The sequence below is a fragment of the Drosophila hydei genome, unplaced genomic scaffold (genome assembly GCF_003285905.1).
Source record: "Drosophila hydei strain 15085-1641.00,03,60 unplaced genomic scaffold, DhydRS2 tig00000250-arrow-arrow-pilon, whole genome shotgun sequence".
In the NCBI taxonomy this organism is placed as follows: domain Eukaryota; kingdom Metazoa; phylum Arthropoda; class Insecta; order Diptera; family Drosophilidae; genus Drosophila; species Drosophila hydei.
The window spans coordinates 1,210,307-1,275,046 of NW_022045696.1; the positions used below are offsets into that span (position 1 = coordinate 1,210,307).

General features: G+C 40.4%; 5 protein-coding genes across 10 annotated transcripts; 2 read left to right on the forward strand and 3 right to left on the reverse strand.

Annotated features, from left to right (window-relative positions):
• The first annotated feature begins 4,337 nt into the window (after nt 1-4,337).
• On the forward strand, nt 4,338-31,353 carry LOC111604743 (UNC93-like protein). Of its 3 annotated transcripts, none has more exons than XM_023322917.2 (6): nt 4,338-4,910; nt 23,775-23,973; nt 28,547-28,681; nt 28,755-29,160; nt 29,243-30,096; nt 30,180-31,353. In XM_023322917.2, the coding sequence occupies exons 2-6, from the start codon at nt 23,926-23,928 to the stop codon at nt 30,357-30,359; spliced, it is 1,623 nt and encodes a 540-aa protein (XP_023178685.1). In that variant the 5' UTR covers nt 4,338-4,910; nt 23,775-23,925; the 3' UTR covers nt 30,360-31,353. The 3 variants fall into 3 exon arrangements, with proteins under 3 accessions (XP_023178685.1, XP_023178686.1, XP_023178687.1); XM_023322918.2 differs by lacking the exon at nt 4,338-4,910 and adding an exon at nt 5,140-5,336; XM_023322919.2 differs by lacking the exon at nt 4,338-4,910 and adding an exon at nt 13,101-13,190.
• Nucleotides 31,354-32,319: 966 nt separating this feature from the next.
• LOC111604734 (dnaJ homolog subfamily C member 22) lies at nt 32,320-34,668 on the reverse strand. 4 transcript variants are annotated; one of them, XM_023322908.2, is made up of 3 exons: nt 34,395-34,668; nt 34,117-34,262; nt 32,320-34,036 (listed from the first exon to the last, which is right to left on the reverse strand). In XM_023322908.2, the coding sequence occupies exon 3, from the start codon at nt 34,031-34,033 to the stop codon at nt 32,750-32,752; it is 1,284 nt and encodes a 427-aa protein (XP_023178676.2). In that variant the 5' UTR covers nt 34,034-34,036; nt 34,117-34,262; nt 34,395-34,668; the 3' UTR covers nt 32,320-32,749. The 4 variants fall into 4 exon arrangements, with proteins under 4 accessions (XP_023178676.2, XP_023178674.2, XP_023178675.2 ...); XM_023322906.2 differs by having other exon boundaries at nt 32,320-34,050; XM_023322907.2 differs by having other exon boundaries at nt 34,113-34,262.
• Nucleotides 34,669-35,436: 768 nt separating this feature from the next.
• LOC111604736 (zinc finger C4H2 domain-containing protein) lies at nt 35,437-36,679 on the reverse strand. Its single transcript, XM_023322910.2, has one exon. The coding sequence runs from the start codon at nt 36,463-36,465 to the stop codon at nt 35,479-35,481; it is 987 nt and encodes a 328-aa protein (XP_023178678.1). The 5' UTR covers nt 36,466-36,679; the 3' UTR covers nt 35,437-35,478.
• Nucleotides 36,680-37,471: 792 nt separating this feature from the next.
• Nucleotides 37,472-40,010, forward strand: LOC111604733 (glycosylphosphatidylinositol anchor attachment 1 protein). Its single transcript, XM_023322904.2, has 5 exons — nt 37,472-37,823; nt 37,897-38,247; nt 38,313-38,513; nt 38,574-39,679; nt 39,746-40,010. Exons 1-5 carry the CDS (start codon nt 37,646-37,648, stop codon nt 39,872-39,874), a joined length of 1,965 nt encoding a protein of 654 aa, XP_023178672.1. The 5' UTR covers nt 37,472-37,645; the 3' UTR covers nt 39,875-40,010.
• A 1,307-nt stretch (nt 40,011-41,317) lies between these two features.
• Nucleotides 41,318-43,027, reverse strand: LOC111604735. The gene is made up of 2 exons (XM_023322909.2): nt 42,919-43,027; nt 41,318-42,842 (listed from the first exon to the last, which is right to left on the reverse strand). The coding sequence occupies exon 2, from the start codon at nt 42,791-42,793 to the stop codon at nt 41,912-41,914; it is 882 nt and encodes a 293-aa protein (XP_023178677.1). The 5' UTR covers nt 42,794-42,842; nt 42,919-43,027; the 3' UTR covers nt 41,318-41,911.
• Nucleotides 43,028-64,740: the final 21,713 nt, after the last annotated feature.

The following is a 64,740-nucleotide window of genomic DNA, read 5'->3' on the forward strand; positions in this document are numbered from 1 at the left end:
CATTATCATTATCATTATCATTATCATTATCATTATCATATCATTATCAGTATCATTATCATTATCATTATCATTATCATTATCATTATCATATCATTATCATTATCATTATCATTATCATTATCATTATCATTATCATTATCATTATCATTAGATTATCATTATCATTATCATTATCATTATCATTATCATTATCATTATCATTATCATTATCATTATCATTATCATTATCATTATCATTATCATTATCATTATCATTATCATTATCATTATCATTATCATTATCATTATCATTATCATTATCATTATCATTATCATTATCATTATCATTATCATTATCATTATCATTATCATGATCATTATAATTATTCATTATCATTATCATTATCATTATCATTATCATTATCATTATCATTATCATTATCATTATCATTATCATTATCATTATCATTATCATTATCATTATCATTATCATTATCATTATCATTATCATTATCATTATCATTATCATTATCATTATCATTATCATTATCATTGTCTTTATCATTGTCATTATCATTATCATTAACTGCAAATTCCACTTATACTCTAACTTATACACAACTTATACGAACATATTTACCTTCTGTAGTCCGAGTTGAAAGCTCGCATAAATGTATGCAATGCAAAATAAATGACGTAAAGCGAAACTTGAGCTGCGATGGAAATAGAAGAGGTAATATGAAAATATTGCTAAAATAAACTCTGTGGCTTGCCGTTGTTAATTGATAGTATGATAATAATAATAATAATAATCATTTGTTAGGGTATTCGAAGTGCGTTCAGCTTGGCGTAACGCCGTTGCCTTCACATTTCTAAGAAGCAAAAATTTACGAGCAATTGCGGACTCGTAAAAATGATTTGCATTTTGTTGTGGGCCAAAGATACGAATGTGTGTGTGTGAGTGCGTGTGTATCTGCTAGATATATACCCTTTATATAGATAAACAACGAGCTGTGCAAGTCGTTCTTAGTCAGCTGGAATATGGAATATGGCAGTCAGCTCTGCGCACATCATAATTCTATTTCAAGTGTCATCTATTGTGACCGTTATGCAATGCCTTCGATTTGACACGTGTGTCAAACGTGTCCCCTTCCATCCAATTGGTGACGCTGACGCTGACGCCGACGTCGACATTCTCGATCTATATGCATATGGCCATTCGAATGTTAATTGCAGCGAGCATTACTTTACTGCTAAGCCCCCCTTTAGCGATACTCCCACCGTCTCTGACTCGGGTGAGTCGGAAGCACTTCCAACTACGTCACGTGCTGCTCGAACCGTGTTTACTCCGGCGCAGACTGGACCCCGGGGCGGCTTTTGGCAGATTTGTGCAGATGCTGTGCACTCTAATTGGAAGAGAACGTTCGTAAATTGAATCGCGCCAACTGTCTTATAAATAAATTAACAATTAATAGACTCGTTCGAGCCGCGCAAACACCAACCGCTGCTTATAGTGGACACATACGATTATATATATGGAAACAAATGTGGGTAAGTGTAAAGCTAATTAGAAGACATAATCAGACTCCAATAAGAGCACAGCGGGTATAAGACTGACGCGTTGTTGTTGTTTTTGTATTACATAGATATTATAAGACTATTAGAAGACATCAAACGACGTCATCTAAAGCTAATAAGACAGCAAACCACTTATAAGACAGACGAACTACTTATAAGAGTAGTGAAAGAGGAAATGTATTGTGATGCGTAGCTCATCAAATACAAGACTATTGAAAGAATTAAGAATAAAGTGGTCAATTTACTACATCAAATAAGAGTCTAACAATATTGCTTGGGTATAACAAATTTTCCTGACATTATGACAAATAAAAAGATACAAACAGAATCTAATAAGAACAAAGTGCATATATGACAGAACGTATAACTAGATTTTAAGAATTAGAATATAGTTAAGACACGCTAAGTCTACACTAATTAGCATAAGTTTGACTTGATATAAGAGTTGCGAAAAATAACTATTATACTAATAATGTAGAACAATTTGTGGTAGAAACTGAAAATAAAAGTGAAAACAAAGCAGGATCAATGCCAATATGCAAAGTGCAGAAATATCTATAATTTGTATAAGACATATGCTAATGTGCCCAGTGTCACGTAAACGAAAGCAAATTATTAAAATGAAAAGTGTTTTTGAGGCTAAAATTAATTTTAAAGGACACGAAATGAAACGAATGCGGCGTAGCTATTTGTATAAGAGCGGAGCGGAGCAAGTGAGAGCGTTAGGTATAACAGTGTAATACATGTGCTAGTAGTATAAGAGCTGTCATGCAAATTCGGAGCCTGCACTGAAACGAACTGCAAACAGGCACAAGAAAAGGGAAATATAAATAGCAAGCATTCTATACATATGTATGTATGTGTGTGCGTGCATGTACCGACATGTGTATATAAGTAGCGGCAAATACGAATATAAGAGTGACATTTCAGAGGCAATTAACGAAGCCCAAATAAGTTGCCAAACGGCAAAAAGACAATACGAAGCACATTCATAGATGAGATATAGATAGACGGCAATAGATATATGTATATATGTATGTTTGTCTATGTAGATATGTATATATAGAGAGATATATTTGTATAATCTCGTGACGTTTGCCGATGACGGCGATGGCAAAAGATGACGAAAAGCGAGGCGACTTTCGGCGGCGACGTCGTTTCATTTAGGCAAACAAATAAATAAATAATTAATAAATTTCAAAGTGATACGATAAAATGGCCACATTTTTGTCTCGCTATTGTTGTTATTGCCTGGGTATGCTGCGGCTTGTTTGGTGCGGCTACCGCAGCCGCTGCTGCTGCTACTGCTGCTGCTGGTGTTGCTACTGCGCAGCTACTGCGCGGTTACTGCGCAGCTGCCGCTTTTGTTTCTCGTTTTGTTCGCCTTTTGGACAACATTCAACAATTGACGCAGGCTCCGACAATGACACATAAAACGGGATGCCAGCGAATTAAACAGTAGCAGCAAAGGCGAGTGGGAGTGGGAGTGAGAGAGGCAAAGAGAGAGCGAGAGAGAGCGAGAGTGGGAGAGGGAGAGAGAGCGAGAGTGAGAGAGGGAGGAGCGATTTATCAATCACAACATGCAAATCGTTTTTCATTAACAGCAATTATTAGCAATTATTGCATTATAAGAGATGTTAATGGACAGCCGCTGCTGCTAATGTACCGTCCGAGACCCAGACCCAGACCTAGACTTAGTTCGAGAGCCGGACAAGGAGCACACTCTCACACACACAGTTGGTGAGGTAGGCGTGGCTGAGCGGCGCTCAGTGTAAATTTCTAATGAAAGTTGAAAAGCGCCGATTGTCCGATTGGCTGAATGGTTGCAGCCCCGCAGTCCACTCGCAATCCACAGCGCCGAGCGTTAAGGGAGCCACACTCAAGACAGGCACGAAACGCCAACAGCATCGAGCAAGTTTGAAGCGAGTTCGAAGCGGCAGGCGACGATGCTGCGCAGCTAGCGGCAACAGCGACGCAGCGCGCTCACCCGCACAGACGACGCACGAATAGAGTCGAAATAAAAAGCTTGCGATTGCTATGAAGCTGCAGCTTCGCTTTATTTGCGCTCTCCCACTCATGGCGCTCGCTCTCTCAAGCGCAAACAGCTGCTGACGCTGACGCTGCCGTCGTCGTCGACGTTGACGGCGTGCAAACAGGATCTGAGCGTATATTACGTAGCGACTGGCTTTAAGCCAACATCATTCCCAAGCCGAACGCCAACAACAGCTGCCGTCGCTCCACAACACACGCTCCACGCTTCAAACACAACAAGCTCCACACACGAATAGTGAACGATCTACGATAACGAGCAGCTGTTATTTTTTTTTCGGGCCCGTTGTCAGTGTCAGTTATCTGGCCGCATCTCTGCCAAAACGCAAATATCCAACGCAGCAGCAGCAGCAGCTACAACTACAGCTACAGCAACGGCTCTCCTCAGCCCCAACACCCTCGCAGGGCAGCGACAAGTGCAAAAGTGAAGTGAACTCCATACGATAAGCATCGCTTCATCGGCTTCACTCTCTCGTGTCTCGCTCGTGTCGCGCTCGGCTCACCATCGTGTCGCTCTGCCTGACGCTCGGCTTGCGCGCCGCTTCAAGTCCCATTGTAAATTACTTGCAAAGTAAAATTTAGTCTCGGCTTTTAATACCGTTTTAGTGCGTTTTCGAGTTGGTCGTGTTTTTTGTTACCAAAAAAAAAATTTTAAATAATAATCAACAAATTAGTAAAAACATAATATAAAGGCTTAATTCTGTGTCTGTGATATATCCAAAAACAAAAAAAAAATAAAAATAATAATTTCAACTAGATTATCAATTTTTTGTTCGGTTTTCATCAGTTTTTGAACGACTGAAAGATCAGTAAAAAAAACTTTTGCTTGTCCTGCGCAATCGTAATCGATCAAAAGACACACACTTAAAGGAAAAATATTTTGATATAATTTTTTTTTGCAATTAAAAATTTGGAAAAATTTAACGGAAATGTAAGCTATTCGCCCCCGCCAACCGAGCAGCGCTTCCTATAAATTAAGAACAATTTTCTCCGCCGCAAACGCACAAAAAAAAGAAAACACAAAACTTAACAGCAACAAAGATTACATAACATTTTGACTACAAGTACAAAATTACACATTAAAAAGTACCATAAATAACTCTTATAAAAAGACAAACGATCAACAGCCGTTTAACACTAAAAAACAAACCATAAATCCCAAAAGCCAAATCAAGACGGAAGTGTAAATTTTTTTTTGCGCAAAGCGGCGCATCCTGTTTGAGCACACACACCGAGGCAGAGGCAGAAACAGAAACGCAATTGGCTGGCGCTCTCGCATACGTATAAGAGCTGTGCAAACGGTAAGTTGTGTACTGTAAATGCGATTACATTAAATTTTAACTTAAGCATAAATAGCAGACAGAACTAACATGCTGGTATAAGAGTGTAACATAGCTCGAATTTGAGTGCAAAAAGTGCATGTGTACAGTATAAGATCGCTGTATAAGAGACATTTGGGCAGTTGCGAGCAGGCAAAAGGGGGACAGTCGGCCAAAGCGAAACCAGAAAGCACAAATAAACAAAAACAAACAAATATTGCATAGTGTGTTTTAGTAACAGAAACCATAAATAACGCGTCTCACACTCAAGTCGCAGCACATACATATATGATCAAACAGTTCTAATGAAAGCCAGACCAGCCACCCCCACCACACCACATCGCGCACAATGGGCACGGCAAGGGCGGGCCCAGCAGCGAGTGCAGTGCCAGTCGTAAACAAAAAACCGTTAAGTACAATAGAAAAAAACAAAATAAAATATATATATATAAAATATAAAGATGTAAAAAATACATTGCAAATCTACATGCCCAAAACTAAAGAGGGTATAAAAAGGGTATATATATATATATATATACATCAGTGTATGTGCGTGTATATATATGTACGTATGTGGGGCATGCTGCCAATCAAGCGAGAGGCGTTTAATTGACAGCTGGGCTTAGACACAAAGACGCCGCATTTGGCAATCGTTAAATCAAGCGCAAGAGCTAACAATCTTAATATTAATAATAATAATAATAATAATAATAGCCATCATAATAGTAATAATAGCAAAAATACTCGCCTTTGCAATTAACAAGCGGCGGAGGCAGCGAATCTATAGCCCATTGCCCAAATGCGGACAGGTGACGCGCAACGGAGCAGCGCTGGCCGCATCCGAATTCGAATGCGAATACGTATTCGAATGCGAATGCGAATCTGAATCCCAATGCGAGTGCGGAGTATCTTATGGATATGTCCGCTGCTAGATCGTTGGCATGCGCGGCTGCATGAGCTGTCGCTTGGTTATTTAAGCGCTCGGCGCACATGCGCAGCTTATCAATGCCTCAGCTTGGGCCAGATGTATCCACAAAAACAGCGTCCAACTCCACAGCCAAAAGCCAAAAACAAAAAACGAAAACAAAACATCATACAAAATCCAAAACTACACAAAACAAAAATCAGCATAGAAAACTTTCACTGCTGACGACGTTCCAGTTTCAATTTCAGTTTTAGTTTCAGTTTCTGTTCGAGTTTGGATTTCAGTTTTCGATTAGCCCAAAGATGCGACACTAAACCCAAAAGTCCAATTGGCATTTGCATACCCTGTAAAGTATACGAGAATTACCTATAAGGACTGCAGTCTAGAAGCCATCAAATATGATATATATGGCACATAGTATCCATACAGCTGTGTATATATATGTAATAAATATATATAAATACATATTCCTGATCAGAATCGATCTAGATATATATATCGATCTATATATATATATGTAATAAATATATACAAATAAATATACCTGATCAGAATCGATCTAGATATATATATCGATCTATATATATATATATATGTAATAAATATATACAAATAAATATACCTGATCAGAATCGATCTAGCGCTGTCCAAAGTATAGATCCCGCTTTCAACTAATCGATAACTTATCGTTATCGAACTTCAGTTATTAATTCATCGCTCTTACGTCTTTCAAGCTAGAATCCTCAAATTTAGAACTTACTTCCATAGATGACTGATGCAATTTTGATTTTTGTTAGATTGCACATGGGATGGGGCGAGGGTATGTGCCAGTCGAGCACACCCGACTAGAACAGAGCTTGCTGTAATCGTGGTGAAATGTATGTGATGTGTGAAATCTGAAGCTGCACTTGATCTTTTCTATAAGCCCCATCAGCTCTCTAAGCGTTAAAGCCTTTTATCTTCTGTGTTTATTTCTGTTTTTTAAGCTTGTGAAGTTTCGAGCGGATTTCCGCCGATGTAAATTGTTCACTTCCAAGACAATTTACATAAATACTCTGGCGATAACAAATCATCTAAAACAACACACAAAGTTCTAATTAAATGTTAGTTACGACTGCAGCAGCAGAGCAAAAAAACTAATTTGCATTTTTTGGAGAGCGTCTAAAAGGTGAGAAAATTATTGCTACGGCGATTGCGATTGCAAATGCCGACTGTTCGAATCAAGTGCCTGCTTGAGTGGAAAATCAATGCACTTCCGCAAAATGGTCAAACATACACACACACACACACACCTGCACACACACAGATACAGATACATAGCTGCAGATACTTGCTGACAGCTTGAGATACTCACACGAAGATACAAACAGCAGCGGGGCAAACAAAACTATTTGACGAGCGCGCAAACTTTTTAATTATTTATAGCAGCTGCGACGCGAGCAGCGGCGCCACTGCTGCGCTGGCAGCGACGCGACATTCGCTCTGCGCACTGCATTAAATAAGTTAATAATTGTCCAACTGTAAACAGTTATGTAACAATCAATATATTGCGCAGAAATATAATATATTTAAATATACACTTTGACGTAATAAAAAAGCAATAATAATACGGTATATGGATGCATGTGGCAGTATTGGATATCGTTTCAAATATCTCAAAATAATTCGGAATATCTTAATTAAAAAATAATTGAATAAGACAAAAATAGAATAAATAGTAATAATAATAATTAAATAATAAAGTAATATTAAGAAGAAGATTTAATTTTAATGAGTTAAATATTCCTCTCTCTTTCTTATTTTGCCATTAATTTGAGAATGCAGTGTTGTATAACAAGTGACATTTCAGTCAAAATTAGCCAACCAAACGAAGTCTGAATAGTGTTATACAGCACTTAACAGTGTTATACAGCAATTGCGTTGTATAAAAGTATCAGAAGTGTTCTTCACAGAGAGAAGCTACTTCTCGTGTCAGTGTTGTATAACAGTTGAAGAAGTTAGTGCTAAGAGTTGTTAATGTATAACTCTGCTTATATTTTTATTAGTCTAAATTGGTCATCTTAAAGAAAGTATTTTATACAATAGTGTTATACAGCTGCAGTGTTGTATAACAGTTCAATAATTGCTGTTAACATGGAGCATTGTTAGCGCAAAACTCTATATTTAATAAGCTATAAGCTATTGGAAAAACATTTCATTTAATACTGTTATACAGTAACTGTGTTGTATAACAGTTCAAGAATTTTTCTATAGAAATGAGTATGAACAGCTTACTTAAGGAAAATAATTCATATTACAGTGTTATACAAATACAGTGTTGTATAACAGTTCAAGAATTTAACGTTCTGTTTTCTTAATATAAAGATCTGCTAATAGTTTGCATAGAGAAATAAGTATGAATAGCTTACTTAAGGAAATTAGTTCATTTAACACTGTATACCAGTGTTCTCTAGCTCTAGTGTTGTATAACAGTTCAATAAGTGCTGTTAAGTCAGTATTGTTCCTATTCTCTCAAGAAAAAGCAGCCTGCCAGAGCTTGGAGCTCACTAAAACCGGCAGAGCAGTGTTCTGCACTAACAGTGTTGTATAACAGTGAAATAATTGCAAGTCCTATGGCTTCCTAGATCGTCCAGGGTATCTTTCAGCCAGGCATTTGGGCTCACCTGCTGCCGTTTGCCACTCTTGACAAATTTGCAAACATTTCAAATTTTTCAATTAAATTTTCCCCGTTTTCTTTTCCTTTTTTTGGTGACTTTTTGATAATGAGCATTTTAATTAAAGCACATATAACTAAATCAAACTGATATATACATATCTGATATATATGTATATGTGATATAGCTGCTATAAATAAATGCACATAATGCAGCGTGTTGTGCCTTTGCCTTTGCCCTTGCTTTTGCTTTTGCTTTTGGTGCATTTATTTCTTTATATTGCTGCTTATTGCACATAAAAATAACTTTCGCCCTTTGTTGCTGTTTGTTGTTGTTTGCCTTTTGTTGTTATTAATTTTTGTGCACATTTTGCGCAATTTCTTGACAACGACGCCGACTCCTTTGCACTGTTTGTCGCTGATGACGTGTTGCGGCGGCTGCGGCGGCTGCTGCTGCTGCTGCTGCTGATGATAATGATATTTTGTTGGGGCTTGTTATCGCAGCTATCGTTTGCACAATGCTGACGAGCAGCGGCTGGCAGATTGACTTTATTACTCATACGCCATGTGCGCCTGCGCCAGCATCAGCAGCGCCGCGCTGGTACGGCAGGTGCCAAACAAGCGTACAAATATTTGGACATGCCCGATAATATAATTTGCAAATAATTTATGCAGCCAAGCAGCCAAGCAGCCAGCCAGTCACTCAATCAGCCAGCAGCAGTAACAACAACTAAGCATTTCTTTTAGCAGCTAGCATGTTATCACTTAATTAGAAGTCGCATGTTGCCAATTGATATGCCTTGGAAATCGGGCAACGTCGTGCATATCTGTGACACGAAAAAAAAGAGAAAAATAAATCAATGAAATCATATTATGTCTGACAGACAGTTAATTTGCATGTCAAACAAGCCCGATAAGAGCGAGAGCTGACAACAACTTAAAAGCTAATCAGTCTAGGGAGAGAGCGAGGTAGTGAGAGGTATGCAAACATAGCTGTGGCTGTGGCTGTGGCAGTGGCTGTGGCTGTGGCTGGCTAAATATAAAAGGTTTCAGCCTTAAGTTGCGACACTTCAGCCTTTACACTCGAACACTTCAGCCTGTCAATTGATGTCCCAATCATTTAAACTTATCAGTTTGACGAGCACAAGTGTGCCCGAGTGCTTCCAATAGTAGTTCCATTCAAACTATGCACTGAGAGAAAAGCAAAGTGCAGAGAACCTCTCTAAAGCGTGGACCATACATTCAGATTCATCTGATTTATCACATATATATATTTCGATATAGGCCCAAAGCAATTGCTATTTTGTTGACTAGTGTACGCTAGTGCTGCAGCTGCTGGCTGGCATTTCGGGACTCTTTGGGCTCAGATTGCATAAGCCACAAGCAACAAGCCACAAGCAACAAACAACAAGCGGCAGCAGCAGCCCTCATCGAAAACTTGTTTTAATTTACTTCGTTTATATTAAAGCATATTTGTTGTATTGTTTTTTGTCTTTTGGTTTTTTCTTTTTGGTTTTTTCCTTTTCGTTTTGTTTTCTTTGTAAACGAAATTAACATGAAATGCGAACGCGAACGCGAAGGCGAAGGCGAAGGCGAGCGCGACCTTAGAATGGAATTCAAGGCGCTCGGAAAAACGTCGAGCTTGGTAATTTTCCACAGCTGAGCAGCCAGTGTGTGTGCTCTCTTTCTTGGGGTCACGGCTTTCACCTCAAGCACAGTCAGAGGGAGAGGGGATGGGGGGGAGGGAGGCAGAGCCACAGCAGCAGTGACGCTGACATTGTGCATGATAATGGTGTTGATGTGCCTGTTGATGATGTTTGTGATAAGAGCTAGCCGCATTTACGGGCCAAACTTTTATTGTTATTTATAGCCAAATAATTGTCGCCGTCGACGATAAGACGCCGCGTGGCCCCAGGCCGCATGACTGGCCAAAGATGGTGGCGGCAACTGCCACGTTTCAGCTGCAAAACGAAGATCACTTTGCACCCAGTGGAAATCGGAGCCTGATAAGACGGCTCGCATTTCATAACAGTTACAGCTATGGCGCCCCATTAGTCAGACAGTGGCAGACAGCAAACACCAAGTGCCTTCCCCAGAACAATATTTAGTTATTTATTCAAAATGATAACTGGTGTGAATGAATCTCACGCAGTCACGCAGCTGATGAGTCACGTATTTGTCTTTGCGCCTGACATTCGAATCAAAGCTAGACCCAATTCTATTTGCACTGAAATGGGAAAAGAAGAGGCATTAACTATAGATAGATATAGCTGAATGTATCAATTAGCAGTTCAGACTTAGCATATGCTCGTTAACATTTGCTGCTTAACATGCACTTCTTAGCATTGACTGCTTAACATGCTCTCTTTAACTTGCACTGCTAACCATACGCTCCTTAAGATTGGCTTCTTAACATTGGCTCCTTAACATAGGCTGCCTAACATAGACTCCTTAATATAGGCTCCTTAACCAGTGGATCTAAACATATGCTTCTTAACATACTTTCTTTAACATAAGCTCCTTTAGCATACACTGCTTAACATAAGCTCCTTAACATTCACTTCTTAACATAGGCATCTTAACATAGGGCCCTGAACATAGGCTCATGAACATAAGCTCCTTAGCATAGGCTGCCTAACATAGACTCTTTAACATAGGCTCCTTAACATAGGCTTCATAACATAGGGCCCTGAACATAGGTCCCTTAACATAGACTCTTTAACATAAGCTCCCTAACTTAGGCCCCTTAACATACGCTCCCTAACAGACACTCCCTAACATAACTAGCTCCACAGCCTGAGCTGAACAGCTTTCCATTTGCAGTCTCAGCCTGAGCTTCAGCCTCAATTCGAAATACGAAATTAGATATTTTGTGCACACTTGACACATGTTATATATAATATGTATTGCTGTTGTTATTATGGACCCATTTTGGATGCTTTTTTTTTTGTTCGAATTATAAACTACGCATAAGAGGCGTGGGCTCTATCGAATTGGGCTTTTCCCGAGCAACACATAACAGGGCTGTAGTTAGCACCTGTGTGGCTGAGTCGTTTGTTGGGCTAGCTCATTAGCATCACTCGGAATTGACAGTTTCTTAACAAACGAGACGCCAATGAGAGGGCAGAAAAGCTGAAAATCATCATAAAAGTCAACTGAAGCCGATATGAAACGTAGCGCAAACGAAATTGTTGCCTGAGCAAACAAACACTTAATGACCAGCCATAATAAACGACTTAAGAACTCGCTGTAACAAAAGGTATTTCAAATTTGATTAATTTGCATTGAGAAAAATATGAGAAAATAACAACAACGGCAACGGCTAAGGCAACGGCGTAAGACGTAAAAAGCTAAATTCAAGAGCTTTAAATTGCCAAATCCCGGATAGGCAACAGGTGGCAATATGACAAGGCACTTCCCAAGTGCGCTCTGAGATCATGTACACACACACACACAGAGACAGACAGACAGACAGATATGTGTGTGTGTATATAAATAGACAGATATTGTTAGCTAAGCCCAGCCCCATAATCAGAGCCAACTGTCGAGAACACTTATCAGAGCGAACGCGGCCAAATCCAAAGATTCTTTCTAAGTCTACAACTGCGCAAACAGTCAGCCAGCCAGCCAGCCAGCCAAGTTAGCCCAGAGAGATATATGTCACTTTTTTCTGTTTTTTGGCCAAGCTGAAACTCAAATAAAGCGTAAACCTTGACGCGACTAATCGACGGATGAGCGAAAAAGCCAAGAAAAATAAAATAAAATATATTTTATGTACAGAGACCAAAAAAAAACAAAACAATGAAATGGAAAAAAAAATGTGGAAAAAACAACAAACTGGGCTAAGCAAAGAAAACGGAGGCTAAAATAATAATTTTAAGGCGGGCGGCTTGTCGCGGTTTTTTCTGTTGCTCTCCTTCTCTCATAAATAATATGCTATTTAAGCAATTATTCCTACGATTGCTCTTCAAATTAAGCCCGCTGATCATAAAAAAGGCAACAAAAAAATAAATAAAATAAAATAAAATCTAGAAACAAACAGAACAAAATAATAAATAAAAAGTTGGAACACAAAAGCGGAAGTGATAAAAAAAGGCAGCAGCACAACAAAAAATCTATATATAAAAAAAAGAATAATAATAAAAATAATAATAAAAAAGAGAAAAAGGAAAAGGAAAATTAAAAACAAATTGATTCGCATCGAACGCGAGTCGCAAACTCAAATAAATTGTAATTGAAATTGGAATTGGAATTGAAATTGAAATTAAAGCTCATTGCAATAGTTCGTGTTTGTTTAGAACTTTGTAAAGTTTTGTTAATATTATTTATTGTTGTTGTTATTGTTGTTGTTGCTGATGTTGCTGCTGTTGCCACTAATTGCATTCTAATCGGCGACGAAGGTCTCGGTCTCGGTCTCGGCCGCGATGGCGGTCGCAGTCGCAGTCTGGCAGTAGTACAAAAACAAGCACACACACACACACACACAGAGACTCACACGGACAGAGACAGTGGCGCACTGAGCGAAATAGATAGAGAGACAGTGGGACAGTCAGTTAGACGAGAATGCTAAAAACTGCAACAAAAACAAAATTCATTCGTTCAGTTTGCGCTGTGGAAAGCAGTTGGCCAAGACGCATCTCAGCAGCTCAGCAACTCTGACTGACCACAGCAAAGCGGCCATACGGTGCGTATGTGTAATGTGCATGCACACATGCTTACATACATGCATGCATACAAACGAGCATATGTATATGTGCATAGACCTCTATGGCATATATGTGTGTGTGTGTGTGCGCGCGCGTGTGTGTGTGTGTGTGTGTGTGCACATTGGTAAATTGAGGTTTGTGGCATGTTTTACATTTGTTTCCTTTCTCCCACATTGTGCACCCGCGTTGTTGCTCGTCGTCTCTTTCGTGTCATGTTCCTTTGCATAGCGAGCATAGCGGGCCCACAGAGCGTATGCGCAATGCACTTGCCCTAAGCAGAACGCGGCGCTGTCCTCTCGCCTGGCGGCGGGCCAAAGCCAAAAACGAAAATTCTTCTAGTATTTATTTTGATGCCTTGTTGATAAAAGTCATTGGGCTAGCCACACACACACACACACACACACACACACACTTGTGTACATATATATAATATTATTTGAGCATTGAACTAGACACAATTTTACACAGTTTCACAAGTGCAAGTGTAGTAAATTCAGGCGCAAGCATAAATCAAATCTATTTTTAACAAATATCAAAATAAAAAAAGAGCAAAAAAATACAAGAAAATTCCAAATTTGAATAAATTAAAAGAGTTTATTGAACTTCAGCAATAACAATTATTAAATTGACAACAATATAAAATTCATAGATATATATAATTATAAGTTGTTGTTGTTGCTGTTGTTGCTGCTGCTGCTGTTGAATTATGAACATTAATTTGCAGTTGGCTTTAGCTTGTGGCTAATTATGGGGCTTTTGGCCCATTGACTATAAAGGCGACAGTTTGAGCCATAAATACATTTGGCCAATGGCCATCGATCTGAACAGGGGGCGAAAGGGTGCGAACTTGCCATGCGACAACAACAACAACAACAACAACAACAACAGCAACTCTAACAATAGTTTAACTACGCTGAGAATTGGCTGCTGGGAGCGACTCTTTGGATCTGAGCCATTTGCATTGTGTTAACAAAATCAGCAACAAAAACATACCAAAAAAAAAAATGGGAAAACTAAAACAACAAACTTTGGGCGCAAATTACAGAAAAATTAACACGCAACTGTGCACACAATAATCGTATTAATAATAAACATATATATATAGAGAGAGATATATATGCATATGTAATGCCAGTAAATACATGATTTCATATTAATTTATATATATATATATATATTTATTTATATATATATGTATTCATGTATTATTATATGGCTGCGGGCATGCGAAAAGCTCTCGGCTTTTCCAGAGCCAAATCGCTTGTTCTGTGCTTTCCGTTCTCGTTCTTTGGGCCTGGCGACAAATGCTTCGAGTGCTTCGCGTGACTGTCAAGCCATAAACTACACACACACACCATTGTAATCCCTAGTCATATATACGTATATTGAATGTTAACTTTTATGGGCCTGAACTGAAATCACAGCTTAATCAAATTTAAATTGATTGATTCACCTGCTATAATGATTAGCTCAAGTCAACTGTAAATCGTGCGCTGCTTATCGCTGCACAGCACTTGCCAATAACAAGCACACGTGATAAGCCAGCGATAGTTAACGATAGTTACTGCGCTGTCAAACATGACTAAGAGGCTCATCTGATAGATAATGCCAACGAGTTTGACAATATCCGGAGAACACGTTTTCTCTTTCGTTACGTTAAATGGCAAATATATATATATATATAGATAAATATATATGTATATATATATATATATATATATATATATAGAGCAGTGTTCAGTGCCGCCCGCAACATTGTAAGCAGTTGCTTTCATTGTATAATCAATTATTTAATATAAAAAGTGCAAAAATTACGTATACGTATATGTATACGTATACGTAATTTGAGCGATTTATTGATTGCAGTCAATTTTGATACCCTTGTGGCAGAGTACTGTCATTTTATAGGCCAGCAGCTACTGCTATATACATATATATACTTGATCAATGGCAAGAGTCGACGCGAAGTCTCTGCCTTCGGGGCTGGTTCGCAAAACTTTGCTGTGATCTGGTCTAAGTTAGAGTATCTGAGCTTCGTTCAGCTGCTCTTACTGCGTCTCTCGTGTCGTTGTGCATTTAATTAAAAATTGACTACGAAATATTTGACAGCAAATAACAACGTAGAGAACGCTACGAATTTTCAAGTAGCGCGCCTAATGAAATGAAATCAGCAGCTAAAAATGTTGGCTAAAAATAGTCGAATACCTGGACAGCAAGTCAGTAGCCAACTCACCACAGAGAGAGAGAGAGAGAGGGAGGGAGAGGCAGCTAGACACGTGACTGATGAATAGGAACTTGAACAAGCTCCAATTGATGTGAAGATGTTTGAAATCTGATTACTGTCGCAGCCCGAAATAACTGATGTTATCAGCCAGTATATATTATGTAGACAGTATATAACTGTACCACCAGAAATGTCGTTTAAGCCAAGCATTCATTTGCCATTTAACAGCTGTCAACAGCTGCCCGCTGTGTGGGCTATTTATAGATGTTCACTTACAGTTAGCACTCGCTCTCGACTTGACAGTATCAAATGTATATATACATATATATAGATATATATGCAATAAAGACACGAGGGTTCAAGTTCGCCTCCATAGAGCGAGAGTGAGTCAGGCATTGGGTCGTTGCGCTTCATTAGTAAGTCAATCTCGAGTTGATTACAGCAATTATTTGATTAATAGTGCTAATCGACGCGGCTATAATTCATAATTATGACACTCCACAGCATTTCCGCACGATAAGCGCTGGCTGTGTAAATGGAGAGCAATGCAAATCGAAAGCAGTTGGATTGAAGGACTCGACAAATTGGGCTAAGCTCAGCAGCTGCGGCCAGAGCACGTATACGCAGTGTTGCCAGCTCAGTCGAGACTTGGCTTGTGGCAAGGCGCTGCACTGAAGCCAGAGCTGGGCTAACTGGGTCAGCTTGGCTCGGCTTCTGGCCGATCGCTGACAAGCGAACACGCATAAGTGGCCGCTGCGCTTGGCGTGAAGCTCTTCAGGGTTGTTGCCCTGTGGAGCCGCAACTTTCGGAGCACTCGAAGCCCATACAGCTGTTAAGTGCGCTACCCTTCAACTCGACTCGACGTCGTCTCGACTCGATTCTCGTTTGTTGACACAAATGGGCGCATGTTTGTCGATCGACTCACAGCAGTGCTGCTCGCGCTCTGAGCCAACAGCCGCCCTGCAGGGTTGCCACCTCCTGCAGCTAAATTGCAATCATAGCTCGTTAAGGCAGAGACCCGCGGCGCATCGCTAACGAATTACATTTGCCTTCCCAATAATTTGGCCCAATCGCCGCTTAATCATAATATTTATGATCTGCGACAAATCACAGCGCATAATCACGCGCTAATAACTGGCCACGGGGCGATAGATTCGATAAGGCCCCACCTCCTCCCGCTGCCCCTTGCTGGCTGCCTGGCTGAGCCATTGACGCTTTCAACTTTACTGCCAAGTGCTAACCATATGTCCAATTTTCTTCCCCTTATGCACACACACAGGCACACAGCCAGACACCCACACACCCACACGGCATTATATATTTATTGCATATGTATTTCGAATGGGTTTCAGATTTGTTTATGGGTTCGCCGTGCGCCTGTGCTTATTAATTAGAATTTATGACTGTCAACTGCACGACCGCCCAGTGACAATAAATAGCCATTAGATACTTACGTTCTTGACGGTCTTGCCGGACGACAATCTTATCGGCATATGGAACCCCAGAATGCCTGAGTAGCTGAGCTTTTAGCCGGCCCGGACCCTATGTCATATATACACTTGACGAAATTGCCCTCAAAATACTCTTCCCGATCCTTTGCTTGAGCTGTCTCTCCATGGGATTCCACGTAAAAGCTGAAAACATTTGCCAATTCCGTTTAAAGCTAACGGATTTAAAATTAGGTTACTTCAGCCAGCTCTTAAAATACTCAGAAATATCTTTCAGTGTACTGACTTATAAGGGCCGGCACACGCCCAGCTAATTTTGTTGAGCTTCAACACAGAACTGAAGTTCCGACTGTTCTAGACTTGTGTGGGGGGAACTCAAAAGCGCCGATGCTCTTCGTAATCTTTGAGTGGTTTCTGTGCTCCAGCCGTGGCAGCTAGCCCCAAACTCGAGCTCCGCCCGCCGCACCCGCCTGCACTGCTCGCAGGCTTCGCTGTTTGATTATTTACAGTTAGCTGTTCACACTTCCAGCTAACGATAGATAGATAACCTTGTCCATTTAACTCTTGGGGCGGTCTTGGATCGTCCGTTTGTGATTACGCGAACAGCAACAGCTACAACAATAACTGCAGCAGCAGCAGCAGCAGCAGCAGCAGCAGCGACAGCGACAGCGACTACGCCGACTGCGACGCCCGCCACTAATCACTCCAATTAGCTAGAAAGTGTTTTTCGTTTAAAATTCGCACGTTGTCGCAGTTTCTTGGCATTGTACTGTGAGGCAGTCAGCCAGGCAGACACTTGGCCAGCGTCAGATTGAGAGCCAGCAACCCGAAGCGGCCAACAGGAGCATCCAGGAGCATCCGGCCTAATCATTGTTTTTTCTGTGATAGTGTGAGTGTGTTAACTACCATTCGATACAAGTGTCAACTCGCCTATATATGTGTAGCACAAGTTATAACACTTCAATGTATAACAATTGCAAAACAGCTCGCGTCGTACGCGCCAAATTCAAAATGCAAAGCAGCTAGATCAAAACAAAGCCCAAAACTCGAGACTTTTGTCGAAATACACAAAAAAAACTGAAAATAAATTGAAAAACAAACGAAAAAGAAATAAAAGAAAAACAACACTCAATGAGTGTATGTACGTTAAAGAGCCAAAAACAAAAAAAAAAACAGAAACTAAGCAAACAGTGTCACTAAAGCAATAACAACGAATACTGATTACTCTTCAGGCTTTCAATTCAAGCTGGCTGCAGGCGAGAGTTCAAGTTGTCAAAAATTAAAAGTGAAAAAGCAACGTTTTTGAATAGCGATTCTTTGGTCTATTCACGACTTTTGCAATACGAATGCATAGAGATCAAGGTTGCTGAAACCTGTCTTCAGCCGAACCGATTTCAAGCCGCAATTCTAATTAATTTTTCGCTATAAAGCCTAGCATCAAACCTCACAGAGTTCAAAAACAAATTTGAGAGCTCATCTGAATCATATTCTACTTCAAAAGTTTCATTTACAAAGCATCGATAAAAGAAGACATTTGCATATATCATTAAATATAATGTTGATATATTCAAATATTTAATATTTCAATTGACTTCACACGAATACAAAAAGAGCATTCAGGATGCATGCACACTTCGCTGACCTGCTTTGGGTGGTGCTTCCAGTAATTTTTATCTTCATTTGGCTCACAATTTTTTTTACCGTTATTATTTTCGAAAGGCCTGTTAGAGTGTGCCCGTTCAGTTGTTATTGTAAAGGGCAAAGGCAGCGTCAGCAGCAGCCTCGCTTTGCCAGTGAATAAAACAAAAAGGAACAACAACAACAACCACAACTGCAAATAAAAACTTTTGCTTTTTCAACACTCTTCTTTCTGCTATATTTTTATTAGTCTCTTTTGCTCTTAGTATTCGTTTATGCATTTGTGTGCGGCACATGCCAAAGCCAAAGCCAAAGCATGGCAACTTAAGGCCCAATCTGTATTGTGTGTGCGCACACGGATAATGCAGATTACACACATTCGCTGCGGCCCGTTCAATGTTTTCTGTCTCTTTGCATATTTTCAAATTTCTGCATAAATACAGTGAAGGCCAAACTAGTAGCCTGCTTGTCAATTTGATATGTTAGCATAGGAATTCGTTACTTCGTATTTCGTAATATATAAATGGCAATGCTAAAAATTACTGAAACGGTTAACTAAATAGTCATGTGTTAAATTGTGTTTAACTCTATATATTTGTGGTAAAATATAATTTTCTAAATATTTGAATCAATTAATCAAGAAATTTTTGGCTTTCTCGTTCTGTTTGTTGCATTGTAATAGTAAAATCTGTGCTTCCCCACTATTTTGGCCACCAGTGTTTGGTCATTCATTCATTTGTCTATTTTCATGGGTTTCATGTAATTGGGCAATGTGAATGCTCGCGCACACGAAAATGGCCAAAAGACAAAATGTAGTGTGGCTAAATTTATTCAAAACAAATCGACAATCGAAACAACAACAACAAAAGTGTAGCAATCTAGGCAGTCAACTCAATAATGTAGAAACGTCGCATACTTAGAATAATAATTATGTATATTATAAATAATAATAATAATAATAATAATAATGCCGTTAAAGTATGTATGTAGTGGGGTGTGCGAGAGGCGACTGGCGCGTGTCTGACCAAAAGAAAAATACATTTAAAAGTAATAAAAATAATAATAGAAAAAAAAACAGTAACGAACAAAATATTGCCCCACACGCAGCAGCCATAATAAAGCAAAATAGATTACAATTAAAAAAAAAGAAAAAAATCACGCAGACACAAATGAAGAAAATGGCCCATAATTGTCCCATTTTTGGCAGCGGCTCAATTGAATTGTTATGCCCACACATACACACACACACAAACACCCACACACAGAGACACGACTGTTGCTTTTGCAATACAAATTCCCTGTTTACCCCATTGTGCGGTTCACTGTATAATTAGCCAGCAGCAAACTGCAATGTGATCGACGCGTGCGCCCGAAGCCAGGCGAAAAACGCCAAAGGCCGGCAACCGCAAAAGCCGCAATAAAATACCAGAAATTACAATATCAATCGCACAGTATGTCTAAGTGTGCCCAGCCCCACACGTGCGCCACGTCCTCAGGCCAGCATCGGCAGTGTGACTGGTTGATACCCTGTAAACTGTGCAAGTGGCAATTGCTTCTAATAACTGGCTGCCAGAGGTGAAAGGTTCTCTGTACGCACTGTGTGCTGTGTGCTTGTGCAAGCTATCTTAACTTGTAGTCTATATAGACTTGTCCTGTTACACATACATACATATATACTGACTAATGGTATTTATGGTACGGTCTCATTTCTCGCTATTTCTCTTATTTTTCTAGTCTCTTATATTTTCTCGCATCCTTATATACTTAAAAGCACTTTATGGTATCTGAGCTGCTCTTCGTTCCGCTCTTCCTCTCTCTCTCTCATTCTCTGTTCTTCTGTGCACTCTCATATCCACTTTACAGTATGCTTTCTGTATTCCCCTTGCTCCTTTTCTCTATATCTTCCTCTCTTTCTTTCGCTCTCTTTCTCCCTGTCTCATTCTCTCTTCCTCTTTCAGTTTATTTTTTATCTCTCTCTCTCTCTCTGCTGTCGTCTAACATACCCTTCACTTCATCAATTCCCATTTATCTTGTAATACTCTTCATCTCTGCCGTTAAAGGCGACTTAGCATAGGGTAAACAGGTAGAGCTAGTGGCGCTTGAGAGTTTCGTTAATTCCCCTAACCACACTGACGTCAGCAGCAACATCATCATCGTGATCAGTGGCTGCTGTTTGTGTGTGCTTTGTTGTTGCAAGTTCTGTGTGTTGTTGTTGCTGCTGTAGCATGTATTATTATTAATATTATTGTTATTATTGTTATTATTAATAGCCAGTTTCCCTTTGAGTCCACATTCTTTTTTCGCACGCGCTTTTTCGACCAGCGGCTCTGGGCGATAGCCGTGCACGTTTATTGCGCCGTAAGCAGGCACCAAATTTGAATTTTCGTTAGCTTGGCCCGTACGCATTAACCGATTCGCAATTAGATAGAGAAGGAGACTCTGTTCAATGCATGCTAGCGAAAATAATACATTTGTAGATATTCTCAACAGAATCTAATGAATAAAAATAATAATAAAAGTGACCCCAGCCCCAGCCCCATCCCCAGCCCCAGCTCCTTGGAAATGGTAATTGTATCCAGCGGGAGCACACACAGATGCCGTATAATAATTTTTAATAGTTTAATACCTATTCCACAGCTAGCTAACCGTACGCGAGCCTGCATCTGGCACCCGGGAATCACGTGTGTGTGCGATTTTCAGCACATTTTATAAATTCTGTTACCAACATTACGGACACAGCTAAGTTGACATTTACAAAACGGAACGGAGTTCTGCCACATACCACTCGAAGGCTCAGCTCACCTGCCAAGCTTTGAGCTGGCCAATCGCTGTGATCTGAGCTGAAGAGTTAACATTGGCTTTAACAGCATGCAATGTCAATGGAATGAACTGTTGGCCACTTTAACATTTACGTAAAGTCAGCTTAACACTAACATGTTACCAGCGCGTTAACATTCTGTTACAATTCCTTCACGTGCATGGCTAAGCGTACTGAGCTGAGCTGAAGAGCTAACATTGATTTAAAAGCATGTAATTGTTGGCCAGTTTGACCTTAACAGAGCTGAAGTTATTACCGAATGTTAACATTCAATGCAGCGAGTTAACATGATGTTAAAATGCCTTAATTTACATGCAGTTTCACATTGATGTGACTTCATTAACAGCGCTGTTCAGCTTAACATTCTGTTACGATGCCTTCATTTACATGCAACTCTTTAGCTCTCGCTCGTTTGCCTTGTCTATTTTCGTCTCATCGCAGCTGGGAAAAGACAGAAAAAACCTGTACCTGCTCAAAGCGCAGATTTTACCAATTTACCAATTTACACATTTACGAATTTACGAATTTACCTGTGCCCGATCCAGTCGCAGCTCCCCAGTGGCCCCAACAGACAAAGCGAAAAGCGAAAAGCGAAAAGTGTCGCTGATTCTATGAGTCGCTACGACTCGTCTCGAGCTCTTCCTCTTCTTCAGTGTCTGCCTTTTGCGTTTTTAGCATACATAAATATTAATTTTTTGTTAACAAATTATAAAGCGGCGAGCTATGGCGAGCTGCGGCGCGCCTCGTCTTATTAAAAGCCATAAGCTGGAGCATTTTTATGTTAATTTCGGCAATATTTTTTTTTTGTTTTTTATTCATCTTTCTTTTCTTTATTGCTAGTTGTTATTTTGTTTTAAGAATATATCTATGCCATCTTTTATACGTGCCATATAAGTGCTTGGCTCGCTGCTTATCGCTTCATTGAAGCGACGAGCGAAGCCTTATGCTCTGCCCGGGGCTAATTGCGTATGCGCCGTACTAATATGCAATTAATTGATGTGTGCCTGCCCACCTGTCCAACTGTTCACCTGTTCACCTGGTCTACAGGTACACACACACACACACACACATTTAAAGCTCGCAAAAAAAAAGAAAGAAAAAACAACGTCAAGCAGGAAACATGAACTTGAACTGGCGCGATCAGCAGCTAATTACAGCAGCAGCAGCAGAACAATGGCAAAATGTTAGACAGATTATGGGAATATGAATATGAATATATATGTATATATACACACATACGCACCTACATACAAGCATCTATTCATATCCACGTATAATGGAGCCGAGCTGGATACAATGGAGTCGCTATATGCATCACGTATGCAAATAATTGATTTTAATTAGCGGTCCTCCATGGTCACTTAGTTCCGGGTTCCAGCGTATTAGTAGCTCATTAAAAGCATGTGCAAGCTACCATGTTTGTTCTAATGCCGATCAGTGTCTGGTTTTACACTACTTGTGATGCCATCGAAATTCATAATAATTAAGGCCATTTCATGGTCACTCACTGGCTCACTCACCTGCTCGATTCGAGCCAGTGTATAGCTGCCTACTAGCTTACTAGGGTCCGCATCATAGGCCGCATCTGTGCCTGATCTATAAATAGTTCTCAAATTGAGTTAAGCCAAATCAAGTGAAATCTTTTGGGTCAATTCAACAATCCGAACCCGAAACCGACACCGATTTCAACTGCCAATGGGCATATCAATCACATACCGAAAATTAAGTGAAATATAGTATAAAGTATACAGCTCACACACACACACGCACACACACACACAGCAGGTCGTCACAGTTGACAGCTAGTCTATCACAAACAAAAAAAAAAAAAACTGTTTGCCGAACCAAAAACAAAATAAATTCAATCCAATCAAATTATATCATTTGTCTACGAAAATCCCAGCAACAGCAACAACAACAACAACGACAACGCCAACAATTATGGCCACAATTTCAATAATGAAAAATCTGCCAGCTAATGTCTCTCGTTTGTGTTGCTAATAATAAACAATATTATTATTGTTATTGTTATTGTTATTGTCATTGTTGTGCTTATAGTAATACACATGCCATGGCGCACTTATTTCGTATAAACTAATATATATATGCCTCATATATATATATATATATATATGTATCGGATTATATGTCTATGCCTCTATATAACAGCTCGTGCTTGGCTTATTATTGCCCATCTCAATGGCTGCTTGTAATATGTTTTCAATTTAAATAATAATCATATATCATATAGCATACAAACATATATATATACATACATATACATATATATATATATATATATTTATATATCTGTATGCTTTGTGCAACACGTGATCTTTTTGCCCGTTTTGGCTTGACTTTGTCTCGCAAATCGCTTTATAATTGCCTAATGGATTCTATTCAACATCTTCTTTTCTCGTTCTTCTCATTACAGCAAACATTTGAGCCGTCTAATTGATTAGCAAGCTCCCCACCTCTGTCTCTCTATTCATCTCTCTGACTCTGACTCTGACTCTGACGGCGAGCCCAACCAAATCTAAGCGCAAGCCACATCGCAGTACTCAGAGTACACAAAGCCAGCCAAGATGACTGGTTTCACCAACGCCGGCTTCGAGAACGATGAGCCCGTCAAGGTGAGTGCTAAGCATGTCGATCCCAAAGGTGTCCAAAGCAAGAACGCCTAGAAGTCCATTAGAAATTGATTTCACTTTCCTCTTGATTGTATCTCAAACCAAATTCGAATCGTAGATAGATAGATCAAAGTTTTGAGAGCACCTCGAATATTAAATGATATACATAGATAAGATTTGGCTTTGACACAGATAGATATATAGAGATATAGATATATGATACATGATACATCATATAGATGCATGAGATATAGATAGAGATGATATAGCTAGAAATTATATAGATAGATACCATATAGATAGAGATGTTGCAGATAGAAATCATATAGATAGATATCATGCAGTTAGATATAATATGAATAGATATCTCACAGATAGATCTGACGTAAGTAGCCGTGATATAGACAGATATGATGGATTGGAAAACAAAAGTAAACGTCTAATAAGACAGATAGTTCGAGCTGTACTAGATATACGTGATCTTAAAGCAATGCTAATCTGTTCTGACAGGCGATATAGATAATGAGGGTGAACGTTAAATATCCGGCTTACAGGCCTTCACAAAAGTCAATGTACGCAATGTAAAAAAAAATATGGAAATAAATCTGAAAACGTGAAGCCTTTCGCATTAGATACAACGAGAAGTAGTTAAGTGATTTGAAGCGAATGCATATTTTGACCTATTGTTTATAACTGCCAGATCGTTAAGATATATATATGTATATCTATATATATATCTATATATATCTATATATATCTATATATATCTATATATATATATATGTCTCATGTAAGTATCAATTGCACAGCGCTAAACAAGTTTGCAACAAAGATTACAATGTAATCCTATTCATATGCATAAACGTATCAAGATATATATAAGTATATGTTTACATATATATATACTTGTTGGAATGTAATAGAAATCAAGTTTCGTGAAAATCAGCTGTAAGACTGGTTCATATATAGAACAGCATTGTATCGACTGTAAGAATAGAAGCTAATCAAAATTCCTAGAGCAGACTGTAATAATGGCTAAGATCATTCACATATATATATATATATATATATATATATATGCAAATTAAATTATCTATTATATTACAATAAATTGATTAGCCTTCGCCATGAAATCATGTTTTATAATTAACTAATTTATGATGTGCCCCAAAAAAAAAAAAAAAAAAAACAAGAGACAGAAAAATAATATTCATAAAAAAGATATATAATAAAGAAGGAAGTATTCAAAAGCAGCTCACCTCTCACATGCTCATGTGCATATATATATATATATATATATATATATATATATACATATATATATATATATATGTGTCTGATCACGGGATGCTGGTGATTATGAATGATGATCTGACGAGCAGGGAGCTTTGCGGGCTCTGCAATGAAGTGGGCACTCCTACCTACAAAAAAGCGTATAAAATAAATTTCACCTCAAGAAGCGAGACCCACGCGAAAACAAGCCAGGCCAAAAAGAAATGTGACAGCAGAAAGCGCTTAAAAGCCAAAGCCAAAGACAAACACGATACGAATGCGAATACGAATACGAATATGCATACTCGATAACTATATATACATATATATATATATATAAATTTGTATATACATTTTGTGGCTTGTCCTAATTGATGCGGAGCTAGATATGTCTGCCGTATAGTGTCGAATCTTATTGCACAATTGGTTTCACAATAATAAATATTGCTCATTTATAATTGTAATCTTGTAAGGCAAGCAGCAGTGGCAGCGGCAGCGGCAACAGCCACCAGCCACCAGCCACCAGCCACCCATTGCCACAGCATCCAATGTGCCCAATAGCCCGCAGCCAGTTCCAAGTGCTCGGGTCGCAGTGAGAACGCTCAATGGTAAACCCGTTTTTTGGTGCCACGTTAAGAAACCAGAGAATCAGGCAGCAAATAACCAAAACTCAATAACAAATACAAATTTATGTAAAGTCAAGTCAAGTCAATGTAAAAAAGAAATATAGCGACAGAGCGACGGAGCGACGAAGCGACGAAGCGACAGAGCGGGCAGGCTGAAAGCCAAAAAGCAAACACGAAACGTGCCGAGTTTAAAAATAAAACAACGCAAATCTCGTGCGCCGCTGTGCGCCGCTCTACACGCTTCTCACTGCCACAAGGCGTGCCGCCGCCGCAGCCGCCGCCGCCGCCGCCAGCGTGGTCAGGCATGTAACTGGTTTCCATAGCTAGCCCGACGCAGAGACTGTTTTGCTGCTTTGCTCTCTTTGTCATATCGTATGGTATTTTATGCATGTTTCGCACTTGCCACACGATTATTGTTATTGCGCTGAACGCTGACCGCTGCTCGCGATTCGGATTTGGATTGAAATTGAATTAATGAATATTATTATCAAGCTGCATACTCGCCTATGCACACACACACACATATATTTATATACATATATTTTAGTTTGTTTGCCTGCCTAGCTGTGTGCATGGCCGTTTTCTAGGCAAATTGGACGCAGCGCCACCTGCCGTCAGCTACAGACGTCAGCTGTTTTGCACGAGCCGCCGCGAGCGAGCGAGCGAGCGCAGACAACAGCGTTTACAGTTAAAGCGAATTAACTGTCGACTACTTTTTATTTATAACACATTCAAGTATCTCGCAAGCCGATTCTATTTTGCAAATTTTCTTGAGCCGATCAAATATTTTCGATACATTCAACTGGCAAATACCCTTTAAAAAGCAGCAGCTAGACGAGGTGCCAATGGCAATTACTTATAGAACTCAAGCGAAGCAAATATATTTATATATATAGTATATATATATATATATATACTAGCAAAATTTTCTCTCGCCCATATATATATATATATATATATTTATATAGATATATACATTTTTAGTAGAGCTTTAGAGCTGGCTGTTCAATGTCCACTTAGCCACTGACACCTGCGGCGTATGAGTAATATTTTGCCAATTGCATTCGTCTGGGCCGCATTGACGTGGCCACGCGTTGTTGTTGTTATTGCTGCTGCTGTCGCTTTTTGGTTTATTTATTTTTATTTTTTTTCTTGTTGTTGTTGTTTATATTTGTGTGTTGGTCGCCAAAAACTTGTTTGTGTTGTACTTTTTTTGTGTTTTTAGTACCTAATTAAATGCAATTTTGTTTCGTTAATGCCAACAAAAGTCACACACACACACAGACTAGACAGCACTAAGATTCATAATAATAATAATAATAATATTAATAGTACCACTAGCAGCCAGAGCAACTCACTTAGTTACAAAAAAAAAAAACGTTTTAGATGATTTTTTTATTTGTTTTTTTTTTCGGTTTTTTTTATATTGATAAGGTCGGGGAATTTTTGCTGCCCAATGATTTGCATACAAACAAAACGAGATACAGCCCACCTTCACTTGTCTACCAAGACCTAAGGCCCCCCTCACACACACACACACACACACACGTGTGTGAACCAAGTGAGCTTTATGCCATAATATTTAAACTACTTACATACGATATTGTTGTAAAGAAACAACTGTAATCAATTCAAGCTTGCATAACGCTACTTGTTGTTGTTGTTGTTGTTGTTGCTGCTGTTAGCCACCTAATTGGCCAGGGGACGTGGACCCAACGCCAACAGCGGCTCCGTTAAATGCCAATTACAGTTTTGTGCCTCCCAAAAGCAAAAAAAAAAGATATATATATCGATATATATATATATAAGACTTTACGTAAATTGCGTTAGCGCTGCAAATCGCCCCCGCGCTGCCCGAGCGCGCTGTAACCTTCTGAGCGGTTGCGGCAGCGCATGCAAAATCACCAAACAGTTTCGATATATTTTTAGATACATAAATATATATATATATATATATATGTGTGTGTGTGTGTGTGTGTGGATGGAGATATTTTGGGGCAGTTCTACGACCGTGCCCAGTTATCTGGCAGGTGCCTTGCGCATTTTTTATGACCATTTAAAGGCCGCGTCGCGCATGCGCAATGCAAAGCGCGCAACAAACGCGCGCAAAACGCGCCCGAAACGCGAGCAAAACGCGCGCGTTCACGCATTTCATTTTAGAAACTAAAAGCGTAAACGCGCCAGCACATAAATAATGAATGAACCAACTGGCATAAGCTGCAGCTCAAATACCCTGCACAGCCACACGCACACGCATGCATACCCTATAAATATATATGGATGCGCTGCAGGGGGTTCCACGTGGCGCGTAAACAATGCGACAATTTGTCTAGAAATTAATCAAATTCCGCGAAAGCCATTAGCCATGATAAATGATTCAAGCGAGATGATGTTCCAGGAATGAGCTAGAAGAAGACCTGACAGCAGATGAGTTTATATAAAGCCGCAAAAGTAATTGTTAAATTGATAAGCAACAAATGATTAGCATAATAATTAGCCAGTTAGTTAGTTAGTCAGCTAGTATATATATTATCTAATTCAGTGAAATGTAGAATAGGAATTCCTTTCCGACTTGGCCACTCGCACCACCCGCACCACCCACCCGCCAGCCAGTTCACTTTTATTAATCTTTTCTCTGTTTTTTTTTTTTTTATTTTGTTTTTCATTTTTATTTTTAGCCAAAAGCTGGTTTCGAGCCAGACACCGCCTCGCTGCGAGAGAAAGTTGTGCTGAATCCGGCCGAGAAATGGCGCATTTTAAAGAATATCTCAATCATCTCGATCGCCTTCATGGTGCAGTTCACTGCGTTTCAGGTGAGAGAGCGTCGGCGTCGGCGTCGGCGTCCGGCATTGGGCATAGACTAATTGGCGTTTCGCTTGTATTTAGGGCACGGCCAATCTGCAATCCTCGATCAACTCCAAGGATGGACTTGGCACAGTGTCGCTCAGTGCCATCTATGCGGCGCTGGTTGTCTCTTGCATCTTCCTGCCCACGCTGATCATTCGGAAGCTGACGGTTAAATGGACGCTCGTTTGCAGCATGCTCTGCTATGCGCCGTACATTGCCTTCCAGCTGTTCCCGCGCTTCTACACCCTCGTGCCGGCTGGCATTCTGGTGGGTATGGGGGCGGCGCCGATGTGGGCGTCCAAGGCCACATATCTGACACAGGTTGGGCAGGTGTATGCTAAGATAACTGAACAAGCTGTCGATGCCATTATTGTGCGCTTCTTTGGCTTCTTCTTCCTCGCCTGGCAATCCGCCGAGCTCTGGGGCAATCTCATCTCCAGCTTGGGTAAGTTCACGGCAAGCGCATGAGACGCACGATCCCCTAACGATCCCCACCCTCTCTGCCTCTCTCTCTCCCCGCATTGCAGTTCTGTCGAGCGGCGCACATGGTGGCGGCAGCAGTGCCAATTCCACAATCAGTGAGGAGGATTTGCAGTATTGCGGTGCCAACTTCTGCACCACCGGCAACGGCGGCCATGGTAACCTGGAGCGGCCGCCAGAGAACGAGATCTTCGAGATCTCCATGATCTACCTGTCGTGCATTGTGGCCGCCGTTTGCATCATCGCCTTCTTCCTGGACCCCCTCAAGCGCTACGGTGAGAAGCGCAAGGGCTCCAACTCGGCCGCGGAGCTGTCCGGCCTCCAGCTGTTGTCGGCCACGTTCCGCCAGATGAAGAAACCAAATCTTCAACTGCTCATACCGATCACCATCTTCATTGGCATGGAGCAGGCCTTCATTGGCGCCGACTTCACCCAGGCCTATGTCGCCTGCGCTTTGGGCGTGCATCAGATTGGCTTCGTCATGATCTGCTTTGGCGTCGTCAACGCTCTCTGCTCCATACTCTTTGGCTCCGTGATGAAGTATATCGGTCGCCTGCCCATCATTGTGCTGGGCGCCGTCGTTCACTTCACGCTCATCTCCGTCGAGCTCTTCTGGCGGCCCAATCCCGAGAATCCGCTCATCTTCTACGCCATGTCCGGCCTGTGGGGTGTCGGCGATGCCGTCTGGCAGACGCAGATCAACGGTCTCTACGGCCTGCTCTTCAGGCGAAACAAGGAGGCTGCCTTCTCGAACTATCGCCTCTGGGAGTCGGCCGGCTTCGTCATCGCCTATGCCTATGCCACAACGCTCTGCACCCGCATGAAGCTCTACATTCTGCTGGCTGTCCTGACGCTCGGCTGCATTGGCTATGTCATTGTGGAGATTCTGTACAGAAAGAAGGTGGGTTGAGGTCCAGCGCGACTCTGTGACCTGTTGCACCACATAGACACTTATTTTAATGGAACTTCTTTTGTATTCTGCAGCAACGCAAGATCAAGAAGCAGGAGAAGATCGAGGCGGCCGAGAAGGAGAAGGAGGCTGCGGCTGCTGCGGCAGCTGCTGCAGCTGCCGCCGAGGCAAATGTTGGCTTCGGCGACGCCGTCGAGGAGACCGATGATGAGCTGGACGATCTCGAGGAAGACATTGTAGTCACGCGCCTGTAATAATCGTCATTTGTTAATTGTTGTACGTTCTTTTTGTTTATTTTCGCCGACGACGACGTCGTTGCGGCTGCAACAGCTCCAACTGTTAACGCTTAACAGTGCGCAATTCTGTTAATCAAACACGAGTGCAAAAATGTTAAACATAGATTCAAATACACAGACACCGACCAACACCAACACCAACACCGGCACACACAAACACACACACATACACAAACACTGTTGCATAACTGCAGGCGCACACATTTCGTCGGCCCATCGACGACGCGTCCGAGCACTTTGTCGTTGAAGTTGTCGTAGTACTTAGTACATTCCCCTTCCCAATCCATTCAATACAAAAGGCCAACAAACTGGCAGAAGCGCACACACACACACACCAGTGCCTCTATATAAATACATAAATGTTTGTGTGTGCGTGGGCGTGTGCGTGTGCGTGTCTCCTGCACAAGTTTAGTTTGTACATATTCAAAAAATGAGAGCCGCCTGCAAGCTTATAGCAATTGACGACAGAGGGCGTCTTTAACATTACATAGTGTGAATATCAGGCAACGGTGTGTTAGTTTAATGTAAGAAAGAGAGAGAGAGAGAGAGAAAGAGTCCGCACAAACACACACACACGCACACACATGCACAAGCACCACGCACACTGACAACATGCTGCAACAGTATGTGTGTCAATATGCCTATTAAATTGTTATTTTATTTTAAATACTAGCATTAAATCAATATATATATACAAATTTTTTTAAATATTTTTTTTGCTTATATACAAAACTACAAGAAAACAATCAAACAAACAACAAAACGTGATAATCAGCCACACTCACAACGCACACAAGCACACGCACACGCACAAACACAGACACACACATAGACACGAGTGCACACAGTCACAAAATAGTCAAATTTCTAAACTAAACTAAAAACTGGCCGCGAAAACTAATGTTAAACATAATTATTACTTATAAGCAGTCGAAAAAGAAAAAAAACAACAAAACATATGAAATATATATATATATATTTAATTATAAATATATATATATTTATAAATATATATATATATTATGAGTATGGAAAGCAAGCGATTAAAACAAATTTGATAAATGCATAAGCAAAAAATATAGCATGCAAAATGATAAATACATTTTTTGCTCAGTATTATGTTTTAAACTATATTTAAGCGAGTTATTGTTCCCTGTTTTTTTTTTATTTAACACATTTTTCTTTTCAAAAAAAAAAAAAAAAAACAAAAATGAAAGACAAAAGAGAAACAAAAAAAAAAACAAAATTATATACACATATATGTCTAAAAACATATATAAACATATATATATATATAAAATTGAGGAGAAAAAAAATCATTTCGTGTTGGCAAAACATTATGAAAAAAAAAACAAAAACAAAAGCAAAAAATTTTTAAACAAACTCCCTTCGATCGCAATTATTATTATTTTAATAATGTTGCATAAACACAATATAAAAACTTTTTTTTTTCGTTTTATTTAAAAGTTTTACGCAAATATAATCAATGTAAAAACAAAAATACACAAAAAAAAAAACAAACAAAAACAAAACAAAAAACAAAAAAATTATAAATAATGCATACAATTTCTTTTTTTTTTTTTGCCTAGTTAAATAAGTAGTTCATTATATTATGTAAAATATAAAAATAAATAAATGAATATAAATATTTTAAATGCGCTGCGTTATTATTTTAATTTTTATAATTTTAATTTTCCAGATTTCAGATGACAAAATTTGTTCACAGTTAAAATCGATTATTATCGATAAAACAAGTAAATGAGCTGACAATAAAATATATATATATATATCTCATGTCAAGCTTCTAGATCTTGACGATGAACGTGTGTATAAGGAGTCAAGTCGACATACTGCTCAAGTTTATATATATATATATATATATATAGGGTTAGACACGCCTCATTACAAATTTTCAATGGGTATTATCAATCTAGTCTCTTAGTTCAACTTGTTTACACAGAGATATGTCGACTACACTCCATTAGAAGTAGACCTAGACAAGCTATAAAAAGTACTTGGATTGTGGTGACAAAAAGCTGCTGCTGACTTAGAATAATACATATATATATAGAGGAGGGGGTAGGGTTAGTTGTGGAAGCCAAGAAACGTTTCTAATTACAACCAGCAATTGCCTTCGCCTCGACGTCGACACGTCACGTTGCAATTAGTCAGGCCGAAAGATATCGCTGCACGAGTTGCCTCCGCTGCATGCGCTCGTCTAGATCTAAGGTTTAGATTATGCTATGCATTAATATTAAAAATAAATACTTTATTGTTATTGAAGGATTGAAAGAAAAAAAATGCCTTAAATTTGAACAGACTTCAACTGAGATTGGGCAGCTCGGCGATTAGAGTTTAATCGCAGCGTCTTCGTTGTATTTGTTGTTCTTGCGACGGCGGCTCGATTTGATTTTGCTGAGCACGTTGTACGCCTGCTGGATTTCAATGAAGCGCTGATGCGCAGCTTCACGCAGTGCCTCGTCCTTGACCTTGTCGGGATGGTTCTCCTTCGATAGCTTGCGGTAAGCAGCCGTGATATCGGCCTGCGAGGCAGTGGCACCCACGCCCAGCACCTTGTAGGCATTGCGTTCCCCATCCACGTCCATGCTCTCGAAGACCTCGCGCCACGTCTCGTACCAGCCGTGATGCTGCCCATATATGTACGTGTCGTGGAGGGCCTGCTTCAGGTCGGTCCACCAGGCGGAGGCTAGGAAGTTCTGCAACGCCTCGTATATGGGCATTTCGCCGCCGTCCTCGTCGGTAATGGAGCCATTGAAGACCACCACAGAGCCCCACACTGCAAAATAAATGCAAATGGCAGCGCCCAACTTGACTGTGCGTTCGGTGGCACCGCGCCTGCGCGGTGGTGTACGGCGCCATTCTTTGGAGAAGCCGTCGAAAATCAGTGCAGACACAAGCGCCGACAAGAGCAGTGAATAGGTCTCATCATAGATGTAGAAGCGTGCCAGATAGGCCACCAAAGAGCCAACGTAGCACGGCCACCAAATGCCGCACTCTCGTCCAATGTTGCCAACGGTCCACACGCCCAGCGACACGAAAATCGGTATGAACCAGTGCATCCAACTAAAGTCTATGCCGGCGGTGAGAGTTTGCGGCACGGCTGAGCTGAACAGCTGGCCAAACAGATATCCGAACATCACTTGACCCATAAAGCGCTTGGATGAGTACGGCGGACGCGGATACGCGTGCAGCTTGGCAATAAACACTTTCAGAAACTGCGGATCCTCGTTGGCGTCACGCACGTATTCGGGTATGAGAAATATTTCGCTGAACCAGCCAATGCCCATGTAACCGCCCAGCGAGCACCACCAGAGGAAGGCATGACGATCGCGATGCAAATACAAATGATGCAGTCCAAAGATGCCGCCGACTAGCCACAGTATATAAGCGACCACAACGGATTTCTTCTCAGGCAAAGCGTTCTGCTCCGAATATTTCTTGCTGTGCCCATGCGCCTTCACCTTAGTTGGGGCTGCTGTGGAGCCCGAGTCGACGATCGACTCATAGCCAGAGGCCGCAGCTGAGCCACAAATATTGCTAGTGCCATTGCTGCTGGTGCTGCTGCTGCAGTTGTTGTTGTTGTTGTGCTGCAGGGTTCGCTTTTGTCCCATTTTCTGTAAGATGCTAACTGTGATTAAATTGAGTAAGTTTATTAAATCTTGTGAAATCAATGCAAAGCACAAAACTTACTAACTTGAACTTTTTATTTACTGATTTTTTCGTTCGTTTTGTTAGCCAATGCGCAAGTTCTCCCTGCTGTCACAGAGTAAGCAGTCAACAAATCGAGTCGAGTCGACAGCCAATTGAAACTTTCTCTTTTCACAAATTCTGTGCACGCAGCTGCAACAAAAAAAAGCCACCAACAACAACGAGAAAAAGAACAAGAGTGAGCAGCGACAGGTATCAAAAACAGTTATAGCCGCACTGATGCGTTCAAATCGTATTAGTTCTTAACGCTTCGTTTTTACTTACTTGGTTAATAAGGAAAACTGCGAACTGTTGGTTTAACTCAATGTTTTATCGCTTGCTGCTGTGTGCTCGTTTCGTGTTTGGTATGTGCCACTTTTCTCTGCCCAGAGCTTAGCTTGTTGCGTTCTTTTCGGTAATTTCTTTTAAGCCAGATCACGGTTTCGATTTCAAGTTTGCGGCGATCTGGCAACCTTGCGACAAGCAGTGTTGTTAAGCAACAAAATGTTTTGAGTGAACAACACACACAAGAGGTTACTTTCAAATTTTATAAACACAATTCGTTATAAACAATTTTGAATAATGCAACACACAAGATATATTATTAATTAATATGGAAACACACTTATAATAATTGAATTGCTTTTTTTTTTGTCAAAATATTTAACCTCTGATTGTTGTTTCTGTAAGTTCTGCAGAAGATATTCAATTTATAGCTACAAATTGTTCGATTTCGGATTTATATAACTCACCTCCAATATTAGTGAGCGTATTCAAAATCAAAGTGACTTCTTCTGGAAAGTAGTAAAACTAACTGAAAGCATTTGACAATTCGATAATTGTACGAAACATTCGATTTCTGACATTCGAAAAATCAGAATTGAATTTAATGTCAAAATCATTGGCCACCTCACGATCATTTGGCCACATTCATGATTTATTTTTTTTTAAATGACTAAAGAAACGATATTCGAAAATTTTTGCTGTTTATTCACTCACTATTTTGAATGCTTACACGTATAAAAAAAAGTAATTAGGTTTAGTTTGACACGATAATCGCTTAAATTTTAGACTGTCTACACATAGAATTAGAACTTATAGATAATATGCAAAACTCTGCACAGTTGACAGAATCTGAGAATACAGTTTCCTTTTGTTTGGTTTTTTTTTTAGCAGCTTACAAGCAAATGGTTATGAGAAAATGTAATACTTTCAATGTGCGGCTCTTAAGCGTCGCTAGGTTAATAAATAAGTACATACATATGTAAAAACCACAAAAAAAAAAAAATAAAAAACATTGAAAATGTTAAATTATTAAAAATTCCAATTGATGGAACACATAAAATGTAAATGATGGGAGCATTGGCAATTAGTTATTTTTCTTTTTGGGCTTCTTGGGATTACGTGAACGCGACTTGGCCTTACAGAGCGGACAAATGGGCGCGTTGCGATGAATCTGCTGATGGCAGGACAAGCAGGACTTCATTGGGGGCGGCTGTTGCCTCAGGTTCACGTTGAAGTCGGAGCGAAAAGATGGATGGTGTCCAATCCCAATGGATGGTGACTGCTGCAGCCGATTTGTGGTCGGCGGCGGCGGTGGCGGTGCCGAAAAGTCGCTCTTGCCCAGACGAGCTGCAGCCACGGCTGCAGCTGCGGCAGCGCCAGCGCTGCCTGGTGCTCCTGGCGGTGCAGGTGGCATAAACGCATGCCCCGGCCCACCACCACCACCACTAGGCACAGTTGAGCCACCGCCCCCACCGCCGCTGGCAGAATTCGGCGGTAATGCTGTCACGGTGGCCTCGGCCATTAGCGGATGCCGTGCATGGGGTCTCGCTAGGGATGTGGGCTGTGTGACGGCGGCCGCTGCGGCTGCAGCTGCTGCCACGGCCGCCGATTGTGCGGCGACTTTAAGAAAATTTGTCTGAAAGCGATCCTTTGATATGGGGCTGCCTTCTTCTTCGTGTAGGTCACGGAGTGGACTGAGGCCCAAATAGTCGCGCCGCATGTGGTCGATTTGATATTTGAGAGCGAGGTATTCTTCGTACACGCGATTGGCCATATCAAAGGAACGCGTTTGATTCTCCTTCGTCTGCTTAATGATGTTCTCCATGTCGTTGATATCTGCGTGTATCTGGCGGAGCTCCTCCACGTGCGACATCTTCTCCTCCAAAAGATGCTCCATTTCCTTGCGATATTCGTCCAGACATTTCTCCTCGTCGTCGCTTAACTTCACCTCCTTAATAATGCGCACCTTTAGTTTCTCCAGGGCCAAGGTCTTGTCCCGTATATCCTTGATTGCCTCCAGCTTGGCGTAGTAGTGCCGCTCATTGGAGCTAGAAATCTCGCTGGTGGCCATTTTGAATGGCTGCTGTGGTATTTATATTTGATGCTTTGAATACAATTTGTAATTTCGATTGATCTGCGGCACTTTTCATATACTGTGTACGCCTATTAATGTTTATTCAACAGTGCAACGTAAAGATGCAATTTTTAATTGAACTTTTATTATTTTTGTATGCGTTTTTCACTTTTGCTTTGTGTATTTCGCACAGGGATGGGTACTTTAAGCGAGGGTTTTGTTTTTAATGATATCGATATATCGATTATTGCAAAGAGAAAAACAGAATACTAAACGATTCATCGTTAACCTACCGTTGCTAAAGAACATTCTGATAAGTGGGGGTTTTTGTTTAAACTTCCTTTAATTAAGAATTATGTTTCCGGCCTAGTGTAAATATTTCATTAAAAGTAGGACATAGGACACTTATTATATATTGCGCACAATGCGCATGTGTTCTTGGGTCCATAAAATTTACAGAACACAGACACTCTAAATGCACATACCAACAACAACCTACAGCAGTTAGAGTTGATTATTAACCCAGCTGCTATATTTTATTTTATGATCCTTAAAATTGTAAAGCTTTCGGAGTTGCTCTTTATGCGGAGTCAAAAATTTCCAAAATCTTGGACAACATTATCTTTTGATTTGGAAAAGAAAAGAATTTTTAACAAATTTGGGAATGCTCAACATTTTATGTATATTATGTATATTGAGAATAGCTAAAGCCGTAACTTGAAACTAAACTAAACATATTTTTTGAACAAATAAAAACAAATAAACAAATAAATAAATAGGACTTATTGCACCAAAAAATACTATAGTCCAAATACTTTTGACCGACTACACAAAATGTGTATTATTTTATATATTTACTTTTATTTTCTTCGGAACCTATAAAGTAAACTTATATTTACTTTTTGTTTGCTGGTTATAAATAGAAAATAAATATAAGAAAAACTGAAGCTTACATATTCGGTTATATTTCTTTTTTATTATTATTCAAATTTAAAAATCGTCGAAAACCGCGAATTAAAATACCAAAAACTATTATCGATAGTAGACCATAAGTTTAAGGCAGCCCTAGTTGCTGTTTGACTTTACTAACGATAATATAAGTTAAAGAGTTGCAGCCCTAGCTGTGCCGGCTAAATTTTGTTTGCTTATTGGTTTATGGAAACTAGTGCCTGGAAAAATGGGTCTTCTTTCGGATCCGTCATTATCGACACATAACAAGCTGGTGGACAATCTGGCAAAGCATATGCGCAAGCTCTGCTATGCTTTCTACACAGCGGGCGTGGTCTGGTTTATGTGCCTCGCCCTGCCGGAATTCAATCATGGAACTTACTTATCAGAGAATGCCCTATCTCCAGGTGCGTGTATACCTGGTTGTTTTTGTTGGTATTTTCTACTTATGATCAACTGCCATGATAATTATAATTGTAGGTTTGGTGTATCCCGAGATACGCATAGATGCCAATCGATTGGCCGTCCAGATGCTAGAGGAGTTACAACGCGAACGTAAGGACCATCAGGCCACAACGCCGCATGCCTGGATTCTGGCCAAGCTAAATGAGTTTGGCTTGGAGACACATACCCACAACTATACGCTACGCTATCCGTTCGGCGGCGGCAAGGAATTCCATGGCAAGAATATCTACGGAATTTTGCGTGCGCCGCGCATCGGTTCCACAGAAGGTATAGTTTTCTCGGCGCCATATCGTCCACCGAACTCGGTGCATGTTGACATAACGCCTAGCGTGCCAGTATTATTAGCATTTGCGGAGTTTGCAAGGCGTAAGTAGGAACAAGCACAATTGCCACAGATAGAGCTTAGACTTAGAAAACTTTTCGTTCGGCAGGAAAAAATTATTGGGCCAAGGATTTGATATTCCTGGTCACCGAGCAGGAGCAGCTCGGAATGCAGGCCTGGCTAGAGGCCTACCATGACGGTGATAAAGAAGGAGACAATAGCAATTCGTACCTGTTGGCTGGGAATCTGCCTGCTCGCGCTGGCTCGCTGCAAGCAGCTTTAAACATCGAAGTGCAAGACTTGGAGATTGGTTAGTTTATTAAAGAAGTAGCATAGTAATCAAAACATTCAATGATCCACATCTTTGCAGACTATATTGATGTCAAAATCGAGGGCTTGAATGGCAAACTGCCTAATCTGGATATGTTTAATTTGGTGCAGCGCATCATGGCTCGCGAGGGCGTTACCTCGGGGTATAAGCAGACGCCTCGTAAGAAGCGTCGCTCCAACTTCTCCACTTATGAGCAGAACTTACGCCAAATGCTGGCCATGCTGTCGACGCAATCATCAGGCGTGCCCAATGGTAATCATGGACTGTTCCATCGCTATCGCATCGATGCACTGACCATATCCGCTGCCAAGCGTGTTACCAACTCCAATGTCAAGTCCAATCCGAGTTCAGCTGCCGTGCCGCTCTTAAAGGCAATCGAGGGCATTGCTCGCAGCCTGAACAATTTGCTGGAACGCTTTCATCAAAGTTTCTTCTTCTATGTGATTGTGCACAACGATCGTTATATATCCATTGGCGATTATATGCCCGCTCTAGTGGCGCTTATCGCCTGTAGCTTTCTCAAGGCGTATCTTACTTGGTCCACATTGGATGTCATAGAACGTCGTCCACAGCAGGACGGAGACGTAGCTGAAGGGTATCTTGGACCAGCTATGCAGTCGATGAAGCTGAGCTTGCCTTATGGCGTGGTATTACTCTATTTGGCTCTGGCGCTGTTCATCGGCTATGTGGGCAATGTGCTGCCGCTGCAGAAATACTTTATGGAACTGCCATTGGGCGCTGGACCGCTAACTGGCTCCATACTGGTTGCACTTAATCTGATTGGGCTTGTGCTGCCGTTCGTTGTGGTGCTGCCGGCCGGCGGACTAGAGCTGCTGCACATCAGCCTGCTGCTCATCTATGGCTGTGCTCTGATTGTCATTGGACTGCTCAACTTCTCGCTGGGCTTCTTTGTAGCGGTGCTATCGGTGCCCATGGTCGTTGCTCTGAACACAGGCAAAATGAACCGCACATTGCGCGGCTTGACGCGTCTGTGGACATTGCTTTTGAACCCGCTGGTGGTCATCTATACCATCATCCTGATCATGAGCTTCTATCAATTTCCCGAGCTGACATTCCAACAGCTGCTGCTGCGTGCCGCCTCCGCTGCCATGGATGCGGTTACCTTTGCGCTTATCGATTCAGTGGTGAGTCCGACTAGCTCAGCAGTTTCTTTAATGATCGACTCATATTTTTGTATTAATCTCTTACAGATTTATGGCAATTGGCTTTACTTTGCCATTTGCACTGTATTCTTGCCCCTTTGGATCATTTGTTGGACTCTGGCGCTGGCAAAGCGTAGCGACAATAAGATTTCACAAACTAAACTGAAAGCAAATTGATCCGCCTTTTTTTATTTCAAAATCCATGTTCGATCTATGGTAACCTCTAATAAATAAATTATGTATGTTCAACCGCATGCATAAATAGTTAATGAGCTGTTTGCCTGAAGCGATATGTAATACTTTAGGAATCTATATACTGAACACACGTTCAGCGGTCCTTGCCTGAAGGATTGCTTTATATAAACAATAGCTAAGGATGCGCTGTTTTTCCCGCTCAGTTCAGGGTCACATATTTCTACAAAAAACTAAACTTGTGATGTATATACTTGTTCACAAAGATAAAGAAGTATATAGGTTTTTTTGCAAAATATGTCTTGCTGTCCATTCGTCTATCTGTACAATCGCCGAGCCCTTCATCGCTTTTAATTATAATCAAATTTATGTAAGCCCATATTTTATTATATTCATCTGCTAATGGAACAGGTATTGAGCGGTCGGTTGTGCCCGCCTGCAATGTTCTTACGCTAAACTCAATCCAATTGAAATTCTTTATCAAATAATCCCATAAAAACTTTGAAGCAAAATCAAGGATTTCGGCTCTGCCGTGACTTGACTAATGATACGTAACGTTAGGTTATGCTGTGCTACGTTCCGTTACGTATGCCGATTTCGTGTTTTTCATTTTTCAAATTTATATATTTGTTTACGATTCAATTTGAGAAGGAAAATGCCAATTAAAAGTTGGGATATGATGTAGCGCATCAACAATAAACAAAACATAAAAACGTTTCGAGTTTTTAAAAACTCCTTGATTTGGCTTAGTGGAAACCCGCCGCAACTTTATGGTGTACCCTTTTTATGATTTTTTATACCCTGAACCCATTGAGCATTCACTGGAATTCAGGGTATATTGTTTCTGCACAAATGTGCGTAGGAAGAAGGCAGAAGGAGGCGTGGCAGATGCCAGTCGATGGACGCGGCGATCTTATAATTATGTTGAGAGCTCTTACAATTTCCTTACTATCGATAATAATCGATCTTTTGATTAGGGTCTTAGAGCGTAGCTTGATTACTTCAAAAGCTGCAGATTTCAAATTCACTGTAATGAATAAAATAATAATCAATTTTTCGGATTTTGATACTCGTTCGCATACTGGAAAGCTGTGGATGTCATTATTTTGATCTGCAAATGTCTTTGAAGAAGCGCCTCATTCTATAGCAAATTGAGCTTAGTTAAGTCCATAATGCAGCCCATGTCGCGTTCAGGATATCTCTTAGTCGGGCATTCCCTACTAGAGCAGTCGTACTTGTTTTTTTAGCATACATAATATAAAAAGTTGGGAATCATTAGTTTATTTGAATGTGTTCACGGTACGGCACACACAGACACATATATGTGTGTGTGTGTGTGTGTAATTGTGGGTGTAAAGGACATATATATTTAATATATAAAAAATATATATATAATTTGACAAAGTTGATTTATTGTGGCACACAGCGATATCACGTATTCAGTTTGAAGAGCATCAATGTCGAGAGTGGCAGGAGGGCAAGGGGATTGTGTGTTGAGGGCGAGGGGGCGTTAGCGGAAAGTGGGCAAACTTTTTGACTATGACACGCAACTCAATTTAAAAGTTTCGAGATGCTGGCAATGCGGCGGCGAGGCGATGTGATGGAGGCAGTAATTAGTTATGAGCCGGAGCAAGCGACGTAAAGCAGTGAGCAGTGAGCAGTGGGCAGTGGGAGTTGGCGTGGGCAAGTGGAGTCTACGAGTTGGAGCACAGTCCTCAGCTCAAACTGTTGCCAGCTGATGATGACGTTGAAAGGAGCAGGCTGCAGGAGAGCTGTGCTGCACTTCCCATTCAGTTGATGAGCTTAACAAGAAAAGTTTGTCACTGGCATCTGTATCAGTCAACAGCTGGGATTGGGATTGGGATTGGGATTGGGATTGGGCTTGGGAATGGGAATGGGGTTGGGATTGGGATTAGGATCTGGTTGTGTTTACGGTGCAACGAGAATTTATTGATTGTTAGCGACAATCCGAATATCGTAAATCTATGATTAGTGATGAACCATTTTAATTGGGTATCTACCCTAGTCGCGCTTGGCCAGCAACGAGGATCCGTCGCAGTCCCCTAACGTTGGCTCTCGCGGCTCAATTGGTTCGATCAGTGGCTCCTTGCCCACCACTCCTGGCATTTCCATGGCCTCGGTGATAGCTTCAAATACAGTGATTTTGTTGCTGTCACTGAAGTTGTTGTCACAGAAGTTGTTATCATTGAAGTTGATCTCATCGGAATTGTTGTCATTTGAGTGGTTCGACTGAGTGTCGGAGTTGGGGTCAGAGTGGGAATCGGTCTGTTCGTTGATAAGTTCGTTGCATAGACGCTGCTTGGTGCGCTCGAGAGCGGTGTCGCACCGTTGCATAGCATCGCGCAGGTCATTGCGTCCCAGGTCAGCGCTGAGAGCGCCGAACAGGGAGTCCAGCGAGCGTGTTGTCGTCTCCAATTCGATTTGCTGGACCAGCGAGAGATCGCGTTGATGCTGTGAACAGCAGATCATGTCCCGATTGAGATTGGTGGCATCAGTGAGCATTTGATCAAGCAGCTGATCGGTCTGATTATACTCATCTCTCAGTTCAGCGATCACGCCTAGCTCACGCGGCGACGGTGGCGGCGGCGGCGACGGCTCCGCATCGATTTTACGTTGCTTTCTTACTGTGGCGGCCAATGCTCGCTGTGTCCCGGCTACGGCACCAGTTGGGCTGTTCTTCGTTGACTTCTTTACATTGCCGCCGATAGCAGCCGGAACACTCAGCTCAGCACCAATCTCCTTCAAGTGTGCCCGCTGCTCCTCATCGTCAATGTTCAGCTGAAGGCTGGAGACACTATTCAGCTGTAAGCGCTTGGCTCGCTCCACAAGGCTGGCGAGTGCCTGCTCGGCAACCATTTTCACCTGACGTTGGGAATCGCTCATTGTTGAAATGCGAATGCGTGTCCTTACCTTTGGTTTATTTAATATGTAGCTACAGAAGAAAATCGGACTGTGTATATTTGCTGGTCGTGAAGAGATTCAAATTTTGAGCAATGTTTTATATTTACATCTGACGCTCAGCTTAGCTTAGCTTAGCTATTTTTATTTATTCCCTTAGATGTTGGTAGACTGTTTAGTTGAGCAATCTATTACCGAGCGACAAAATTCTCACAAGGCAACTCATCACTGACAGCAAACGCAATGCATTTTATTTCTCAGTTATTTTTAGTCGTTATGTTTTACATGCATAGACTGATTGATGAGTAAGTGTTGACTGATGATTGACTACCTTGTTGATTGATAGATTAACTGGTTGGTCATCAACAAGTTACGATTTCTGAGCTGATGGACTGGTTGATAGATTGACTGACTGATTGACTTGCTGATTGACGGCCGGATTTATGGACTGATTGCCTAGCTGATTAATTGGCTGATTGACTAGCTGGTTGATGGGCTGGTAGACTGGCTGATTGATGGACTGATTGACATGCTGAATGACTGGCTGATTGATTGACTGATTGACTTGCTGATTGACGGCCGGATTGATGGACTGATTAATGGATTGTTTGATGTACTGATTGACATGCTGAATGACTGGCTGATTGATGGACTGATTGATGGACTGATTGATGGACTGATTGATGAACTGATTGACTGGCTGATTGATGGACTGATTGACATGCTGAATGACTGTCTGATTGATTGACTGATTGACTTGCTGATTGACTTGCTGATAGACGGCCGGATTGATGGACTGATTGATGGATTGTTTGATGTACTGTTTGACTGACTGATAAACATGCTGAATGACTGGCTGATTGATGGACTGATTGATGGACTGTTTGATAGACTGATTGACTAGCTGATTGATGGACTGATTGATGGACTGATTGATGGACTGATTGATGGACTGATTGACATGCTGATTGACTGACTGATTGATTTGCTGAATGACTGGCTGATTGATTGACTAACTGATTGACTTACTGATTGACGGTCTGATTGATGGACTGATTGTCTAACTGATTAATTGGCTGATTGACTAGCTGATTGATTGACTGAGTGACTGGCTAATTGCCTTGCTGATTGACTTGCTAATAGATTGACTGACTGATTGATTTGCTGAATGACTGGCTGATTGATTGATTAAGTGATTGACTTGTTGATTGAGGGTCTAATTGATGGACTGATTGCCTAGTTGATTGATTGGCTGATTGATTATCTGATTGACAAGCTGATTGATGACTGATAGACTGCCTGATTGACTTAGTTATTATGTAATTGCTTATATAACTGATTAAACAATGTACACAGGAATTCATTTGACTGATTGACTGATTGACCACTCAACTAATATATAAAGTGTTATCTGACTAAGAGATTCATTTATTGATCAATCGACTGACTGATTGCTTAAATGATTCTCGCTTTATAGTGCTCATAGTTTTGATAACTTACTAATAATACTGTGCCCACTGTGCGACTCTCATTGTTCTTGTCGCAGCTACATATTGCCTTACCAGGCGCTCATCTTATATAAGCCAATGCCAACATCTTGTTTCCCTTGAGTTGATTTCCCTGTATGCTTGCGCACACATGCATAACAAAACAAGTAAGAGGGCTCAAGTCGGGAGAGTCCGCCTAGGAGATACCCTCAATCCTGTACACAGTTTCAATTTCAATGCGTAACGAAGGCCTAATAATGACACACATATGTGAGCGTTTGTTGAAGCAGAAGAGTCTTTTATCTGAAATACCCTTTTCTTCAAATTTGTTGGACATATTCAAGCTCTGTGCACAGGAACTGTGAAAGTAACATTTAAGGTCTGCAGCTTTTTGCATTCATATTGAGCTGAACAACAAAGTTGAATTATCGATAATAATCGATAGTAATCGATAATGGCATTTCATGGACGCACAGACAGAGACGGACTCCTCTTCCTGCTCAACACTGTATAGAGCCAATGGTATCTGTCACGCCTCCTTCTGGCCGTTGCATACTTTCCACACAAACAATATACCCTAAACTGACATTTTCAGTGAGTGCAGGGTATATGTGTGTGTGTGTGTGTCTATATGTGCAGCGGGGTAAGTAATGCCTGCACATATATTGTGTGCTGCTAGTTCTTATGGCGTTCATATGGCTTTACCTCAAATTTAAATGAATGGCGCAATGAAATGGAAGCTTACCCAGTTGATCGACTGCAAAGCACTCTGCACTTTGGTACTGATAGACTCTAAATAAACGTTTCTGTGAGCTCTTTAAATGTTGTCAACATACAATTTGCTTGCTCTTTTACTGAGTATTCAAAATCGATATTTATCAATATCACTAAGCTTCAACAACTGGGTTCAAGACGATGCCACCTTCTCCAGCTAATCGAACCCACAGCTTGGCTGGCCATAGGGTATACAGTTTGGGGTTAAATGCAAACGAAACCCAATAAACTAGAAAAGTAATAGGCATTAAGGATAGCAAACTATTTATGTAGCTGGCTGCCTATTTGATTCTCTGACTTGGCGAAGTACTTAAATTTGGCGCATGTTCAATTCCTTTGTCCTTTAGCTACGCAGTTGTTTAGCACATTAAGCCACTGAAATAACTAGCAGATACACAAACACACACATATATGGTGTGGGAAATGGGCCACGGCTGCTGACTGGGAATGATGGCATCTTTATATCCTTGCGTTGGAGTTGTCAGCTGTTTTTATGGCAAAGTTATGACGTGCCTCATTCAGAGGCTTACACTCGGGCAGCAAGGGAGAACGCGCACACAAAGCATTAGGCTAACGAACTCCGAATGCCCTAACAAACAAATATCATATACGTGCCTCAGGCCTAGACCCTGCTTGTGGTACGAAGACACGAGATATAGGAGAAGTCTGAGTTCATCTCAAATTATCTCTTGATATTACTCAATATAAATGGGGAATGAATGATATAAGTGTTGTTCAATATTTTATTATGCTGATTAAAATAATAAAAAAATTAAAAAAAATTAAAAAAATAAGGATTCATATTAATAAAGAGATATATAGTGCTGATAATAGTAATGATAATATTCCATTTTCCATCCCGAATAATAATAAATAACCCATAATACTAATGTACATATTAACAACATAAATAATAATCCCAACTCAAATGTTTGCCCGCACATAATTCATCACTTAGGGAAAATATCTTTTCGAAGAGTGCGAGAAAAAAACGCTGAAATGAAAATACGACAACGTTGTCAAGGTGAAGCTGACAGCGAGCCCATCGACAGCCAAAAACCAGGAGCCAGTCACCAGCCGCCAGTCACTAGCCGCCAGCCGGCAGCCATCAGGCAGCAGGCAGCAGGCAGCAGGATCCAGGATCCAGTCGAGCAGCCAGTTCCGAAAGCCAAAGAAGGGAAACTTTTATGCGAGTTTTCTGGTGCAGAGGCAACTTTTGCCTTTTATGTTCTTCTCGTTGTCGGCAGCTATCAGTTAGTGTGTGTGTGTGTGTGTGTGTGTGTCAGCATGTGTGTGCGTGGAGGCGCTTATGGCGTTTTGTGTGACATTTATTGTTATTTAACTGTGACAAACTTTAAGGATAAGCATGCATAGACTTGTGTAGTCCTGTCTGATGCGACATGCGGACGCCATGTAAGCCATGCCATGCCATGCCATGCCATGCCACGCCATGCCGTGCGATGCCATCCGCACCTCCTGGCCGCCTCACCTGCCAGGTGAATTTGAAAGTCAACATAAAATATACACGTATTGCTGCGAAATTGAAATCAAAACTGAATATGAACTGTTGTAATGCGCGCTATGAAATATTTATGGCATCCACTACAATATGTATTTTGCTGCAGGATTGCCGAACTTGGCCAGCTGGCAGAGGAGCAGTGGGCGGGGCTGGGTTGTCTATCTAAAATATGAAATTTATTTCATTCGTTCCTAAGTTCACTTGTTATACGAGCTTAATGTCTACAACTCTTAACTTTGCGCATTGATTGGGTTTCTATTTTAAAATATTTTTAATGAACGCAAATTGCATTTTTGTATTTATACGAGGGTGGTCTAAATAATTACCGACCTTAACATGAAGCATAAAATTATGGAATATATAAAAAAAAATATTTATAAATATTAATTATGTACAGTGAAATATATCTAAAATAATATTTCGTATATTTAGTTGCATATGAAATAGAAAATGTATTGAATTAATACAGATCTTAGCTAAGCGAATACCCTTGAGCTCCTTAGCTATCTAAGCACGAAGCAGTCTACAGGGTATCTGTTTACCAATCAAGTTGTTCACACTATATGCGCCTCGAGCTTATTCTGTAATAGTTCGCTTTTCATTGAACTTCTTGAGTAATCAACAGCTTAAGTAACAGGATATCTTTTCAGAGTATCTGCGTCGGCGTTATCCTCGCTGTTAGCTCGCTTATATGCGACTTCCTTCTCTAATAGTTCACTTTCCATTGGGCTAATAATTTCCGTAATTCACACCTATGCGCAACTGGCGGTAAATCAAAGTCAAATGCAAAGCAGGCGTAATAAGCCGTGCCCGCTCCTTGCGCGCACACACGCGCCAAAAGGCAGACAGACAGAAGAGGGTAGGGGCATGTGGCATGCATCCAAGTGGAGGCAGTGGCAGCGGCAGCGGCAGCTAAAAGCTGCTGACTGGCAGCGGATGCGCTGCATTTGAGCATTTGAGCATTTGCACATTTCCGGCATTGTTCACTCAGGCCATGCATAATCGATTAACTGGTGCCCCATAAACATGACCGTAAAATGTGCAAATGCGCGGTTTCGCCTTACGCCGACGCCGACGCCAACCCCGACTCCGATTCCGATTCCGATTCCGACTACGTCTCCAGCTCCAACAGCACTGAATCTGCGAGTGTTTCAGTTGGTGGGTTACATGCATAAATGCAAATGCTATGGCAATACCAGCATCAATACATATGCAAATCAAGCGTCACCCGTTGCCAGCCAGCAACCAGCAGCCAGCAGCCAGCAGCCAGCAGCCAGCAGTTAGCAGTCAGCAGCCAACAAAGAAAACCTCAGCAACAATTGTCAAGAGGCGTAACCGAAGCTTTGTATACCCTATATATTGTTTCTATGACAAGCTTGTCTTTTCTCTTCCTCTCTCTGACATAACCATAACTGAAAGCTGCCACAAATCGATACTTATCGATTTCAAAACGAAGTGCTTGAGAGAGGGTATAGTAGTTGAACAGTTCATTAGATTAATAATTAATTAAAATATGATCGCTTTACTGTTCAAGAATATATATATATAAGTAATTTGTATTATCGATAACACAATAATTAGTGTTACATACACAAAACAGAATATTGTCAAACTCTATATAAATCACTTTTCAATGGGTATACAAGCAAAATCCACTAAATGTCAAAGCTGTTAAAGCAAGTATGCAATTTCTACTTGACTGTGTGTGTGTGTGTGTGAGTGTTTGAGCGTGTGTGTTGGGTATTAATATCTAATTTTTCCCACAAATGAGCCATGGAAAACGCACCTATGACCTAATGCCAAATGGAATCGTAAAAAGACATGTGTATGCAAATTAATGAAGTAACTAAGACTGAATCTTGGCAGAAGGCGAGAGCTAGTGAAGGAGGAAGCAAGAGAGACAGAGACAGATATACAGAGAGTGGAAGAAAGAAGGTGTTATATAGAGAGAGAGTAAGAGAGAGAGAGGGGGGGGGGAGAGTGTGAGAGAGAAAGCATGTGAAAAAGTGTGTATGACACAGAGAGAGAGGGAGAGCAACAATCAATAAAGAGAAAGGGAAAGAGAAAGACATAACTAGGGAGAGAGAGAGAGAGATAGAAAGACAGAAAATAATGAAGAAAAGAGTAAAAGAGAAATAGAAAAACAGAGAGAAAGAGAGAGCTATGGGCAGAGAAACAGAGAGTGATAACCAGAGAGAGAGAGAGAGAGAGACCGAGAGCTGAAGGCAGCGAGACAGAGAGGAAGTGAACGAAAAAGAAGAGGAGACAAATCGACAGCTACTTATAGAGTAAGAAATATATGTATATAGTAGTCGGCCTCGCCTTTAGCCTGGTGACAGAGTGTACGAATAGCTCGTGAATTTAGACAGCTTTCATTTAGAGCTCATAACTGTATTTTACTTTTGCCTAAACATGTATATGTCCAATATGTCCAACAGTGTGAAATGGGAGTGAACAGACATGAAACAAGTGTTGATTGCATTACATCATTAAAATTGAAAGCACGCATGGGAAAGGCCATGTCAAAATGCACTTCTACAATTGTAACAAGTAATGTATACATTTCAGATTTCACATTTACTTATTAATTGAATATTATTTCAAAGACAGCATTGAAGGCTTCCAGCCAAGACATGCTCTGAATGCTCTCCTCGAGCTGCAGCGAAGTAGATTCAAGTATCATGCAAAGCAAAACTTATAATTGTATATAAATAAATATATATATGTAAATATATATATATATATATATATATATGCATATACATATCAAAGTATTACATATATTAATGAAATGCTTACCTTGATTTCAGCTTACATTAATTTTGTATGAATTTCGACATGTTGTTTGACTCACTTCATCTTGTCCTCTGTCGAATGCAAGCTGAGGTGGATTTTGTTGTTTAAACTTAGTCATGTATATTTGGCTCAAATGGCGTTGCGTGGGTGGTTGGGTGGTGCACCGCCACGAGCACAAAAGTTGCTGCCGAATATGCTTTGAGGCGCATAACTTTTGGCCAGCTTTGATGCGAGCGCCAAACATTGAAAGGCGACGCAGCTGCAGGAGATGCGAATCTCAAATCTCAAATCTCAATTCTGAAATCTTTGATAAAGGTATTGCGCATGGTTTAGCAGCAAGTGCTAAATATATTGCTGTGGCTACGCCCGGTGAGAGCTACAATGAGCATGTTGCGAAACTTTTCAATAGCATATAGAATGGCTATGCTCCGTCCCCTTCGTAGCCAGCGCCACCACGCGCTCGCCCCGCTTTATACATATTTAGTTCAATTCTATGGCATGTATTGAAATTATTTTATAAGCACATGAGATGACAGAGCGGGCGGAGCATCTGGTTTGAGTGGGTGGCACATGGTGGTTGGAATTTATCATTGTGTGGCAAAAAAGTATCGTTACTGAAATTTATAAAGTATGGAGAGTTTGTGAAAGGAAAAGGAAAGTCGTATAGTGTGTGCGAGAGGAGCTTGTATAAAGAGAAAGCGAGAGATGAAGAGGAACAATGTAAAAAACAATAAAAAAGTAAAGGAAAAACTAAAAGTGAAAAAATAAAAGAAGCAGAGAGTTGGATACAAAGTGATGGGAAGAGATAGAGAGAGAGAGGGAGAGAGAAAGAGAAAGAGAGAGAGAGGAAGAGATAAAAACAAATATAGAAATAGAAAGGAGAGAGTGAAAGATAGTGAAGAGATAGAAAGATAGAAGGAAGAGAGAGAAAAAGAATAGAGTGAAAAAGGAGAGACATATAAGGAGAAAAGGATAAAGAGAAAAAGACATAGAGATAGAAAGCAACAGTCAGATGATGACATACAAACAGAGTGAGAGAGATAAAAATACAGATGGATAAAAAATGAGAAAGAGCAGCAAGGGATAAAGAGGACTCAGTCAATAGTTTTTCATTCAATTTGTGATAAGCGCTTTAAAATATAGCTATACGATGCGACCCACTGAGACTATATTTATTTAAAAGCGCTCGACCCAATTATCAACTGCATTCATATAAATGTATGTGACAGGGCCGAACTGACAGAGTGACAAAACACCACACAGCCTTGGCTTGACTTTCTGTGAAAAAAGCATAGCATACTTTTTGGCATTACAAATGCTGTGCCATCTGCAGCACATTTGAGTTAAAGCCAGCTCTGCCGAGCATGTGTATATGCGTGTGTGTGTGTGTCTGTATGCACACATGATCCATGTGTATATAAATAAGTAAACATATATGTATATAGTTATAATATTTATGTGTAAATATGTGTATGATAACATGTGTGTGTGACAGTACTCGGACTTGTGCACAATCAGCTTGCGGCTTCTCAAACAAAACCGCAACTGTGAAAGGCATTATAATAAGCTACAACACTACCGCCAACGCCAACAACACCAACAACAACAACAACAAGCAACAACAATGCAAATGACAATGTGACAAACTTTGTTTCAGTATTTAACTTTCATATGTTTGCGCCTTCTGTGGGTTGAGTGTGGTTCGCTTCATGAAACTGGATAGCTTTACTCTTACATACTCACTTATCACAGACACACATGCACATACGCACACACAGACAGGGTATTTAAAAGGCAAGTGAGTCGAAGCATCGGGGCTTATCCATCTGGGAAGTGCCTTTCTAGCTGGGAGCAGGCAGCAAAATGTTTGTCAAACTGCCAAAATGTCTGCCAGCTGACTGATAGACGGGACAGAGAGAATTTGCGCCCGACAGGACAAACAAGAGGCACACACACAGACACAGGCACACACTATTCGCTCGTCAAAGGGCTGTGCAATTCACGTACATAAACAATGACAACGAGCAAGAACAATAACCCACCAAAGCCTTCGAGAGGGCAATGCCTGACTCAAAGATACCGTGAACTTTGGTATCTATACGAATTGAATAAGATTTCTTAATTCAAATCTGATCTCACGCAAGCACTATATATATAACACAATTTCAAAGATCAGGTCAGCTGTTAAGCCTAATCCGCAATAAATATGCATTGGGGCTTGGGAGCTTCTCTACATTGTCACATACAATTACTCACAATCAGCATACCCTGTCAATGGATTTAGGGCATAACAACGACAACCACAATAGCAGGCAACAGGCATCATCCAGTGGACGGCATTGCAGATACTAAAACCATCAAAAAACAGCAATGCAAATGGACTTTATTTATGACTATGGAAAAATACGCTCTCTCGTATTAGTGTGTGCGTGTGTGTGTGTGTGTGAGTGTAAAAGTGTGCGTGCTTAGATGCGTGGGTGCTCGTTTCTTTTAGTGACAGTGCTCTGTGGCATTGGCGTTGTGAATATTCCAAAAAAAATATTAAAATGAAGTTTCAACGATGCAGTCGGACATGACCGACCGTTTAATACTTTCTTGCAAGAAATGATACTCATCTTTAAAATTACATTTAAAACTGTATGGGATATCGTTCTTAGAGATATATCATGGCCCAGGTTTACGAGATAATATATGAATATCAAATGAAAATATAACTTAAGATAATTAAAACTGTTCGATTTCAAAATTTTGAGTGAAATAAATCATAAGACTTTGCGAAATTATTATTCTTTTGGGGAACAGATGGAATCTCCAGAAATGTCTAAAAATCAAGAAAATTAGTCAAAAATAGAGTGAAAAGTATAGGAGTATAGTCAGTAGAAGTTAAAAAACCTTAGTCTTCAGTCACATACTCAATGTACTCATCATACATCGTACTAGAAACGTTCAGATTAGGATCGACTTACAGATATCCCGTTATGAAGTTTGCGAGTGCTCTAAGAAATATAATATAAGAACAATGAAAGAAAACAACATTTGTTTCTGTTAGACCCTGTGATCGCATTTGTTATTCAACTTAAACATGTAAAAAGTTTATATTTAGAGCTTGACTATAGATTATTCTGTACGTGTACATGAAAAGAAAATCTCTTGTCCTGGAATGCGACTGCAGCGAGTGATGTTAACAGAACTCATAACCTCACTTTGCGGCTTTTAACTTTTGTTTACTGCAGCAGACACTAAAATCGTGCAACCGCAGAAAAATGCTGGTGGCTAAATATGTATGCACATATGTGCATATGTATGCGGATGCTTGCACATGTGTATTTACACATACTTACTCATGTCTAGTTTTCACTTTGACAGTTGCATTTCATGGCTGTTTGCCACCGTTTTTTTCACACACAGTGTGACCAGCTGCTTTTTAAAGGAAAATATGAAATTGCAGTTGCGAACATATATTTGCAGAGTATAATTGACAGATGGCGCTGCTGCGGCAGACAAGGCACAGCGCTCTGTCAGCTGATATCGAAAATTGCAAAAAAAAAAAACGATCGACGCAACTGTCATGAGCTTGACCAATCAAGAATGAGCTTTTACAATAACTTTAATATTGCTGTTTTTTAAGTTATTGATAGCATGCAGCTGTTATATTTAATAAGATTTTTCATTTGATTATGCCTGCTAAATGTTTGAGTATACAACACAAATTGCTAAAACAAAATCTAATGCAGTGTGAACTTAGTCGTTGCAGTTAGGCATTATTCATTGAATGTGCAGGAAAAGGGGGCGAAATATTATTACTAAAAATAAGAAGAGAAGAGTCTCAAAAAAGCCGAAACAATGTAATATCCTTAATCAATTTTTTTTGTTTGAAATTTTTTATTCATTTTATTGTTAAATACAATATTTATACCAAAAATGTATAAAATTTTAATTTGAACTGAAATCGAGGGGCATTTTAAAGTCATATTCGCTCAAACATTTTTCATTTGTTGCACACGCGAATTAGTGGCAGCTCGTTTTGCTTTTGTGCTCAGGGCTCCTGTGCGAGTTAGCGTGGCCTGATTACATTCGCGAATCACATAACTCACCACCTGCCCCTTTCGCAGCATGGAATTGAAACTGTAACCACGCATTGTGCTCGGCACCTCAATCATTTGGCCTGATGCAAGTGTCTTCCATTCGTTACGCTGTTCGGATGCATTCACGTCCACGTGTACACGTCCGCATCTATGACACACGCCATTGTTGCCACTGCGCTCGTTCCATTGCCGAGCGTCAGGACAAAGTCCCCATTGGCAATGTGCATGCAAACACGTTTTTGATTAGAAATCAACCAAAATGACATAAACAAAAGTCAACTGGATGTTGGACACTTCTCTCTCCCCCGTTCCCTCTCCTTCTTGCTTGCTCTGTTTCTTTCTATCTGTTAAAAGAATCTCAAGTGTCCTCTATTCCGCTTTAATTGGCTATTACCTTGCAAATAGGCCTTAACTTAAATTTAATCGATATACTTTGATCTTAAAGTCAACGCTTATCGATATGACACCATGTTCGATAAATTTGTCGCATGCGTTCCTCAATAAAGCTAGGTTATTTAGCTTATGCAATGCATATATCGCTAGTTATCCATTATACATATAGCATAGTGTACTGTTAGAGCTAATAAAATAAAGTACAATTCAGTGACATAACAATTTATCGATCTGGACAGCTCTCGCTCTAAGGAGAAAATTTCCGACTTCATTATTTGGGCATTCCAGTGCTCTGATTGCCTCCAGCTGGTCGTGAGTGCTCGTTTGTACAAGTGTACCTATATACATTATAAATTAGCAGTTTTGGGTACTTAAGGACTCGGACGGAACGGGTGGGGGCGGGGGCGGAAGCAATTTATGCAACAGCTTTTGCAGCTGGCATCAAAAAGCTTAATCAACTTGTCCTAAATTGTGCAAAAATTAAATTTTTCCCTGGCAAATCGCATAATAAATGCGAGAGAGAGCGCAAGATATAAAAATTTCAATTTTTGAAATGCAAATGGAATACAAATATTTGCATAAACACGAGCAGCTCGCCAAAGAGAATGGAAAGCAAAGACCGACCATCTGCCGGTTCGGTTGGCTCAGAAATCTTTTTTCCTTTTTTTTCTTGGCAGAGTCCCGGCACAAAATGAGTGCAAAATGGAAAAGCAAACGTGTGAGAACAGCTTGAGGATACCCTGTAAATAGCAGAATCAGAAATTGAAAATAATTTTGCTTCTAACTTTAAACTTTAACTAAAATATGAAAAATACAATGAAAAGTTTATGAAATTTTTCATATTCAGTTGACTCGATGAAATGGAAACAATCCTTACGAATAGAATTTCTCATTTTTGAGCTTACAAATTTCAATAACTGTTAAAAAAAGGCATTTTGTATTCTGTGAAGTAGGGCTATTCCCTTAAGAAATTAAGTAAAAGAAATGCTAATAAGGAAAAATGAATATCGATAAATTGTCATTGAATCGGATTATTAATTTGCCTAATGCACTTAAAAGTCTGTGAAATGGGAAAATTTACTGTTTTTATTTGTACCTTTACGTGCAGGTAATCAGATTGGAGTCCTTCGGAAAGGGGGTCAGGGCTGCCTTGTGACTGATCCACACAAAATGCCAATTAAATTCGACACCAAAGTGCACAGCAAATGTAATTTGTGAGTGCTGAATGGTGGCTGCTGTGGACGCAGCTGCACCACGTCGCAGTGCTCGGAAGGGACGCCAGCCACGTTGTTGCCCACTTCATCATTACCATTCATAGTCGCTTAAAAGGCTGGCGCTAATCAATGTCAAAATATGCGGGACCCAGCGTTGTTGGGGCACTTCAATCAATATGGAAAATCAGAACGTGATTCATATTCAGTGCGCGCAAAGCCCCAATGAAATGAACAGCAGCCAATCCTAGTTGAGAGGACTCAAAAATAAAAAAGAAAGGAAATTAAATACATGTTGCTTAAGGATAGGGGGCGAGCTGTGGCGCTGGTGGCGCCTCGTTGTATTTACAGTACGGAAATGATGGCTGAGTGCTGGCCGAGTGGGCACAAACGAGTCGTCGGACTTTGTCCTGCTTATAAATAGCGATTGGCAAATCACGCGTAAAAGGAAACATTTCACAAATTGAATCGTAGAAACGAATATTATATATACATTTGAGCACTTCGAGCGCATAAAATGGTCATTTGATGTTTTCCGCCTCTGCTCGCCTCGCCACTCGCCTCTTCCTTTGCCCGCTCAATACGTTTGCCTCTCATTAAATTTCCAATTTAATTTCTTCAATCTTCTTGAGTTTGCTTAAGATTTTACCTGCTTTGAAATGTGATAATTTATTGGGCATTAAATGTTAATCGGTCTAGGCTGTGCACCCAAAGCAAGACACCTGATATATGTCAGCTCGACTGAGGCCTCTAGCAAACACGTTTTTCCTATTAGCCTGTTCACATCGAAATTGAAGTGCAACTGGAGAAATTCGTACTCTTCATTTGAAGCTCGGAAAACTTGCTTTCGCATGCGGAGTGTCAGCCTGTTAGTTGATTGATTGATTGATTGATTGGTTGATTGATTGTATGATGCTTAATGCACAGTGCTAGTCATAGGAGTTATGAAACTCATTTAGCTTAGGTGATATAAGTGAAGTAAGCCTAGCAAAAGTTTACCTGGAAAATGTTTAAAAACTTTGAAAGACGTTTGACCTGTGGCTTTCACTGTTTGCCTATGTGGCAAAGTTCAAACTCATGGCTAGGCGTAGCTCTGAAATTTATATGTGTTTCAGCCTGAGTATACGCAGCCTGAGTATACCAAGGCGTTGGCTTGCTGCTTGATTCATGGCACTTTCAAGGTCCTTTGCTCGGTTAACGGCGCAAAAAAGTGTAAAGGTTTTCCCGACTTGGCCCATAAAAGTTGTATATATATATATGTACATGTATAAATATGTATGTAGAAGCATATAAAACAGGAATACGGAATATTGTGCTGAATGTTGCATAATAAATAATTCAATTTGGCCTCCAGTTTTGGTTATTTTGTCTTCTTTGGGGCTGGACCTTGCAGGCACATTGTTAGTTTGGTTAACGCTCGCTGCTCCATGTCAATCTCAATCTGAATCTCAATCGCCATCTTCAGCGTCATTTCCATCTTCATCAGCAGCAGTAGCAGTCGAGTATCCGTATCCTTGGACGTCTCGCAGTGACAGACGCGCAGGATTTACCATTTGTAACCAAAGCACGTCTCGCTGCCAACAAATCACGCACGTTAACACCTCCGAGGCACAAGGCGAAAATCAGCGACACAAACAGCCACGCCGACGCCCCTTCCCCTTCCGCCCTCCTCCCACACTTTCACTCTCTGTTTCACTCTCCGTCTAGTTGCGTCTTTTTGGCACCGGCCAGTGGTTGGGCGGCATAGCATGTCTTCCAATTGACAGCCGAGTGTCTATGACATGGCGTTGGCCTCTGTCCCTCGACCGTGTCCCTCGACTACGCTGAAAGTTTTTCGCTGTTCTGTGTTCTGTTTTTGCCCAACCGCACGTAGCATGCAACACTTAATTAAGCTACCATTAAACTCTCTCGCATCCGTCTAGCCGACGGCCCCCAATGCACCACCCTCAAGCAGCCGCCATCATTACGCGCGTGTGTGTATGTGTGTGTGTGGCTCACTAACCGCAACGACAACAACAAGCACAATTCGTAATTGCATCGTCAACTGATTGATAATATCGGGTTGCCCGCAAATGTGCATATCTGTGGACAGTTGCGTCTCATCGTGGGAGTCCATGTGATTTGTGAATGCCCGCTGTGCGTGCTGCTGCTGCTCGTATGTATGTGGACGCGATGGTTGGATGGATTCATGAAACCAGCAGCAGGGGAACGCCATACGAACAGAACATATAGTTATTGGACTAATTCAATTTCGAAGCAATTCGGAGTTTTTCGGAGTTAATCAAAATTATTCGGAATAGCAAAAGTCGATCTTTTCGAACTGAAAATCATTTCTAAAGCAAATAATTTAGAATAATTTGCATGAATTTAATTAAATAAGGATCATTCGGAGTAATTCGGAAAGTTCAATTTGTGCCAATATATGATTTATCATGTATAACATCAAATCTGTACTGAATCGGATTTTAAATAGTTTAAAATAAGTTCAAGGAATTCGAATTGATTGAATATATTTTCCTTTGCCTTCTTTCTGAAACAATCCGAATTCTGTTTATTGATTTTTTCAATGGAACTGAGTCAGAGAATTTTCAAATATCTTTTTAGCTCAATATTATTTTGAAACTATGACAAGTAAAAGTAAAACTATTCTCAAAATTAAGCTAAAGTTAAGATTCTCTCTGCAGCTGTATATCGATTCCGGAATGGATCTTTGACTGAAGTCAGAGTTCAATCCTAAAAATATGATTCAAGCTGGCATAGCCCGAATAATACCTTTGACACAAGCCGTATACAATGCTCTGACTATGTTATATAAGCAACGTGACTGCAAGCAGAACTATGCAAACTAAGCCTTTCAGATTCAGATTCTGGCACAAAGTGTGGTCACAGTCAAGTGCCTTCTATTGCTATCCTCGCTAAAGGACGAGGACCCCAAACAGCTTGTAAATGTTGAAAAGGAGCATTTGAGTGCGAGCATCCGGTTTGCTGCTGAGCAGCTTTTAACGAGCTTACCGGAATAATGATGGACGAGTGACGTCGCATATTTTAGCTAAGGCAATCGGAGAAACGGTAGAGGGGAATGCGGGCGTAGCAGAAAGAAGAGAGTCGCGACGAGCTGGCATTAGCCAGTAAGCAGCTACCCTATTAAAAACTGTAGCCAAAATGCTTAATGATGCCAGCGCAAGTGCTCTTCTGTGCATTAGCTAAGACTCTTCCGTGTCCAAGGCTTAACCGCAATATTTGATTTCGCTTAAGAGCTCGACTGCCCGAACAGAATTACCATAATCTCTTAATCCGGTTGCAATTGTAAGATGTTTCAATTATTATGGTCTACAATACCAAGTAAGATATATATGTATATGTCTATATATATATATTTGTCTATATATATATATATATGTTTGTTAGTATCAAGTTGTCCGGTTTACAGGGTATCTGCAGCTGGTTAAGCTTCTGTTGAGTTGTTGTGTTGGTATTATGAATATTAATATAAATAAATATATATATTTTGGTGCATCTGCTTACTAGGGTATTGAATTGAAGATTATAATAGGGTATCTGTTAGTCGAGCACTTGCTTTCAGCTCATTATTTTTGTGTTAGATTACAGAATTATAACTTTGGCTTTAGCTTTTATAAGCTTCTCACTTCGATTGCACATTACACATTCTACAGGGTATCTACTAGTCGATCACTTCTCACTATTATTTCCTGTATTTACGCTGACCTTTAGTCTGTCACTAACACCTTTAACACCTTTGCAGCATTGTACGTTTATGGCGCAGAATTACTACAGGGTATCCCCTAGTCGTCTATTGTATATGAACGTAACTCTAGAGCATTGTCAATTTCAAAGCTGTCAACTTCAAAAGCAAAGCAAAAACATTTTTTCTATCCTCTATTTGTGTTTTTTTCTTGTAGCCTGAAATCAAACGGCCGCCGTTACCGTTACAGCTACAGTTGCTGTTACCGTTGCCATCGACGTTATCTTTACCTTTGCCGTTAGAGTCACAGTCGTCGCTGCTATGCTTTGCTCTAGCTCTCTCTGTCTAGCTAAATGGGCAGCGTTCGCCGCTGGCATTTCATAATTTCTGCACTCGGCTTCTCTGCTTTGTGCTGCGGCTTGTGGTGGCTGCTATGGGCGCGGCATTTGGTGGGGCGGTGGTTGGGTGGACAGGGCCGCTTGTAGCGTAAAGTTCAAGCAAAACATGCTCATAAAATGGCCAATTTGGCGGCTGCAGCTGCGCCGCCTCGAAAGCCACATTGAAAAGTTGCTACCAAAAAGCAGCTGCTGGCATTCAACTCAAAAGCTGATATAACAATACAAAACATCTTTCATACTTCGCTGTATACCCTTAAGATGTAATATATAAATAGTGAATTTACAAAGGGTGAATATATAGGGGTAAGGCTTCAATTTGATCAGGTAGAGATTAACTTTATTTTCTTAGACTACCTTAGAGTTCAACGAAAGTAGATAACATAGTGATATGACTTCGAAATCCTAATAAATATTTATCTATCTATTTATCTATCCATATATCGATACATATATCTCTCTATCTCTCTCTCTCTCTTTATATATATATATATATATATATATTCAATATATCTTGCTATCTCTCTCTTTTGATATATCTATCTCTATATATAATAATATTTCTTTTGCTTACAACTATTATTATAAACACTGTTAAAAGGATAAATATAGTAGTAGTATAGCGTATTAGCATGTCGACCACATACGCGCAGAGTTTCTTGCAGCCTTTTCTCCTGCTCTGCTGGTTATATATTCTATTCAATTTTTCTTGCTCTTCATGTTTTGGCCGACGGCATTCAATTAAACGGCGCACTTCTTTGGCTATTAGTACGTAAATACTCGTGCATAACAAATGCTGGCAGCCATTTTGCGTACGCCGGCTGCTGTACCTAATTAAATGCCGCGCCTCAAGTGTAGCGCACAAACTTTATAATTGTTTTGCACGCAAGATGGCGCCACAAGCGCGCTTCAACGCTGGACAACAATGGACCCCCAGCTTGAGTACTATTATGCATGAATGCATGCATGTGTGTGTGTTTGGCTGTGTGTGTGTGTGTGGTGTGTGGTATGTAAGAGTAGAAGCTGAGAAAGTAGATGGGAGCATAGCATGAGGATTACGCGAGTAACCCACAAAGCGAGCACTGCGTTTATTGTTATTGCTACTGTTGTCGCTGTGGACGTGGCTGCGTGTAAGCAAAAGATACATTTTATGCCCGCAAATGTAGGCAACGTTTTTTTTACTACATTCAAGCAACAGCTTACAGTGTACACCACTATGCTCTCCCTTATATTTATGATCCGGTTTACAGTTGAGGTTTGTTTAGATAAGCAGATTTAGCCTAAGCTATGAATAGTTCCTCTGTACTCGTGCGTGTAGTAATGTCCTGGCCCCGACACAGTATCAAATGTTCCAAGCATATCGTAAATTAGAGAAACAAGGATTGGAATTTCACTCTATCGTATGCTCATAAAATCAGTATCGACATATGTCTCACGTAAATATTCCTTCCCTAATCTGCATTAGTTGGAGCTTTAAGTCGGGGCTGATCATTATATATATTGTTATGCAGCTCGCAGAGCAAGGGAGAGAGAGAGAGAAAGATGGGGAGGGTATAAGAGAGAGCGAATAATTTAGAGAAAGGACAGAGAGAGAAAGTGAGAGTGATAGTGAAGAAGAGAAAGAGAGAGAAAGAAATTCAATTTCATAAAATCTTAAAAAATAATAGTCTTTCAGCGATCTGGCAACATGAAAATAATTTGTTTCCTTCATTAAGTTGGCTGCGCCACAGCATTTCCTAAATTAAACGATTCGAGTGTAGCTCAAGTGCTTGAAACTTAAACGTCGGCCATAAAACCCACAACGATTTGGCCCAACTTTATTGCAACTGCATGTATGTAGTACACACACACACATATATACCTATACACTGTCCAGTCGGGATGGGCATAGAGCTGAATAAAAGACAAACCAAGAGACACGCTCTAACAATGCGAGTGGATACATAAGTAAATACTTGGGACATTCGGATTGGAAATGCGAAAGAAATAAAGATAGGAAAAGCGTTACGTTTCTAGTTGTCTCTGAGTGTGTGTGTGTGTGTGTGTGTGTGTGTCGATGATATCTGTGAGGCGGACAGCTCCGTTCAGCTTGGGCACATTCGTTGCGGCTTTGGACTTGGTTTATTGTCAACGTCCTTTGTCTGAGTGAGTGTGTGTGTGTGTGAGTGTGTGGAGGACACACACAAAAAGGACAACAGAGCGCAGCATTTGTTAATATCGCTGGCTTAACTAAGTGCCAATGCCTTTTATGTGATTTTCGGCGTATTCCGTCTCAAGCCACCATGTGTCTTTACAGGATTTGTCTACCCCTACCCTCTCCCTCTCCCTCTCTCTCTCTCTCTCGCTCTTTCACGCGCTGTATCTAGCTCTATCTCCATCGTCTTCTGCTTAGGCACTTAAATGAGATTTTCCAATGGCAGTAAAGCGTATTTACTGCCCTTTCATTCTGGAACTTTGGCAGGTGTGCTTGTGTGTCTGTGTGAGGTCATCTGAAAGCAGTGAGACCTTATTTAAGTATGACCATCCATGGTTTCAGTCAACTGCAGCGCCAGAGCAGAGCATCATTCGTTAAGTACTTTGTTTTGTATCCAGGTTTTAGCTGGATTCCGCATTGAATCTTATTTCGAATTCAATAAAACCGCACACACACACACACACACACACACACACACACTTTGGCTGAACTGGCGCACACGTGCCAGCCACGCCCATTTTAGCGCCTCAACAGCATATATAGTAAATTGCTTGTCTGGCATTTAATTTGATCTGTTGTTTGATTGTGTGCGTTTCACTTTAATTGAATTTTATGATGATAAACACACACACACACACACGGAGATACACATGCCACAGATAATGGACGGAAAGCTGGCAGTCAGGCCAAGGCAAATGCCCTTGCCCTCACCCCTAGCCTGCGAGCAAGCCATTTTGGACATTAAGTCTGGCACTTGAAATACGACCATGTAAAACTGTGATAAACATGGCTGTATCAAGCTTTTAAGCACATACACGCCCAACCTATCAGTTTTCTTTGGTTCTAAATGAATTTGTTGTGCAAAAATGAAATATAGATTACCCTTTTCTGAGTTCATTCAGCCAGCTTCATCAAATTAAGAGACTAAGCGAGCGGGTATAGGCGACTGCCCTTTAGCTCACTAAGCAATGCCTTTATACACGCCTCATAGTGGGCGTGGCTGAACGCAAGTAAAAATAATATTTAAAAAAATTAAAATCCAAAAAAACGAATATGCCCTGCGCTCTGCATTTGCAGGGCATATTTTACCTAATTGGAATGCATATTTGTTGAATTTATTTATTGTGTAAACATGTCTACGTTCGGCTAGCCCTAAAATAATAAAATTCCATATTTAACAAGTAAACTCATCGCTTTTCGTCAAAAGCAAACAACAATCAATTACAAAATGTTTGCAAAACTCAGGCACAGCCAACTTAATGCTGCAGTTAAAACAAATTTGTGCTGCCAGATCGTCAAACTAGTGAAGGGAAGTAGCTTCTTCTACATTGGCTGAGAGTATATGGATGAGTGACCTTCTGTGAGATTTTCTCTTTGTTTTATTGATTGCTAATTAGCATGATGCATTTCTATTAAGGAGTATAATGATCAATCTCTAATTCGATATATATCGATATATATCTATAAGTGTGTCATCTCCATACGAATATGCCTGCCTTTGGCGCACCCAAGTCCATTCCTTTTTTATATATCTGTTTGGTCACAATTATCGAAGAGTATATTGATCGATCTCTAATTCGATATATATCGATATATATCTGTAAGTGTGTCATCTCCATACGAATATGCCTGCCTTTGGCACAGCCAAGTCCGACCCGTTTTCATATACCTATCTGGTCACAATTATCAAAGAGTATATTGATCGATATCTAATTCGATAAATATCGATATATATCTGTAAGTGTGTCATCTCCATACGAATATGCCTGCCTTTGGCACAGCCAAGTCCGACCCGTTTTCATATATCTATCTGGTCACAATTATCAAAGAGTATATTGATCGATATCTAATTCGATAAATATCGATATATATCTATAAGTGTGTCATCTCCATACGAACATGACTGCCTTTGGCACAGCCAAGTCCGACCCGTTTTCATATATCTATCTGGTCACAATTATCAAAGAGTATAGATCGATATCTAATTCGATAAATATCCATATATATCTATAAGTCTGTCATCTCCATACGAATATGACTCCCTTTGGCACACCCAAGTCCATTCCTTTTTTATATATCTGTTTGGTCACAATTATCGAAGAGTATATTGATCGATCTCTAATTCGATATATATCGTGTGTCATCTCCATACGAATATGCCTACCTTTGGCACACCCAAGTCCGACTTGTTTTCATATATCTGTTTGGTCACAATTATCAAAGAGTATATTGATCGATACCTAATTCGATAAATATCGATATATATCTATACGTGTGTCATCTCCATACGAACATGCCTGCCTTTGGCACAGCCAAGTCCGACCCGTTTTCATATATCTATCTGGTCACAATTATCAAAGAGTATAGATCGATATCTAATTCGATAAATATCGATATATATCTGTAAGTGTGTCATCTTTATACGAATATGCCTGCCTTTGGCACACCCAAGTCCTACCCGTTTTCATATATCTGTTTGGTCACAATTATCGAAGAGTATATTGATCGATCTCTAATTCGATATATATCGTGTGTCATCTTCATACGAATATGACTGCCTTTGGCACAGCCAAGTCCGACCCGTTTTCATATATCTATCTGGTCACAATTATCAAAGAGTATATTGATCGATATCTAATTCGATAAATATCCATATATATCTATAAGTCAGTCATCTCCATACGAATATGACTCCCTTTGGCACAGCCAAGTCCGACCCGTTTTCATATATCTATCTGGTCACAATTTTCATGGGATTTAATTTAATGTAATTGCTGATTTGGTCTTTTTGTCTGTCTCATCGTGGGTCTGGTTTGTGCAACCGCAAATTATGGATATTATTTCAAAAACATCAAATATTATTGATAAATAATTCATTTAGCCGAATGGGGGCAGCCGCAAAGTGAAAGCCGCAGCTAAATGCATGCCGCATTCAGCGCTCACCAAATACAATATTGTTGACAACGGAAGTTGTCCAGGGGAGGGGGCGGGTCGTGTGGCCCAGAGACCGCTGCAACATTATGCGATTTCAACACCGCGCTGCATTATTAATAAAACAATCTGTTAAATAATCCATGGCAAACAAAGCGACCAGCATTTTCGGTAGCCAGCAAACAGACAAAGTGCAAACTTATCTAGCTGACAGCGCAGCAAAATGAGTTTTCGAACTGTGGAACTGTGATACAAGAAAGCGCTCCAAATCTCAACAAGCTCACAGCCCTTCTCGATCGTAGGCATGATCTAAAATAAAGTCTATTAACTGGCTGCATACCATATATGCCAAGGTGGTATACGAGTTTTAGATCCACTTGAAGCCACTTTTCAATGTTTAATGATTGTTCAATGAAGCAAAATATTGATAATAGATCTATACTG

What these genes read in the sequence shown, in the direction of transcription:
- LOC111604743 (XM_023322917.2), top strand. Translation starts at nt 23,926, where the DNA reads ATGACTGGTTTCACCAACGCCGGCTTCGAGAACGATGAGCCCGTCAAG. An exon ending in TGCAGTTCACTGCGTTTCAG is followed by an intron (nt 28,682 to 28,754) that starts GTGAGAGAGCGT and finishes GCTTGTATTTAG; the next exon opens with GGCACGGCCAATCTGCAATC. An exon ending in CAATCTCATCTCCAGCTTGG is followed by an intron (nt 29,161 to 29,242) that starts GTAAGTTCACGG and finishes CCCGCATTGCAG; the next exon opens with TTCTGTCGAGCGGCGCACAT.
- LOC111604734 (XM_023322908.2), bottom strand. Translation starts at nt 34,033, where the DNA reads ATGGGACAAAAGCGAACCCTGCAGCACAACAACAACAACAACTGCAGC.
- LOC111604736 (XM_023322910.2), bottom strand. Translation starts at nt 36,465, where the DNA reads ATGGCCACCAGCGAGATTTCTAGCTCCAATGAGCGGCACTACTACGCC.
- LOC111604733 (XM_023322904.2), top strand. Translation starts at nt 37,646, where the DNA reads ATGGGTCTTCTTTCGGATCCGTCATTATCGACACATAACAAGCTGGTG. An exon ending in AGAGAATGCCCTATCTCCAG is followed by an intron (nt 37,824 to 37,896) that starts GTGCGTGTATAC and finishes TTATAATTGTAG; the next exon opens with GTTTGGTGTATCCCGAGATA. An exon ending in AGTGCAAGACTTGGAGATTG is followed by an intron (nt 38,514 to 38,573) that starts GTTAGTTTATTA and finishes ACATCTTTGCAG; the next exon opens with ACTATATTGATGTCAAAATC.
- LOC111604735 (XM_023322909.2), bottom strand. Translation starts at nt 42,793, where the DNA reads ATGAGCGATTCCCAACGTCAGGTGAAAATGGTTGCCGAGCAGGCACTC.